The 72,089-nt window shown below is 44.8% G+C and overlaps 2 protein-coding genes across 4 annotated transcripts; both read left to right on the forward strand.

The window, feature by feature from the left end:
• The first annotated feature begins 12,610 nt into the window (after window positions 1-12,610).
• Window positions 12,611-20,414, forward strand: LOC121535633 (sal-like protein 3). The gene is made up of 3 exons (XM_041842873.2): window positions 12,611-12,951; window positions 15,095-18,837; window positions 19,208-20,414. The coding sequence occupies exons 1-3, from the start codon at window positions 12,876-12,878 to the stop codon at window positions 19,553-19,555; spliced, it is 4,167 nt and encodes a 1,388-aa protein (XP_041698807.2). The 5' UTR covers window positions 12,611-12,875; the 3' UTR covers window positions 19,556-20,414.
• Window positions 20,415-31,199: 10,785 nt separating this feature from the next.
• LOC121535634 (matrix metalloproteinase-14-like) lies at window positions 31,200-45,709 on the forward strand. Of its 3 annotated transcripts, none has more exons than XM_045206095.1 (11): window positions 31,200-31,336; window positions 31,629-31,797; window positions 41,634-41,782; window positions 41,996-42,118; window positions 42,370-42,677; window positions 43,141-43,302; window positions 43,479-43,645; window positions 43,755-43,893; window positions 44,032-44,182; window positions 44,434-44,549; window positions 44,670-45,709. In XM_045206095.1, exons 2-11 carry the CDS (start codon window positions 31,699-31,701, stop codon window positions 45,041-45,043), a joined length of 1,788 nt encoding a protein of 595 aa, XP_045062030.1. In that variant the 5' UTR covers window positions 31,200-31,336; window positions 31,629-31,698; the 3' UTR covers window positions 45,044-45,709. The 3 variants fall into 3 exon arrangements, with proteins under 3 accessions (XP_045062030.1, XP_045062031.1, XP_045062029.1); XM_045206096.1 differs by having other exon boundaries at window positions 31,200-31,308; XM_045206094.1 differs by having other exon boundaries at window positions 31,200-31,797.
• Window positions 45,710-72,089: the final 26,380 nt, after the last annotated feature.

Consider the following 72,089-nt stretch of genomic DNA (forward strand, 5'->3'; position numbering starts at 1 on the left):
AGTGAAGCCGGGCGAGGTGCATCTGCGACAGCCGAAAGTTGGACACTGATGTGGTTTTTCAACAGCAAGGCTAAGTGCAACATGGCAGTGCCAGTGTTGCCATTGTTTATAAAAGTTGTTCTTTATAATGTCGAAATAAACATGTCTCTAACCCCCATATCACACACTTACAAAGGTATAATATATGTGTGTATGCTACATTGTACAATCAATTGGTGAGACAGAGACTCAAATATCACATTAATTTGTACATATCCATTATAAACATGAATTGAGTTCAAATCAAATCACATTTTATTTGTCACATGTGCCAAATAAAACAGGGGTAGACCTTACTGTGAAATGCTTACTTACAAGCCCTTAACCAACAATGCAATTCAAGAAATAGAGTTCAGAAAATATTTACTAAATAAACTAAAGTAGAAAATAAAATAAAAAGTAACACAATAAAATGACAATACGATAACGAGGCTATATACAGGGGGTACCGGTACCAAGTTAATGTACGGGGGTATAGGTTAGTCGAGGTACAGTGCCTTGCAAAAGTATTCATCCCCCTTGCCGTTTTTCCTATTTTGTTGCATTATAACCTGTAATTTAAATGGATTTTTATTTTTATTTCATGTAATGGACATACACAAAATAGTCCAAAATGGTGAAGTGAAATGAAAAAAAGTACTGGTTTAAAAAAATTATACAAAATAAATTACGGAAAAGTGGTGCGTGCATATGTATTCACCTTTGCTATGAAGCCCCTAAATAAGTTATTGTGCAACCAATTACCTTCAGAAGTCACATAATTAGTTAAATAAAGTCCACCTGTGTGCAATCTAAGTGTCACATGATCTCAGTATATATACACCTGTTCTGAAAGGCCCCAGAGTCTGCAACACCAATAAGCAAGGGGCACCAACAAGCAAGCGGCACCATGAAGACCAAGGAGCTCTCCAAACAGGTCAGGGACAAAGTTGTGGAGAAGTATAGATCAGGGTTCGGTTATAAAACAATATCAGAAACTTTGAACATTCCATGGAGCACCATTAAATCCATTATTAAAAAATTGAAAGAATATGGCACCACAACAAACCTGCCAAGAGAGGACCGCCCACCAAAACTCACGACAAGGAGGGCATTAATCAGAGAGGCAACAAAGAGACCAAAGATAACCCTGAAGGAGCTGCAAAGCTCCACAGCAGAGATTGGAGTATCTGTCCATAGAACCACTTTAAGCCGTACACTCCACAGAGCTGGGCTTTATGGAAGAGTGGCCAGAAAAAAGCCATTGCTTAAAGTAAAAAATAAGCAAACATGTTTGGTGTTCGCCAAAAGGCATGTGGGAGACTCCCCAAACATATGGAAGAAGCTACTCTGGTCAGATGAGACTAAAATGTAGCTTTTTGGCCATCAAGGAAAACGCTATGTCTGGAGCAAACCCAACACCTCTCATCACCCCGAGAACACTGTGGGGATGTTTTTCATTGGCAGGGACTGGGAAACTGGTCAGAATTGAAGGAATGATGGATGGTGCTAAAAACAGGGAAATTCTTGAGGGAAACCTGTTTCAGTCTTCCAGAGATTTGAGACTGGGACAGAGGTTCACCTTCCAGCAGGACAATGACCCTAAGCATACTGCTAAAGCAACACTTGAGTGGTTTAAGGGGAAACATGTAAATGTCTTGGAATGGCCTAGTCAAAGCCCAGACCTCAATCCAATTGAGAATCTGTGGTATGACTTAAAGATTGCTGTACACCAGCGGAACCCATCCAACATGAAGGAGCTGGAGCAGTTTTGCCTTGAAGAATGGGCAAAAATCCCAGTGGCTAGATGTGCCAAGCTTATAGAGACATACTCCAAGAGACTTGCAGCTGTAATTGCTGCAAAAGGTGGCTATGTTATGCACACTTGAGTTTTCTGTTTTTTTGTCTTGTGGGAAATTATTCTCTTATATTTTAGATGTGCTGTTAGCATTAATGATTAAACATAATAGGTTTGTACTGTACTGATATAAATTGTTTAACCTAACAAGCTGTGATTAATGTGAGGAACTGTTAGGGGGTAGGGTGAGATAAGACTTGTGTCTCACTTACACAAACACAGCCTCTTTGTTAGACCGCTCAAGGACATGTGTACTGCAAAAGTGCTGACACCTGGCAACAGTGAAGCGCCAAGGGGCTGGGACCAGCCTGAGCGCCAACGATAGGCTGGGTAAGTTTAAACCACGCCCAGCCTCTACTCTGATAGGCCTGCTTGGAGCAGGAACTATCTCTGTCAGAGTATTTAAAGAGGAACTTATAACAATGGCTCAGTTCTCTGACTGCCCTGTGTGGTGTTGCAGTATGACTAAACTGAAACGTTTGAACTGATATAACTGAACTGTAACGTTTGATGTTTGACATAGCATAATACTGGTTTTAAATAATTAAGTTGAAGCAATTTGGTTTATTATTTAATTTAACGTTTGATGTTTGACCCTGCAAAATACTGGTTGAATAATTAGACTGAAATAATTTGGTTTATCATTGAAATATAAATATGCACCGACTTTAACTAATTAGGTGGGAATAATTTGATTTAAATAAATAGAAAGACTCACTTATTCAATAGGGAATGGGTGAAGGGAGAGAGAGTTTTTGTGTTCCTGAATGAGGTGAGAGCTAGTGCGGTTTTCATTTGGTGATGTCACTTGCTCTATGAACTGGAAGTATTTACTTTGAAAGCATCGCAGAATGTGTGGGGTGACTGGCAATGTATGTAGAGGGTCCCGGGTTCAAACCCAGGTAGGGACAGTGGGTAAAGCTTTCGCATTGGGGCTATAGACCTAGATTACTACGTGGATTGAGAAATGTGAAAGGTTGAATTAGATAGCTTAAGTAGAAGTATTCTAGAAAGGTCTATGAAAATATGTTACAAGGTCCCCACGCCTCCCCCGTTGTGTAGGAAGGAGCAAGGGGAGGGGTGAGAGACAGTACATAGTTAAAAAATGATAGGGATATGAATTAAATGTGTGCTGGTAAATTATAGCCAGTATTTGTTTTATTAATTAGGGCCTAATCAGAGAGAACAGTTAAAGAAATTGAATAGCGAACTGAAATGGCGATAGAGCTGTGAAAATTGAGTTGAGAATAATTTATGGCTCTGGTTAGCGGAAAATTAAAAAAATTGAGACAGTCAAGCGAGTTAGATTGAGCTGTAAGATTTCAAGTAGAGGTCTAAATACTTGACTGGAGGCAGTGCTTTAATAAATTATAATTGTTATTACTTGAATCGATAGGTTGCTTAACACCAGTGGTGTATGCAAATAGTTGGTGAATTCTAGAACGATAATTTATTTTCGTTACGGGGACCAGGGGATGCAAGTAGCTTTAGCCATTATGCTGAGGGAATAGCACCAACCTATAGTGGGTTCTAGATTTGTTAAATAAACAAACTTATATTTTAAACTAAAGTAATGCAATAGGCTACAATTATAACATTATCAGAAAAAGGCACAATTTAATGTGAAATGGTTATTACAATTATTATTAATAGTTATTACAGTTATTATCATTGATCCAGTAATGATAGAAGGATAGTAGAGGAAAGGCAAGGGATTAAATCTCATTTAGGGAAAGAAGAAGAGTATGAAGATATATTAGGGAGAAAATACCCTTAACTGAGGGATTTAAAACGTTTAGCTGAAAAAGACAACAGGAATAATTTACCTTACACCCTAATATATACATTAGACCACACCAGAAGTAGAGATGGCAGGATCACCAGTAGCAATCATGAAGAGAAGGTTCCCAGAAAATAGTGAAGATATTGGTAATATCTCTAACAAATGAGAAAAAGGACCAGAAAGATAGTAACTAAATGGCCAAAGGAGGGAACATTTGATGTAACCGTGATTGTATTGGCTAAAAAATGAAATATGACATTTACAGGGGGGACAGGAACAATAGAAGGGGAGACAGATTTTCCTAGGGGGTTGATCAAATAATTGATAATGGATCATTTGAGATGAGATCACATGTAGCAGATTTAGGGTAATCAATTAAATAATCATTGTATACTCAAGGAATTTTGAGTGGTTTTATGGATTAGTTATGAGGAATTAGATTGATACAAACAATTATTGATGGGTTAGGACTGGGGATATCGGTATCATGTTTTGTGTGTACTACCATCTTTAGATTACTGATGGTAATTGAAGGTTAACAAAATGTATAACCAGGAGAAAGACATTAGCTTATCTCATTGGAATGTTGCCCAGGGCGAGGGGGAGCAGTAGTGAAGTTAGACATTTTACATTTACATTTACATTTTAGTCATTTAGCAGACGCTCTTATCCAGAGCCACTTACAGTTAGTTTATTTTTCATACTGGCCCCCCTTGGGAATCAAACCCACAACACTGGCGTTGCAAACGCCATGCTCTACCAACTGAGCTACATCCCTGCCGGCCATTCCCTCCCCTACCCTTGACGACGCTGGGCCAATTGTGCGCCGCCCCATGGGTCTCCCGGTCGCGGCCGGCTACGACAGAGAAGTTAGGCAGTGAGCTACCAAATCAAGTGGGGCCTGGCTATTTGTGGTTGTTGTTTTTCAAATTGGGTTTTTCAAATAAAAACAACACACCTAGTATGATGGTTATAAAGGGTTGTTATGTTAAAATTAGGCAGTATTTAAAAATAAGGGATGGCAATTGGATGATAAATTACCAATATTACCTAAGTGATTGTTTAGGTAGGTGGTAATATTGACACATGAGCAAAACATGTGTCAAAGGGGGGATGGTAGGATTAAATAATAAATATATACGAAGGAGAGGACAAAATATTTAAAAAATAATAATTTTAGATACAGTCTAGAAAGAGAATGAAGTCAGAAATAGAAATTGAGAGCTGAACATGTGTAAAGATAGTTTATTAACCACACCCGTATGTCAGAGGTTTTGTGCCCCACAGGTGAACTAAAGGAGAAGGTGACCCACTCTATCTAACCAGGTGACTGGTGAGCATCCAGTCCCTAAAGAAGAAAAACTGGAAGCAGGCCTGTTGGGAAGGGCCCTATCAGGTTATATTGGTCACTGCCTATGCCATTAGAATAGCAGAAAGAGCAACCTGGGTCAACGTTACCCACTGCAAAAAGGTAAGAACACATGCAAGCATCACTGAACACATGCAGAGTTAGAGAGAAGAACTAGACCAATAGGGTCTGGGGATCACCTCTGTTAACGAAGATCTCCTACCCCGACCTATCATCACTGTAGTGTGTTCTCAGGGTGTGAGTATGGGGTAGTACCAAGCAGAAAGACTGAGGACAGGAGAGGGTTGGCGGTTTTTGGGAATATGGATAACTTTAGTTGCATCATAGTCTCGGTAATGGTCTTGATATGTCAGGATCCACCACCAATTGTGCTATGCCCTTACCATTGTTAAGAAGTAAAAGAGAAGAGAAGCGACCCGACATACTGACCGTCAAGGACGAATGGCCTACAAAATGGGAGTCAGAGAAGGGCAGACTGTCAGATTCAAAATAAGGGTTAGGGACATAGCCAATGGGTGGGGTACATGTCAATAAGCAGCTTGGGATTATAAAATCCTATTATATTCGTGTTCGGCCCCCACGGCGGATTGTTCCTAGATTCAAGTGTTTAAACACACTTGGGGATGGGGATATGAGACCGAGGGGGACTGAACATCCAGATGGGGGGTAAAGAGAAACAAAGACATCACCAATTATCAATTGGAGATAGTAGTAATGTGACAGACTTAAGCACAGGAGAGAATTCTAAACCTTACAGCCCCTGTAACCGATGTGTGGTGGGCGTGTGCCAGTAAAGGCAGTGTAAGGCAGAGAATTCCAAAAGGGTGGCTAGATACATGCGCCCTGGTTCTACTGGTTCAGCTAGTTAGAATTAGTCACCAGGAACCAAGGATTAAACAGATGTAGGAGGAGTTTTAACAAGAAGGAGAATAGCCCTATTTAGATGGATGCGATTGGGATACCAAGTGGGGTATCGGATGGATACCGAGCTATGAAACAATTAGGGGAAGGGTTTACTACCACGTTCTTTTGGTGGGTGACAATAAACAAAATTGTGAATTGGATGAATTATATCTATTACGACCAACAACGATTTATTGGCTGGACTAGGGATGCAACAGAAGGGATCTTTTGAACAATTATCCGCCATCTCACTCTTATGACTTAGTAAAAGAGGTTGGCTGTAGATCAGGCAGGAAAGGGGTGGTGTCTATAGAATGGTAAGCCATTGTTGTACGTTTATCCCTAACAATACCAGTCCTGACGGGAGTATCTCTAAAGCCCTAGTTGGTTTAGATAAACTATCAGCTGAAATGAAGAGCATGGCTGGAGTGGAGGAAACCGGACTGTTCTCCTGGTTGAATGATTGGTTTGGTAAGTACTCTGTTATGGTGGTTACTGGATTTCTGACCCTAATAGTTGTGTTTCTAATATTAATGTGCTGTGCTGCCTGTGTAATTCCTTGTTTGAGAAAGTCTGTTACAGATGTCGTGCATACGGCTGGTATGATGCCCCTCCTAGGGGCTCAAGAAGGGGATGCAGACACTGAGTCTAGCTTTCGGAAGAAACTGGGGTTGACAAAGGATGACCCTTGGTTTGCTATTGGTGAGGTGGTGGAGTGACACCCTAGTGGATGTCTAAAGGGGACCAAAGTTTACTTCCCTGTTTATGTTTTATGCTTTATTAATCAAGTTAACCATTGTGAATGTTTGTCTTTCCTTATGTGAAGGTTTAAAGTTCCTGGGTGGCTGGTAGCCAACCTAGTACAAGTTGGGTGTAGATGGAAGGACTGAAGGCCTTTTTATTATCATTATTGCCTATTAATAAAAGTGTGATTTTTTTTTTTTTGTATTGTATTTTAATGAGTGACACCCTAGTGGGTGTCAAAAGGGGGAATCCTAAATTTCCCTGAAATTTCTTATTTTGGGTTTTCTTATTTTGGGTTCACACCCAGTGGGTGTAAAAAGGGGGATTGTGGGAAATTATTATCTTATATTTTAGATGTGCTGTTAGCTTAATAAGAAAGCATTAATGATTAAACATAATAGGTTTGTACTGTACTGATATAAATTGTTTAACCTAACAAGCTGTGATTAATGTGAGGAACTGTTAGGGGGTAGGGTGAGATAAGACTTGTGTCTCACTTACACACACTGCCTCTTTGTTAGACCGCTCAAGGACATGTGTACTGCAAAAGTGCTGACTCTCTGGACAAGTTGCAAAACAACTAACACCTGGCAACAGTGAAGCGCCAAGGGACTGGGACCAGCCTGAGCGCCAACGATAGGCTGGGTAAGTTTAAACCACACCCAGCCTCTACTCTGATAGGCCTGCTTGGAGCAGGAACTATCTCTTTCAGAGTATTTAAAGAAGAACTTATAACAATGGCTCAGTTATCTGACTGCCCTGTGTGGTGTTTCAGTGGACCTGTATATACGAACATCATATTTACCATTGAAGTGTTTTGCATTAATTAAAATACTAGTCTATTTTAGAAGACGTGTATTGACCTCTTTTTGTTCCTATACCAGATTTGAATTGACGCAACTTAACAGTCTTATTTCTTGTTTGTTTCACACAAAAAAAATATTTTGCATCTTCAAAGTGGTAGGCATGTTGTCTAAATCAAATGATACAAACCCCCAAAAAATCAATTTTAATTCCAGGTTGTAAGGCAACAAAATGGGAAAAATGCCAAGAAGGGGTGAATACTTTCGCAAGCCATTGTAATTTGTACATGTAGGTAGGGGTAAAGTGACTATGCATAGATATAAACAGTCAATGTAAATAGTCTGGGTGGCCATTTGATTAATTGTTCAGCAGGCTTATGGCTTGGGGGTAGAAGCTGTTAAGGAGCCTTTTGGTCCTACACTTGGCGCTCCAGTACCACTTGCCGTGCGGTAGCAGAGAGAACAGTCTCTGACTTGGGTGACTGGAATCTTTGACAATTTTTTGGGCCTTCCTCTGACACCGCCTAGTATATAGGTCCTGGATGGCAGGAAGCTTGGCCCCAGTGATGTACTGGGCCGTACGCACTACCCTCTGTAGCGCCTTACGGTCAGATACCAAGCAGTTGCCATACCAGGCGGTGATGCAGCCAGTCAGGATGCTCTCAGTAGTGCAGCTGTAGAACCTTTTGAGGATCTGGGGACCCATGCCAAATCTTTTCAGTCTCCTGAGGGGGAAAAGGTGTTGTCGTGCCCTCTTCACGACTATCTTGGGGTGTTTGGACCATGATAGTTCGTTGGTGATGTGGACACCAAGGAACTTGAAACTCTTGACCTGCTCCACTAAAGCCCTGTCGATGTTAATGGGGGCCTGTTCGGCCCTCCTTTTACTGTAGTCCACGATCAGTTCCTTTGTCTTGCAGTTGGTTCCTGTTTCAGTCACGTCTTTGGTCACTTTCATGTGGGTCAAACACAAACACCGTAATGATTGGTTGACAATAGAGCCTCCCACAATGTAGCCGATTTCTGCAGGATGAAGTTGGTGAAGCTTGCAGAAACATGCAGTCAACTGCAGTCAAAACTTCATGACCTTTGATCACATGATTTTTGTCAAGTTCATGCAGTCCACATGTAGGCATAAGTCATACAATTTGTATCCCCATAATGCAACAAACTTTGAAAGACTTGACAAAAGTGATCAGCTCGAATATGCCCAAAGCATCCACTGGCTGCAACACAACCTTGTTTTTGGTGTTAGTGAGCCACCTAATGGACACATTCCTCTTCATGAAGGGATGTAGATTTCATAACCTGCTGCTTGCTGCTTGGCTGGGGCAGACCAAATACACTCACCTCACTGCTGTCTAAAACACAATGAGAGATTATCTACTGGGTCTATTAATAACATATTGGCCTACACAGCCTGATAATAACAGTTGCGTTGGTGGGGAATTCAGTAGACCTACATGTCTGACCAAAGCTTGAATATGAGTATTATATTTTCATAGACCTGTAATTGTCTGTGAGATGTGGGATGATATTTTCACTGCTAAAAGTGTGGCAGTGGCAATGACTGTTGTGTGGCAGTGGCAATGACTGTTGTTAACATTCTTCATGTGCCATTTAAATGTGCTGCATATTTTGCTATAGTCCTAGTGCATTATTTTCATGGTCTTTAATGAATTTCCTCTATGTAGCCCACTATGTATGGATTTAGAATAAAATAGAATAGAATGGGGTCTATTCTAAGGAGACACATAGGACCATTATAATGTGATAGTCTAGTTGACCACAAAAGATAGCCAGGTGGAAAAAGAACATTCCTCCATTGGAACTTCTAGGGTAGGCTGGGCCCTATCCAAGTTGTGCCTGGCTGTTACACAGGATTTGCACAATGCCCCCATGGGCTAATACGGGGAAGATTATTTAATTCGTTGTGGTTTTCAGAGCAATATGTGAGGCAGTAAAAAGGCTCAGTCGGTAGGCTAGTCTAGTCAGGGTCAGACTGTGTCCTAGGCCAAGTCACGGTGTCGACGAATGTCATTAATTATAGCGGGACAGTGTCCGGATAAGACGGACAGACCGCCAAACAGACAGCCGTCACTGCCGCAGAGACCACAGACGCAGGCCGAGAAGCAGGCCGCCCTCGCCAAATAGTCTACAAAGAGTGTTGGGGGAGGAGGATGACAGGAACACTAATCCAATTCCCTTTCGTTACCGCATAGTAGCTTATCTTCAACCTCCCCCGCCTGTTTCTCTGGGTCAGTAAAAATAATGAATTGTTAGGCTACATTTACGATATCATATAGTCTAAATTCACGGCGACGATATAAATAAATAATTTAACAATGCGGTGTTCCGCCCGGCTGTCAAAGGGACGATTGCGCATCTTTGTGGCTGAATGCCGGAAAAGGCTATGTTGATGTCCCGACTGGGAGACGTAGCCTATTGCCCAACATATTTTATCATTTTGTAAACCACTGTCAAATATAATCGCTTCTTACATGGTGAGTAATTTCCTTTATCTTCTTTATGTCGACGACGCAAACTAGGGTATGAGCAATTTGTAGCGATATTTTAGGACAGTCATAATAATTTATGAAATCATAACTTGTTATGATCAGTGCGCGCGCAGGCACGCAACAGGTCGCGGGTACAGTAGCGGGACAGCAGAAGTTATCGCGCTGTTCTCAGACGTGTATGAAATGTTAGATGGTCGCTTTAAATGTCAAGGTGCGATGGTACGAAAAACACAAATGCTTTGTTGGCACAATAGGCTGTGTTTTAATAGAATGAAATAGTTTGCGATACACGGACAACAGATTTGATTGTTTCTTTGTATAAACCTTATAAATATTTTTTCTAGCTATGAAAGATTGTCTAAATATCTCGTAAGCCTCTGAAAAGGGAATTCTAAAATGTAGGCTAATGTGTAGGCCATATCAAACAGTGAAATCTGGACATAAATCACTGTCCGGCAGCATAGACACGTTGATCCCAAACCATAAAGCTATACATTCAATGCCTAAATTATGGGAGGCAAGGATGACAAATGTGGGCTATTATGACAAATAGGTCCCTAAATATATTTTTAATCGTTGACTCAAAGCATAGCCCCTTAAATAGAATATCTATGGCGCCAACTGTGAATGGGAAACCTACACTCTAAGAAAAAATGGTGCTACCTAGAACCTAAATGGGTTCTTCGGCTCTTCCCAATAGGATAACCCTTTAAAGAACAATTTTTGGTTCCCGGTAGAACTCTTTTGGTTTCAGGTAGAACCCTTTCGGGTTCCATGTAGAACCCTTTCCACAGAGGGTTCTACCTGGAACCAAAAAGGGTTATCCTATGGGGACAGCCGAAGAACCCTTTTGGAACCCTTTTTTCCTAATAGTATATTATTGTATTTTATAGATACACTTAAATAGGCTTGGCGAATACCAGGCTTTCTTATTTTAATATTTAGATATTTGTATAGGCCTACAATCCATGATGATAAATGATAATTGAATTGCTTGATATGTACAAGATGTATGTTATCAATTGATTTTAAATTATTATTTAAAACTGATTTGGGGAAACAGCAGAGGGTGCAACACAGTTAAGCATGTATTTGTGTGTGTTTGGGGGGCGACGTGCGCCCAAGATGTGCGGGCCTGTGTACAGACCAGGAGGACACGGTCAAAATCAGAATTACGCACAATCATGAACACACATTTGATACAAGATAGGCTAGCCTAGGCCTATTGAACATTTATGAAAGGGTTTCATGTTGGCCTATGTGATAAGTTTAAGTGCAACACAGGGAACTGAGCTTGTACCCATATTTGTGGGCACTGGGGCTTAGACTATATGGTAGGTAACCATGCCTAATAAGGCCCTGCAATACTACAGTATTGGCTTGTTTCCAGTTTGTTTTGTGTAAACAATGTGTGTAAATGTAAATGCTAATCGATTGCGTAACAGGCCTGCAATATAGCCTATATCTTGTGTGTATGCAATTATTGGCTTGATGTAAAATGTGTGTGTGGTAAATTTCCTTCATCCAGCAGTAACAACTCAAGGCCTATAATCGTAGAGTTGAAACCCCTAGGTTGATTAGTATACGTACAGCATTTTAGTGCTTGTTGTGGCTGAAAAGCATCAGCTGAAAAGGAGAGAACATTTGACTCACAGGGGACCAAATGTACATGAAACTACACCACAGGGTAGTGTGTATACGTGTGTGTGTGTGTGTGTGTGTGTGTGTGTGTGTGTGTGTGTGTGTGTGTGTGTGTGTGTGTGTGTGTGTGTATGTGTGTGTGTCCGCGTGCCTGCGCGCGTGGGCGGGTACGGGTAGGTCCAGTAAAAAAAGTATATATTTTTCCTCACTCTGTCTGTCTCTCCTTTTCATTACCTCTCCACGTGATAAGCAGTAGAGCTCGAGGTTGAAAAGGAAGCATTGTGCGTCGCGTCAGTGGTCCTGTGTATTCGAGAGGCTCGCAGAGGGTGATGCTCATTCAGCTGTGTCCTTGCCCCATTGTTGCGAATTCCTGTTCATTCAGTGTCCTGTTAATAGAGCTCGTGCATCGGAAAGCTGGTAGGGAGGTCATTCGAATTCCAAGTTGGGGTTCCACCAATAGATTGGTTGTGCACCACTGCTCTCACCGTCCGCCAATCATCCTTTCCAAGCAGTTGACTGGATCTACCTACTTGAATAGGATATCCATAATGATGGGAGGATGCTATTTTATGGGAGGATGCTATTTTATGTAGGCCTACTTGTACCCAAACACTCGCACACACACACACACAAACACACACACACACACACACACACACACACACACACACACACACACGCAGTATAACATATAAAGAGAAACATCTAATCAAGGGAGAGGTGTACATTAATTGGTCTGTTCTTCATCAAATGTATAGGGACTATAAATGTAGCACATGGGGACGCAAAACTTTTGTATATACTGAAATCGAAGACAACACTTCGTGGGATACTCACGATTGTGTTTATCTGAAGGAAAGAACGTGATGGCTTTTGTGGGTGAGGTGGGTTACTAGAAGGAAGCAAGTGGAGTGAAGAGGGGGTCATGGCTCAAAAGAAGTGTTCATTCGCCATTTGAATGCAAATGCAGTGGTTGAACAGGAGGACTGTGTGTGTGTGTGTGTGTTTTGTGGGGGGGGTTGAGAAAAGAAGACTTGTTGAGAGAAATTGACACATATGCCTGTAGTCTTCACAAGTTCTTCCCGTTTGCACCAAGATGCCACCAACGGAGTTGAAAATTTTTAGCGGAAAATTCATCTGCGCTTCGCTTCTAATTCGCGCAATTTAGTTAACCACTTTTTCAGTGTGCAGGGAGAAAATAATCTAAGCATTCTGTTGGCCCATGTGCAGATGAAGCATGTCTCGTCGGAAACAGAAACGACCCCAGCAGCTCATGAGACCGCTCCCTGCAGCCTCTCAGATATTAGAGCATGGTGAGAAATTGACTATTATTGATATGCAAGTTAACAACTGAATACATTAGCCATTAGTTTTCTATGTTTTTCAAAGTAGCTCAACGTGTTTTTTTCTAATTAATAGGCCAAGTGGTTATGATATTTTTTGGAAAGCTATTTTTCTGGGTAGTTAATACCTTTATTTCCTCTACATAACAGTGATTGTGTAGTGGCACATCTATAAAAACAACAACTTCAAGAGGCAGCATATTCTACCTGTCATCTGGAAAGTTTTGGTGATAGTTTGATTGAAAACGTTGACTCCCATCTCTGACAGTTCAAAATCTAAAGTTATGGTGATGCTTTGATGCTCCTCTTATTAATGTCAGCAATAATGTCATATTATTGCAATTATTGTGTCTTAGGAGTCTGTTTTTCTTATTTAGATTCTTCGTTTTTTCCTTCTCACTGCCCTCACCAGCCCTCCTCCTATTGCCAGGCTCAGAGGCACAGACCACCCAGTTAGTGGGAGGATAAAGAATAGAAAAGACATGAGAATGCAGAGGCAATACAGTGTAGATAAGATATTATTTATTTATTTAACCCTTATCAACTCTATAATTCCAAATATTCATATTGAGTTTTGGGAGACTGAGCAATGAGAGGGAGATGGTAGAGGACTGATGACTGTGAGAGGTGATGTATAAGGTGTAACTGCAATAGCATGCGACCCCATTGTCCATCTGGGCTTTGTGGTTGAGCAGTAAGGCATGAACATACCCAAGAACTAGTGTGAATCTCAAAATGTGTGTGTGTGTGTGTGTGTGTGTCTGTCTGTATCTATATGTGGTTGTGCGGCTGCGACCAGTCAAACAGGGCTAGTGGGGTCGAATAGTGTAGTAATATTGTAGTGATAGGGTGTAGTAACATTGTAGTGATTGGGTGTAGTAATATTGTGTTTGTACATGTAGGTGTGTGTTTGTGTGTGCGTGTGTGTTTGTGTTTGTGGATTCAAATAAAGTTTCTAAAATGTGTGTTTGTGTGTGTGTGTGTTAGTGATGTGTGGTTGTTGATGGTCTGTTTGTTTTCTTGTCTGGTAGCCTGTGTGTTTTCTTTTGCCTCCACCTCTTCCTCTCTGGCCTAGAATTTAGTTGATGGAATGTGACCCCAGAGTTCTTAAGGTCAAGTATGCCAGCCAATCACAGCCTGATCCCTGACACCCCAGAGGGTAATGGGGGAAGGGTGCACCAAGAGATGAAAGACAGAGAGAGAGAGAAGGAGAGAGAGTAGTGTGTGATAGAGTGCATGTGCATGTCTATATACAGTATGCATGTCTTTTTCGGAGGTCAGGGTTGTAAGCGGTTTTAGGGTCCATTGTCCTCTGTACTGTGTTGCCGTGGAAACAAGGTAGGCTGCTCATGGTGTAAGTTGGGGGGGGGGTGCAGACGAAGATGGAGAAGATAAAGAATGAAGAATTAAGTGAAGAGGAAAGAGAGGGGGTTTGGAGGATGAGGAAAGAGAGGGGAAGTTTGGAGGATGAGGAAAGAGAGGGGGAGTTTGGAGGATGAGGAAAGAGAGGGGGTGTTTGCAGGATGAGGAAAGAGAGGGGGTTTGGAGGATGAGGAAATAGAGGGGAAGTTTGGAGGATGAGGAAAGAAAGGGGGAGTTTGGAGGATGAGGAAAGAGAGGGGGAGTTTGGAGGATGAGGAAAGAAAGGGGGAGTTTGGAGGATGAGGTGATGGAGAAGAGAACAAAGAGTGAAATTGGATCTGGATCAGGAGTTCACCTGACAGCATGGTCTTGTAATGTATAGTTGTTATCTGAGGGCTTCACTCCTTATCTGTTGTGCTTCTACCTATCTGCTACTACTTGCAAAATCACAATTATAAGATGGATTCTCAGAGGTCCATTCTCTTCTATCTGGTAATTGTTACCTCTATGATTTGCTAGAGTTGCATTTCTGTGCTATCCACTGACCATAATCAGAGCGTGATAAGGTCGACCTGTGGAAAACAGTCTCAAAAAGGACATTCTGAGTAGTGCTCACTGCTCAAACAGACTTCACTGAGTTTTATTAAGCGAAAGTGGTAACAGTGTGTAAAGTAGATGCAAAGTTCTGTCATGCTCAGTAAGACAATAACTAAGTCAACTCTCGCTCGTCTTCTTTCTCTTCTTTTCTCAGATGACCAGTTGGCAGTGAAGTCATTCTCCTTTCCTCTGACCACAGACTCCTCTTCTTCATCATCTTCCTCCTCTCCTCAGAGCTACCAGCCACCCCTGGCTCCACGTTCCTACTTTTGGGGGCTTCACACCCCCTCTCTACCCAGCAAGGGCTCCCCCCTCCCCTGCTCCCCCTGCCAACCCACCTCCTGCCCCATCTCCCTCACAGACCCCCAGTCCTCCCTCTCCCCTGACTTCCCCCACCCCTCCCTCTTCTCCCAGACAGTCCTGCGCCTTCCTGACACCACCTCCACGACGCCCTCCAGTCAGACCCACCCTCCCCGCTCTCTCATGGCCTCTCCCAAGCTGGGCGTGTCAGCCACCACTACCACCTCCTCATCCTCTTCCTCAGCCTCCCTCTGCCCCCCACCCCACCCTGGCAGCCCCAGCCCTGTACCTGAAGGCCCTCCCAGCCCTGTGACGCCCTCCCCCAGCCCGGGTGCTGCCTCTGCAGCCCCGCCCTACGCCCACCTGAGCATTGCGGTGATCCTGGATGAACTGCGGGTGCTGCAGCAGAGGCAGATTCACCAGATGCAGATGACGGAGGAGATCTGTAGGCAGGTGCTGCGGCTGGGCGGGGCCTCCTGTGCCCTGGAGGCGCCCCAGATCCTCCTGCCTCCTTTGCCCCAGCTCTGTCTGGAGGCCAGTGAGAGGGCCTCCAGTCCTCCCCAGCCTACACCCACCCAGCCTCCCAGCTCTGTAGCCCCTCTGCTGGCCTGCTTCTCCTCCCTGCTCCCTCCCCAGCCTGCCTCCAAGCCCTCCAAGCCCAGCCACCCCCTGTCCCATGTCCTGCGGCCACACAAGTCCCAGATGGAGGGCGCAGGAGGGGCTACAGAGTCTTATGTTTACCCTGGGACCAGTGTCCGCCCTTCCTCCTCCTCTTCTTCCTCTTCTGCCTCCTCTGCCATCTCTACCATGGCCTCATCCAACTACCCCCTGGCCCTCTCCCTGGCCTTGCCCACCCGTTACCTCCATGAGAAATCCCCCAACACCACGTCAGCCAGCAGCCATGGTGGCCTGTCCTTTCTTACCCCGTCCCTGCCCACCACTGCCTCTATGGCACCCCCCTCCTCTCAGGAGCCCCACCTGTCTGTCTCCTCAGCGGGGTCCTCGACCTCCTCCCTGGGGCGTCTGCAGCATGCCTGTCGGTTCTGTGGGAAGCTGTTCAGCAGTGACTCGTCCCTGCAGATCCACCTGCGCTCCCACACGGGCGAGAGGCCATACCAGTGCCCTGTCTGCCTCAGCCGCTTCACCACCCGCGGCAACCTCAAGGTGCACTTCCTCCGCCACCGCGAGCAGAACCCAGAGCTCTCGCTCTCCCTCCTCCCCCCTTCCCTGTTTGGGCCGGGCATGGGACCAGCGGGGGGGTCTGAGCCCCAGGGTCAGCCCATGACCAGCATTGGTCTGAGCATCAGCGCAGCGCAGGCTCAGAGACGTCGTAAACGGCGGGCTGAGGATGACCCGTATGGAGACGGTATGGAGGTGGGAGGTGTCGGAGGGGGCTTCTCTCTGGGGGCGTCCACCAGTGCTCCCCCCTCCTCTCTCCCCCTTCCCCCCAGTGTGGACCTGGCCCTCATCTCCACTGCCCACTCCCTCCTGCGGCTCAACCAAGTCGCCGCTGCAGCCGCTGCTGCATCCATATCCTCTGCTGCTTCCTCACTCACATCCTCCTCTTCCTCCTCTGCATCCTCCTCCCTCCTCTCTGTTCCCTCCTCGTCCGCCTCCGCCATCGCTGGGTTCTTCAAGGGGGTGAAGCAGCAGCGTTTTGATGAGAACACGCCCCCTCACCCTCCCATGATGTCACACTCTGCTTACTCCCAGCTGGCCCACCTCCCTAAACTACTCTTCCCCTCTGGCTCCCCCCACCATCACCCTGCCCTGGGCCTGCTCCGCCCTCCACCCCCTGCCCCAGGCTCCTCCCACCTCTCCTCCACCCACTCTCAGCTCTCCTTCCCCTTCTCCCACTACCCCAAAGCCTACGCCTCCACCTCCTCCCCCTCCTCCTCTACCCCCACCTCAGACACCTCCAAGCTGCAGCGGCTGGTGGAGAAGCTAGAGAAGGAGCCTCCCACCTCCTCTCCCTGGGCCTCCTCCTCAGGGGAGACCTCCCACAGCAGCATGGCCTCTGCTGGATTGTTCAGCAGCGGCCTCATGGGCGCCAGCACCTCCAGCACTTATGTGATGGCATCCCCATCGTCCTCCACCCACGCCCCCACCTCCGTCTCCAACTTCACCAGGGAGATGGTGGCCGCTCTGGGCATGAGCGCAAACGGGGGCAGCGCTCTGGCAGGCGCCATGCTCCCCGGCCTTGGCATCATGAGCACTGGCTCCCTGGCCCCCAACCAGTGTGGGGTGTGTCTGCGTGTGCTGAGCTGCCCCAGGGCACTGCTTCTGCACCAGGCCACCCACCTGGGTGAGCGCCCCTTCCCCTGTAAACTGTGTGGACGCTCCTTCTCCACCAAGGGCAGCCTGCGGTCCCACCTGGCAACCCACCGTGCCCGCCCGCCCAACTCTCGCGCCCAGAACTCTTGCCCTCTTTGCCAGCGCAAGTTCACAAACGCCCTGGTGCTGCAGCACCACATCCGCATGCATCTGGGAGGGCAGCTGCCACCGGAGGGCGGTCCAGAGTCTCTGTCAGAGGCCTCAGCAGAGCCTGATGCTATCTCTGAGATCCAGGCCCATTCCCAGCCACAGTCCAATGACACCCCCAAGGTCTCCACTGAGAGCTCCACTGCAGCCTCAGGCAGCCAGTCAAAGAATTCAGCAGCGTCCACACACTTTCAAACCCTAGTGGGAGGCTCCGCACCCGTATCGGTCAGTGTGACATCACCAAAGTGTGTCTGGGAGCCCAACAGATCTCACTCCTCCAGCCCTGACCTGATCCCTCCCTCTGACCTCAGCCCTGACTCCTTCCTAAACACCTCACACACCCCTCCACCCGGCAGCGCAGACCCCCCAGTCCTGTGTGTCAGTGTGCCTTCTCCACCCCCTCCTCTAGGAGATACAGGCTCCCCAGTCAGTGATGACAACCATGCTGAACTCCTTGATTCAACCATTGGTACCATTGGCCCTGCTCCCACTTCCTCCAGTGTTAACAAAACCACCCCCTTGTCCAGTCTAATGATGTCAGACTGTCTATTGGGTCAGAATGCCCTTCCTCTCGATGTCTTCCTCCCTGGACCTAGATCAAACCTGGAGAATCTACTGAGCACCCCAACCCTCAGTGCCCCGTTAGCACACCCCAGCCCAGCCCCCTCCTTTACCCCTGTCCTTAACCCAGAGCAACCCAAATCCCACCTAGCACCCAAACCAGACCCAGAGCATCCCCCTAAACTCCAAACCCCCAAGCCCACAGAGGAAGACAGGGTTGAAACCCCCAAACCTGCAGCACCAAAGCATGACCAAGCTCTTGTGCCTGATACGGACCCCAGAATGGCACCACCATCAGAGACCGCAGACACAAGCGATGCTGAGGCTAGGGATGATCCTCAGAAAGCTATACCCTACACCAGGGAGACAAGTCAGGGGGCGTACCTTGGCTCCCATGGGAAGGAGGATGGGATGGGTGGTGTCTCTGACCAACTGGAAAGCACTGTTCCCATCAGTTTGGCTCCCACTCTCCCCCCTCCCCTGTCTCGCCCTGAGAAGAAGACATACAGCTGTGCCGAGTGTGGGAAAGAGTATGCCAGCCGCAGTGGACTGAAGGTAAGAGGATGTGGGTATAGATTGATGTGCGGGTTGGTAGAGAACTTAGCCCTTTCTTATGGACTACATGTTTATGGACTTCATGATAGCTACTTTGAAGTGATTTATTAATCTGTGGAATTGTTCATTAGATGTCCAAAACATCGCAACCAATGAACCAGACATTACTACTAAAACTACTTTGGTCTGTTAGTTGATATTCAGGTTACATTTAACTGAGAAACATTCACTGATGATAAAGCTCCTTCCAGACTGAGGGGAATCAGTCAAGCTAAATGTTTGTGATATAAATGTTCTTTCCAGCAAGGGGGACTCAGAGGTTGGTCAGAGTGTCACTTAAACAATCTGTTATTTTCATATTCATCCACAGGGACATATGAAGCATCATGGAGGGGTTGTCAAGGCAACACGTCCCCCTGTACGGAGCGGTCGCTCGGCCTCTGAGCGACTTCCTGCTAACACACCGACAACGTCCTCCAACCCCCCGGCCACCAGGAGCAATGTGGGCTTCTGGAACCAGTACCAAGCCTTCCTCAACACCAGCAACGACCCGGCAGACGACCTGGCACAAGGCCTGGCCAGTGGCAGCCAAGGAGAGGATGGGGAGATGCCCCGATTGGCTAAATCTCCTGTTAGATCCCAGCTGTTGAAGGAGCCGACGACTGGGAGGGGTTCAGAGGATGGGTCTGACGAAGGGTCTACTCTAGAGTCAATGTAATTGGTGCTCTCAATGGACATTCACTGTACCTTTGGGTCAAATCGTAGGGAATTTTGTATTGTATTGCTTCCAAATTCAGTTGAGTAGTCTGTCAGTTTGTTGTCTGTGAGTAAATTGCTTAGTTAATTTGTGATAACTGTAAGTTGGCCATCCTGGCCTTTTCTTTTAAAAGAGGAGAAAGTTGAAGGATGCAAAAAGACGACATAACTCCAGGATTGGGAGATTGAGGTCATAAGTCACTGTCAAGACGATGAGAGTTGGAGCTGAACAGTCTGACTCACTGTTTATTTGATAGATATAAACTCTAATAAAGACGTATTGGAAAAGGAGGCAAGGTAGAGAGGATGTAATATTGTTCTCACATAAACAATTCCTTCATTCAAACATAAAAGGGAAAAGTAGGTGGAACAGAATGGGAGGGGTCACTAAACTAAATGTGTACAGTAGCTTCAACCCTGGCAGTCTATGGAGATGCAGTCTCTCATCCTAATACTGTACAAAACCTAACCTTTCATGTCATCGTGGTTTACTTTTGAACTCTTAATTACTCCAGACTCTTCCTCCAACTGATAGACAGAGAAACACAGAGGACTGGGTGTTGTGGTGTGCCAGGTGGAGAAAGAAAGAAAGAGAGACAGTTTCCTGTGTGACCCATTCCTTTGGATCTTGTGAATAAGCTGATTGTCGTTTGGTCTCACAGTCTGTTGTCTGTAACTCGTTGTCTTTGTTTCATGTTGTATCTTTATAACGAAACAAAACAAATCAGAGGTCTACGTCTGGTATTGTTGTGAGTTGTACGTTCAGTGTATTCCTGAGAGGGAGGAAAAAAATACATTAAAAACAACAACTGGGAAACAGATGACGATTTCTCTTTTTTGTTGTTGACTGTGGCTATTTGCTTTGTCTTGGACATCTATCGTGCCTGTTCTACATTCTGCTGTAGATCTGTTTAGTTTATTTGTTTATTTGTCACACTGCTGTTAGTGACACCAAAAAAATGGTACATGCACACACATGCCAGATGCACACAGTGTATGTGCATAAGTGTGCATTTGGGCATTTATTTGTGCGTGTGTGTATGTGTGTACACACGTATGTGTGTACCAATGTGCATATGTGTGTTGGCACAGCAGTGTGTAGCCCCTAACTGCCTTGGCCTTGCCAGGTTTCCTCACACACAGGCGTCACTAATCCCTGCTCTCTTTCAACACAATTAAACTCCTCTGCCTTCCTCTGTGTCTGTCACATCAACCAAGAGGAAGAGGGGGGAAGAGACCAGCTGTCCCCACTTCAGACCCTAATCCCCCTCAGCCATGATGACAACCAGAGCATGGTGTGTGTGTGTGTGTGTGTTTGTGTGTGTGTGTGTGTGTGTGTGTGTGTGTGTGTGTGTGTGTGTGTGTGTGTGTGTGTGTGTGTGTGTGTGTGTGTGTGTGTGTGTGTGTGTGTGTGTGTGAGTGAAAGGTCAAAGGGGGGGGCTGATGGCTCAGACTGTGGTCACTGGTCATTGAGGGTTAAAAGGATTGCCAAGGTGTAAGCATCAATTAATTAACATTTAGGAGTGTGGGCAAGGTACTGAATATTCTGTGGGTGTGCAGTCTTTGTTGATCTGTTTAGCTGGTGCTCATTCATCTTAACACTTAGGAAAGGGCATGACTATAACTACTATTGAGGGAAAATGTACTTGCTATGACTGTGATATGTGGTTGTCTCACCCAGCTGTCTTAAGATGAATGCACTAATTGTAAGTCACTCTGAATAAGAGCATCTGCTAAATGACTAAAATGTAACATGTAAAACATGTAAAGCATCAGTGCATGTGTAACTAATCACCACATGCATGACAAGTATACTAAGAGAAAGGTTTAGTATGTCTGTACAGCAGATGGCAGTGTGCAGTTTTAGATGCTGATCCAGACAGCATACAAAGAGGAGTAAGGAGGAGTAGAAGTGGTGGATAAATAGAAAAACCCTAAAGTATCACTGTCAAGACATTATTGTAATGCGTTAAACAAAACCTTCAGGATTTAAAAAAAATGTTGGAAGATCTATTTAATAACATATTACTGGTTAAGACCACAACGTGACAGTGTTTAGCCAGGCCTTCAGCATGAGAGAACCTGTTGGATTGACCAAGTGAACTAACTGACCCATTTGGGCTGAGGTAAGCCTAACCCCTCGTTCATTATCCAATATCAACGGCCCCGTGTGCATTCCTGCCTGATGATAACTGCGTCATTCAACTGGGAGCAACAATTATCTATCACAGGACATTTGAGCATGTCTCCAGACTACTAAACATTTCAGAAAGAATGTGAAAGATAAATTCATCATAGACCAATTTGCATAAGACATTTTTTGTTGTTGTTCCCCACGATGAAATCAACCTTGCGTTAGTCATGGGTAACTGCATAGTATGTCTGAAAGTGGGCGTCTCCACAGAAGTGGGAGGTTCAACAGAAGTGGGTGTATGGAACGCAAATGAGCTAATTGGGCAGATTTGTTGACACTCAAGACCGTTTTGCGTGGCTGATTGGGCTACAGGATTAGTCGATTGTTGACAACTCTAGCATTTTAGCTAAGCCTAACCCTAACACTTTTCCTAACCTTAACCTCATTCTCCTAACCTGTAACTTTAATTATCCTAAGCTGATACGCATTTTAGCTAAGCCTAACCCTAACCTTTTTGCTAACCTTAACCTCATTCTCCTAACCTGTCATGTTAATTATTCGAACCTGCCACGTTAATTCTCCTAACCTGCTACGGTAGTTCTCTTAATCTGCAATGTAAAGCTGACCCGCTGTGCACCTGGCTTGGGTCTAACCAATAATGGAGTTCTGATCTTAAACCAAACCCTGTTGAGCCACCCACTGATGTTACACCCATCGCTGTTGATCTTTTGAAACACCCACTTTCAGACACACTTCAAGTATGCAGTTACCCATTCTTGCGATTTTGACGAAAATTCGGTGAATGATGCGTCTTCCTACAGAGATTAGGCCTATACACAATTTCACTGATTGGCCCAAGGGGGGCACTATAGTAATCAACTGAAAACTTTGAACAAGCACATCTCCTGTACCGTTTGAGCTACAGTCATGCAATTTGTACATACAGTTGAAGTCAGAAGGTTACATACACTCGTTTTTCAACCACTCCACACATTTGTTAACAAACTATAGTTTTGGCAAGTTGGTTAGGACATCTACTTTGTGCATGACACAAGTAACTTTTCCAACAATTGTTTACAGACAGATTATTTCACTTATAATTCACTGTATCACAATTCCAGTGGGTCAGAAGTTTACATACACTAAGTTGACGGTGCCTTTAAACAGCTTGGAAAATTCCAGAAAATGATGTCATGGCTTTAGAAGCTTCTGATAGGCTAATTGACATCATTTGAGTCAATTGGAGGTGTACCTGTGGATGAATTTCAAGGCCTACCTTCAAACTCAGTGCCTCTTTGCTTGAAATCATGGGAAAATCAAAAGAAATCAGCCAAGACCTCAGAAAAAAAATTGTAGACCTCCACAAGTCCGGTTAATCCTTGGGAGCAATTTCCAAACGCCTGAAGGTACCACGTTCATCTGTACAAACAATAGTACGCAAGTATAAACACCATGGGACCACGCAGCCGTCATACAGCTCAGGAAGGAGACGCGTTCTGTTTCCTAGAGATGAACGTACTTTGGTGCGAAAAGTGCAAATCAATCCCAGAACAACAGCAAAGGACCTTGTGAAGATGCTTGAGGAAACAGGTACAAAAGTATCTATATCCACAGGAAAACGAGTCCTATATCGACATAACCTGAAAGGCCGCTCAGCAAGGAAGAAGCCAATGCTCCAAAACCGCCATAAAAAAGTCTGACTACGGTTTGCAACTGCACATGGGGACAAAGATCATACTTTTTGGAGAAATGTCCTCTGGTCTGATGAAACAAAAATAGAACTGTTTGCCCATAATGACCATCATTATGTTTGGAGGAAAAAGGTGGTTGCTTGCAAGCCGAAGAACACCATCGCAACCGTGAAGCACGGGGGTGGCAGCATCATAATAATATAATAATAATATGCCATTTAGCAGACGCTTTTATCCAAAGCGACTTACAGTCATGCGTGCATACATTTTTACGTATGGGTGGTCCCGGGGATCGAACCCACTACCCTGGCGTTACAAGCGCCATGCTCTACCAATTGAGCTACAGAGGACCACGCTGTGGGGGTGCTTTGGGGGTGCTTTGCTGCAGGAGTGACTGGTGCACTTCACAAAATAGATGGCATCATGAGGAAGGAGAATGATGTGGATATATTGAAGCAACATCTCAAGACATCAGTCAGGAAGTTAAAGCTTGGTCGCAAATGGGTCTTCCAAATGGACAATGACCCCAAGCATACTTCCAAAGTTGTGCCAAAATGGCTTAAGGACAACAAAGTCAAGGTATTGGAGTGGCCATCACAAAGCCCTGACTTCAATCCTATAGAACATTTGTGGCCAGAACTGAAAAAGTGTGTGCGAGCAAGGAGGCCTACAAACCTGACTCAGTTACACCAGCTCTGTCAGGAGGAATGGCCCAAAATTATAATAATAATAATAATATGCCATTTAGCAGACGCTTTCACCCAATTTATTGCGGGAAGCTTGTGGAAGGCTACCCGAAACATTTGATCCAAGTTAAACAATTTAAAGGCAATGCAACCAAATACTAATTCAGTGTATGTAAACTTCTGACCCACTGGGAATGTGATGAAAGAAATAAAAGCTGAAATAAAAAATGCTATTATTCTGACATTTCAAATTCTTAAAATAAAGTGGTGATCCTAACTGACCTAAAACAGGGAATGTTTACTAGGATTAAATGTCAGGAATTGTGAAAAACTGAGTTTAAATGTATTTGGCTAAGGTGTATGTAAACTTCCGACTTCAACTGTAGGCCTACAGTGGGGGGGAAAGTATTTAGTCAGCCACCAATTGTGCAAGTTCTCCCACTTAAAAAGATGAGAGAGGCCTGTAATTTTCATCATAGGTACACGTCAACTATGACAGACAAAATGAGAATTTATTTTCCAGAAAATCACATTGTAGGATTTTTAATGAATTTATTTGCAAATTATGGTGGAAAATAAGAATTTGGTCAATAACAAAAGTTTCTCAATACTTTGTTATATACCCTTTGTTGGCAATGACACAGGTCAAACGTTTTCTGTACGTTTTCACAAGGTTTTCACACACTATTGCTGGTATTTTGGCCCATTCCTCCATGCAGATCTCCTCTAGAGCAGTGATGTTTTGGGGCTGTCGCTGGGCAACATGGACTTTCAACTCCCTCCAAAGATTTTCTATGGGGTTGAGATCTGGAGACTGGCTAGGCCACTCCAGGATCTTGAAATGCTTCTTACGAAGCCACTCCTTCGTTGCCCGGGCAGTGTGTTTGGGATCATTGTCATGCTGAAAGACCCAGCCACGTTTCATCTTCAATGCCCTTGCTGATGGAAGGAGGTTTTCACTCAAAATCGCACGATACATGGCCCCATTCATTCTTTCCTTTACACGGATCAGTCGTCCTGGTCACTTTGCAGAAAAACAGCCCCAAAGCATGATGTTTCCATTCCCATGCTTCACAGTAGGTATGGTGTTCTTTGGATGCAACTCAGCATTCTTTGTCCTCCAAACACGACGAGTTGAGTTTTTACCAAAAAGTTATATTTTGGTTTCATCTGACCATATGACATTCTCCCAATCCTCTTCTGGATCATCCAAATGCACTCTAGCAAACTTCAGACGGGCCTGGACATGTACTGGCTTAAGCAGGGGGACACGTCTGGCACTGCAGGATTTGAGTCCCTGGCGGCGTAGTGTGTTACTGATGGTAGGCTTTGTTACTTTGGTCCCAGCTCTCTGCAGGTCATTCACTAGGTCCCCCCGTGTGGTTCTGGGATTTTTGCTCACCGTTCTTGTGGTCATTTTGAACCCACGGGGTGAGATCTTGCATGGAGCCCCAGATCGAGGGAGATTATTAGTGGTCTTGTATGTCTTCTATTTCCTAATAATTGCTCCCACAGTTGATTTCTTCAAACCAAGCTGCTTACCTATTGCAGATTCAGTCTTCCCAGCCTGGTGCAGGTCTACAATTTTGTTTCTGGTGTCCTTTGACAGCTCTTTGGTCTTGGCCATAGTGGAGTTTGGAGTGTGACTGTTTGAGGTTGTGGACAGGTGTCTTTTATACTGATAACAAGTTCAAACAGGTGCCATTAATACAGGTAACGAGTGGAGGACAGAGGAGCCTCTTAAAGAAGAAGTTACAGGTCTGTGAGAGCCAGAAATCTTGCTTGTTTGTAGGTGACCAAATACTTATTTTCCACCATAATTTGCAAATAAATTTATAAAAAATCCTACAATGTGATTTTGAAAATTCTCAAATTGTCTGTCATAGTTGACGTGTACCTACGATGAAAATTACAGGCCTCTCTCATCTTTTTAAGTGGGAGAACTTGCACAATTGGTGGCTGACTAAATAATTTTTTCCCCCACTGTATATGCAGACTCTCATGAGCAACAAGTTTCCCATAAGGACCTAAACTCAGCAAAAAAAGAAACGTCCTCTCACTGTCAACTGCGTTTATTTTCAGCAAACTTAACATGTGTAAATATTTGTATGAACATAACAAGATTCAACAACTGAGACATAAACTGAACATGTTCCACAGACATGTGACTAACAGAAATTGAATAATGTGTCCCTGAACAAAGGGGGGTCAAAATCAAAAGTAACAGTCAGTATCTGGTGTGGCCACCAGCTGCATTAAGTACTGCAGTGCATCTCCTCCTCATGGACTGCACCAGATTTGCCAGTTCTTGCTGTGAGATGTTACGGCACTCTTCCACCAAGCACCTGCAAGTTCCCAGACATTTCTGGGGGGAATGGCCCAAGCCCTCACCCTCCGATCCAACAGGTCTCAGACGTGCTCAATGGGATTGAGATTCGGGCTCTTCGCTGGTCATGGCAGAACACTGACATTCCTGTCTTGTAGGATATCAAGCACAGAACAAGCAGTATGGCTGGTGGCATTGTCATGCTGAAGGGTCATGTCAGGATGAGCCTGCAGGAAGGGTAACACATGAGGGAGGAGGATGTCTTCCCTGTAACGCACAGCGTTGAGATTGCCTGCAATGACAACAAGCTCAGTCCGATGATGCTGTGACACACCGCCCCAGACCATGACGGACCCTCCACCTCCAAATCGCTCCTGCTCCAGAGTACAGGCCTCGGTGTAACGCTCATTCCTTCGACGATAAACGCAAATCCGACCATCACCCCTGGTGAGACAAAACCGCGATTCGTCAGTGAAGAGCACTTTTTGCCAGTCCTGTCTTGTCCAGCAACGGTGGGTTTGTGCCCATAGGTGACGTTGTTCCCGGTGATGTCTGGTGAGGACCTGCCTTACAACAGGCCTACAAGCCCTCAGTCAAGCCTTTCTCAGCCTATTGCAGACAGTTCGAGCACTGATGGAGGGATTGTGCGTTCCTGGTGTAACTCGGGCAGTTGTTTCCATCCTATATCTGTCCCGCAGGTGTGATGTTCGGATGTACTGATGTTCCGATGCCACTGCGAGGACAATCAGCTGTCTGTCCTGTCTCCCTGTAGCGCTGTCTTAGGCGTCTCACAGTACGGACATCTGCAGTCCTCATGCCTCCTTGCAGCATGCCTAAGGCACGTTCACGCAGATGAGCAGGGACCTTGGGCATCTTTCTTTTGGTGTTTTTCAGAGTCAGTAGAAAGGCCTCTTTAGTGTCCTAAGTTTTCATAAATGTGACCTTAATTGCCTACCGTCTGTAAGCAGTTAGTGTCTTAACGACCGTTCCACAGGTGCATGTTCATTAATTGTTTATGGTTAATTGAACAAGCATGGGAAACGGTGTTTAAACCCTTTACAATGAAGATCTGTGAAGTTATTTGGATTTTTACGAATTATCTTTGAAAGACAGGGTCCTGAAAAAGGGATGTTTCTTTTTTTGCTGAGTTTATAAGCGCCACACATTGTTTAATTTTTTTATTTCCAGCCCTCATTAATCCACGCAACATACACTACCAGTTAAAGGTTTGGACACACCTACTCATTCAAGGGTTTTTCTTTATTTTTACTATTTTCTACATTGTAGAATAATAGTGAAGATATCAAAACTATGAAATAATACATATGGAATCATGTAGTAACCACAAAAGTGTTCAACAAATCAAAATATATTTTATATTTGAGATTCCTCAAATAAAAACAATTTGCCTTGATGACAGCTTTACATTCTCTCAACCAGCTTCATGAGGTAGTCACCTGGAATGCATTTCAACTAAAAGGCGTGCCATGTTAAAAGATAATTTGTGGAATTTCTTTCCTTCTTAATGCGTTTGAGCCAATCAGTTGTGTTGTGACAAGGTAGGGGGGGTATACAGAAGATAGCCCTATTTGGTAAAAGACCAAGTCCATATTATGGCAAGAACAGCTCAAATAAGCAAAGAGAAACAACAGTCCATCATTACTTTAAGACATGAAGGTCAGTCAATACGGAACATTTCAAGAACTTTGAAAGTTTCTTTAAGTGCAGTTGCAAAAACCATCAAGCGCTATGATGAAACTGGCTCTCATGAGGACCACCACAGGAATGGAAGACCCAGAGTTACCTCTGCTGCAGAGGATAAGTTCATTAGAGTTACCAGCCTCAGAAATTGCAGCCCAAATAAATGCTTCACAGAGTTCAAGTAACAGCAATGGACATTAGACCGGTGGAAATGTGTCCTTTGGTCTGAAGTCCAAATTGGAGATTTTTGGTTCCAACCGTCATGACTTTGTGAGACCCGGTGTGGGTGAACGGATGATCTCTGCATGTGTATTTCCCACCGTAAATTATGGAGGAGGAGGTGTTATGGTGTGGGGGTGCTTTGCTATCATTTGTTTTTCAACAGGACAATGACCCAACACACCTCCAGGCTGTGTAAGGGCTATTTTACCAAGAAGGAGAGTGATGGAGTGCTGCATCAGATGACCTGGCCTCCACAATCCCCCGACCTCAACCAAATTGAGATGGTTTGGGATAAGTCGGACCGCAGTGTGAAGGAAAAGCAGCCAACAAGTGCTCAGCATATGTGGGAACTCCTTCAAGACTGTTGGAAAAGCATTCCAGGTGAAGCTGGTTGAGAGAATGCCAAGAGTGTGCAAAGCTGTCATCAAGGCAAAGGGTGGCTATTTGAAGAATCTCAAATATAAAATATATTTTGATTTGTTGAACACTTTTTTGGGTACTACATGATTCCATATGTGTTATTTCATAGTTTTGATGTCTTCACTATTATTCTACAATGTAGAAAATAGTACAAATAAAGAAAAACCCTTGAATAAGTAGGTGTTCTAAAACATTTGACTGGTAGTGTATATGCCAGTGAAACTGAATTACATGCACTCAGAAAAGTCATTCCTCTGCTGGAGGTGTAAAACACAAAAGGGGACATATTTGCATATGTTATATGGTCTTGTGAGGCTGGCTGAATTCTGGCTAAGAGTATGTTATTTTATCTCAGCATGTCTACAGATTCTCCCTTCTCCCTGTTTTTGTTTGCTTGGAAATGTTGATACTGGAGACTGTTATCTGAAGAAACGGTGTAACCAAGCATTTATAGCGGCTAAGAAATGCATTGCCATTAATTGGAAGGTTAGTTATCCTCCCACAATGTCAAGTTATGTATCACTAGATTTGATTTATTACAAGATTAATGGTATACTGGGCAACTTTCATAAGGTTTGGATGCCTTATAGTCTGTATTGAAAACATGCCCACGTCAGGGGAGATACCTATTTAGGCAATCCCTAGCTGCTGCGCTGCTCAGTCCAGGTTCTGGGGGTCTGCCGTCCTGTGGGTTGTCACTCTGGCCTTGGCCTAACACATCCGAAACCAATAATTAATGTTTCACTAAGCTCCTAAAGCTGAGTGGGGTGCGTTGGGTAGGGGCGCTGCAGGGTGTGGACCCCTAGGGACAGGACGGGGCGACCCAGCTATATTGTGTGCAAGTAAAAATAACTCTACAGTACTATTAGTCCTATGAGAATAATTATATTGAGGATTTGCTGTTTCTGTGTGAATGTACAGTACCAGTCAAAAGTGTGGACACACCTACTCATTCCAGGGTTTTTCTTTATTTTCACTATTTTCTACATTGTAGAAAAATAGTGAAGACATCAAAACTATGAAATAACACATATGGAATCATGTAGCAACCAAAAAAGTGTTAAACAAATCAAAATAAATTTTTATATTTGAGATTCTTCAAAGTAGCTACCCTTTGCCTTGATGACAGCTTTGCACTCTCTTGGCACAGCTCATTTTTTTTGGGTTTCCAAACCTTTCACTTGGGAATTAACTAAGTTGAAAGGTGTGAACTGGGAAGGAAATTGTGTTGGGAGAGAGGTGAATTACTGACTAGACTGGTGGGGGTCGGGTGTGCAGGCGGCTCGGGCTGGCTGGTCGGTCTGGCTGAAATTTGATATAGATGATGTTTTAATAAAGACAATCAAAAGTCTGTATTTTTTGAAGAGTTGTTCATTTGTTAGGCTATTGGTTAAAGGTGCAACACAATATTTATTATTGAATTACCTTTGATCTAGTTCAGTCTTATTAATCACTTAAACATATTTAATAATGATCTCTTACCTAGCTTGATGACTGTGATTTTTGCTTACTTTTAGTTCTAAATAGAGACGGCATGTTGGATTGTATATAAATGCAATTCTAAACCCAAAGTGGTGCCCATGATTTATACAAGGAGCAAAATGATCATGCTGTTGGTATGTGGCTGCCATGAAAGTGAACTGTGTTTGCGTGTGATCAGGGGTGTATTCATTCTGCCGATTCGGTTGAAAAATATTTCTTAAACAGAAGCAAACAGAACGAAACGGGGATAAACATACCTGAATTTGTCCAATAGAAACTCTCGTTTGCAACTGTTGGACTAATGATTACACCTTAGTGGTCCTCTGTAGCTCAGCTGGTAGAGCACGGCGCTTGTAATGCCAGGGTAGTGGGTTCGATCCCCGGGACCACCCATACACAAAAATGTATGCACGCATGACTGTAAGTCGCTTTGGATAAAAGCGTCTGCTAAATGGCATATTATTATTAGATCAGATAGATGCAGGCAAGAGATTGCAAGGTGGTATTGAATGTGTCACTGTCTGTCATCTAATTTTCCTCTGGACCTGTGCACCTACGTTGTAAACTTTAATTTATAGGCTAGGTTGTAGCAGCCTCATGATGGGTATAGGGAAAATTTGAGTGTCATATAGTAGCCTAAACCTATTGATGTTACATTGAGCTGGGTGAATGGAATATGAATGAAAGTCATCCAATAAGCTGTAATATAAATAAGGCCATGCTCATAAAAAAATACAATCGTCCTCCCTCATCTTAAACGTCACTGACCGCCACTGGCCTGCAGAGGCTGACTGGGCACCATTTCCCCCACTAATAAACAGCCAAACATCTCTGCCAAGGTAATCAGCTAAATTGACCATACCCCTTAATGAGAAAGTAGAAGGGAAAGGCCAATGTTGAAATGGGAGGTTTTAGTATTTTCCAGCAAAGGCCTCTAGAGGGACTCTCAAACTACCACGTCTGCAGCTGTGTGAGAGAGGGTGAAGAGAGAGGAATCAAAATATCCCGACACATGGAAAAGTTAGGGGAAGATACAAAGAAATAGATAAAACGGTGAGGACTGCGGACAAAGAGAAACAAGGTAGTCGATTATAGTTAGAGTGGAAACTGAGCCGTTAAAACGTCGGATGCCAAATAATTGACGCACTTCTTACTTTAATCAAGTTAATCCTCAGTTTATGTTGATAAATAAATCTGTTTTTTCATTAGAAGCTAACTGTGTTGAAGATGTACATTTTCGACCTAGGATGCAAGTGATAATAATATTTTTGACACTTTATTTAGCATTTGGAAGCATTTTTCCTTTAGGTGTAGTCTAGTTGTCTCTTGAAATTTGTTGAAGGCATTTTTCCATATAATGTTTTGACAAATAGCTTCTTGAAGAATCAAGCAAAAGTCATAGAGGGAAAAACAGGGCCTTTTTGAACGTGTCGTGGTCAAGGAATGGCACTCTGGATAGAGGCGTTTGCCCAACTGCTGTTTCTCGTGTTGGCATGGGACCAGAGCGCACAAGGAGCGGCGCCACAAGATGTAAAACCTGAGGTGAGTGGTCAAAGTCAAAGAACAAATATCATAACGGGAGATGTTGGCTTATTGAAAATGTATGCATGCATGACTGTCGCTTTGGACAGAAGCTTCTGCTAAATGGCATATCTTATTATTATTATTAAAATGTATGCAAAAAATATGCATTATCATTATGATTTTTTTTTGCATTATAATGATTTAAACTGTTATAAAGCAATAGGCCCTCCTGTTAAAAAAGTTGAAATAATTTCCCAAGTCTGGGATGTCAGACTGTCAGTAAAACTAGGCTTGTGACTAGATGGAGTACAGCTACGACCGGAAGTGACTTTTCGTAGTAGGTTAGGAGAGTATTTTAGCTAACTTTAACCCTTTTCCTAACCTTAACCTAATTCTCCTAACCGGCTACTTTAATTATCGTAACCTGCTACCTAAGTTCTCCTCACCTGTTACGAAAAAGTCACTTCCGATCGTAGTTGTATTCCATATATATTCAGAACCTAGCGGGACAGCTTACTTCCAATGTCATTACGCTCTACATTGAATTTCAACCTTAAAAATGTACAGATAAATATCATTTAGAATATTAAAATGGTTCTCTTTAGTCTTGGGTGGTATAGGTAAAGACAAATATTTTGTTCTTATTTTCTTGGGTTCAGATACATCAAACATTTGACAAATATAATTACATTTGAACTGTTCTGGGATGAATTATTTGGGAATTACTTGTCTGACATGTTTATTGTTACACCTCTTATCCCACAAACACCAGCCACCTATGTATAAAGATGGTAGGCAAGGAGATACATCTGAATATAATAACATCCCTTTCACGATTGTACAATGTCAAAACCTTAATAAAAATAATAATATATATTTTAAAAGATGGCTTACTTCCGCAATCTTTCAGTGCGGTCGAGGATATCCAAGACTACAGTAAGACTGGGGCGATGTGGAATGGATCAGACCTCAGCTAAAGGAAGCAGACCACAATGATGATGGCTTACATGACAACACTTAGAAATGCTGAGACGCCAAAATAATATAAGATGAGAAAAAAATAAGAGAAGAAGAAGGCAAATGGGGATAAATTTTATGGCCTCTGTATTGTGGTCAGGTACAGAGGCACTTTCTGAAAGGAGAGGGGATTTAGAGTTGCGGTATAGTTGTGGTATAGAATCCAAGTTCAAAGAGATGCAGAGATATAATTGTTGACATCTGTCCTGAGTTAGGGTTGAACTGGGGGATGGGAGTTTTACAGAGAGAAGGGCTGCCTCTGAGGATATGATAGTCTGGTGGTCAGCAGTGGAGGAGGACTCGCCTGTTTCGACTACAGGAAGTCACCATGATGTTAAACCCCTACGCACCCCACCCTCTACTGACAGACATCTGCCATTTAAGACAATGCAGTCAGCTAGATCATGTCCCAAGAAGTTCTTACTTCATCACTGCCCTTTTGATGTTTTCAATCTGACTGCTGGCGTCTGAACTGTAATGTTAGCGTACTGTAGGCACCTGGATTGTATTTCCAGCTGTGCAAATGGAAAGAATAATTTAACTACATTGACCTAGATTAGACTGTCAATTTAGCAGAAAGCAGGCTACTAGGTCTCTCAGAGGGAACTGAAGCACTGATAACATTAGAGTTAGTCATTTAGACAGACCACCTTTTGCTGCTTCTCCTTTACATTGCTTTGGGGTGACTCACCAACAAAACACATATAACACTAATGGTAAAATGAGTCCCTCGAACAGACTCTTACAGGAGTAATGCTTGGCCATCATTTTGCACCAGAACACTCACTAGCTTACACATTAGGTATTGAGAGAGTGATAATACCCTAAATTAACAGTACATCGAGATCAGCAGTTCTGTATAATAGTCAGTTAGACTGGGCTCAAAGCAGCTGTGTAAAGACCATAGTACCAGTCATGAAGGTAGGCAGGTGTGTCATATATTGTGGGCACAGGGAGAGAGAGGAAGTGGGCAGGGGATTTCCTCTTTGCTTTAAAACACATTCTATTAGTCTCACTGCAGTGTGACCATGACAACACACACAGTGACTGACACAGAGATGGGGGAGGAAGGGGGGAGTGTTAGTCAGTACAAAGAGGGAACCAGTCTCAAGGAAATGGGAATGAGTGGGAGATGACAGAATGCGACAGGAAGGAGAGAGAGAAAAAGGTACTACCCACATGAAGAGGAACCGAAAATAAGTCATTGTGATGATGCAATTTGGGAACAAGTGGGTTTAGGTTTATGAATGATGCAATTAGGCTATACACAGTGTGACAGGATGTTACTCATAGGCCACAAACATGTAGTAGGCTACACATCCGCAAGCAGCACTGCTGGGTTCTAACATGGCAACGAGGCTACATTCCAATTTCCTGACCACACAACCTGACCAGGAAATACTCATTGTCTTAGTTATAACTTTATCATACTCACATCATGTCATCTGGTCAGAAAAGATAACTCTGGCCCCAATTGTAGGTAATGTTAACATAGTGAAGTATATTAGACTGACCATCTTCTTGTTTTTGCGCTGTTATTAAGATATGCAGACAAATTGGCTAATGCTCAGTGGGATGTTTAATTTTTTTTACTTTTTATATATACAGTATATAATAAGAATATATACCATTTAGCAAACACTTTTATCCTAAGCAACTCACAGTTAGTCAAGCATACATTTTAGTGGTCGTGGGAATTGAACCCACTACCCTGGCGTTACAAGTGCCGTGCTGTACCAACTGAGCTGCTTCTTTTGCTCAGTCTTGTTGATGTTGGCTAGAGGACTGTTTGCATAGACAAAAGCTGTAATCCCATACACACTATGTGCATGTAGAGGAGAGTCAGAGGTCAGGGAGGCTTATCAGTAGCATAGAAGATTTATGACGATAATGTTGCAACACCACCCAGACACATGTCTATTGACTCTTATGATATACACTACATTACCAAAAGTATGAACATCTCATTACAAAATCATGGGCATTCATATGGAGTTGGTCCCCCTTTTGCTGCTATAACAGCCTCCACTCTTCTGGGAGGGCTTTCCATTAGAGGTTGGAACATTGCTGTGGGGAATTTCTTCCATTCAGCCACAAGCGCATTAGTGAGGTCGGGCACTGATGTTGGGCGATTAGGCCTGGCTCACAGTCAGCGTTCCAATTCATCCCAAAGGTGATTGATGGGGTTGAGGTCAGGGCTCTGTGCAGGGCAGTCAAGTTCTTCCACACCGATCTCGACAAAACATTTCTGTATGAACCTCGCTTTGTGGACGGGGGCATTGTCATGCCGAAACAGGAAAGGGCCTTCCCCAAACTGTTGCCACAAAGTTGGAAGCACAGAATCGTCTAGAATGTCATTGTATGCTCTAGCATTAAGATTTGCCATCACTGGAAATAAGGGGCCTAGCCCGAACCATGAAAAACAGCCCCAGACCATTATTCCTCCTCCACCAAACATTACAGTTGGGGCAGGTAGCGTTCTCCTAGCATCCGCCAAACCCAGATTCGTCTGTCGGATTGCCAGACGGTGAAGCATCATTCATCACTCCAGGGAACGCGTTTCCACTGCTCCAGAGTCCAATGGCGGCGAGCTTTACACCACTCCAGCCGACGCATGTCATTGCGCACTTCAGCACTTGGCTACGCACTTCAGCACTTGGCGGTCTCATTCTGTGAGTTTGTGTGGCCTACCACTTCGCAGCTGAGCCGTTGTTGCTCCTAGATGTTTCCACTTCACAATAACAGCACTTACAGTTGACCGTGGCAGCTCTAGCAAGGCAGAAATTTGACGAACTGATTTGTTGGAAAGGTGGCATCCTATGACGGTGCCATGTTGAAATTCACTGAGCTCTTCAGCAATACCATTCTACTGCCAATGTTTGTCTATGGAGATTGCATGGCGGTGAGCTCGATTTTATACACCTGTCAGCAATGGGTGTGGCTGAAATAGCCAAATCCACCAATTTGAAGGGGTGTCCACATATTTTTGGCCATGTAGTGTATATGTGTGTTGTGATTTGTAATACTGTGTGCTGTGGCTCCTAAGCCAAGTGCCTTGTATGGGCCAGATCATTGTGTTAGTATATTGTGTATCTAGCTATGAGCTATGAGCTTTGAGGCTTCTTTGTCATGCTCTGTTGTTGTGTTTGTTGGTAGTCATTGTGACATACTAAGTGGATCAGTAATCTGGAGAACCGAGCCAAATTTCCTGTAAGGCTCTTTTGGACTCCATCACTGTTGACCAGAGTTTTATTTTCATTTGCCCAGAGCAAAGGAACAACTGACTCAGTTTATTTTCTTCTTAGAAATTTAATTCAGTCATCTTTCTCGCTTTCTCATCTATGCAGGGGCGCGAGTACACACCCACACACACACACACACACACACACACACACACACACACACACACACACACACACATCCTTTGAACTCTCATTTGCAATGTATTTTTAAGGTCAGGGAAGTCATATCCTTACCTCTAAAAACCATAGGCCAATTAATTTGTTACTTTGTTAATGTAAAACGTCTATATACTAGGTCTGATTCACTCAACTAAAGCAAATAAAGTGACTACTATAACTGCCCACTGCCCACTCACTCTCTAGGCTTCAGTGATCAAAACGACTACAGTTAAAAGTAGCATACCCTTATTGGATAACACTTAAAGACTGTTCTTTGTGGACCCACCAATGGGACCATGGATGGGAGGAGTGGGACTCACTGGGCTTATGGTTGAAACAAGTGTTCAGTGTTACTGAATGGCTCTCTCGCTCATACATCCATTTTAAATGCAGTCTAACAACAACATACACTATGAAATACCTAGATAGAAGACTAGAATGAAAGGTATAGTGGCCTCAGAAAGAGCAGCTGTGGCCTTATACCAAACATAGAATTGAATGTTGTCCTGAAACAAACTATTCCTCTAAGACATGTCCTCCCACCTCCATTATATTTATATTATCATAATCCATTATTAACATGTTTCACCATCCCTCTCTCTTTCATGATGAAATACCTATTTCATAGATTAAGTCTAAACACAGAGAGCAGGGTCTCCCCGAGAGAGATTAGTACCCTCCATTCAAAGCACGCACGCATCTTAAAATAAACCCCCATTCCCCATCACTACATTTACTTTGTTACAACTAAGACTCCACAGTAGACTAACAGATGTAGTCAGTATCTCAGTCACTTTTTTCAAAACACACCCACCCACACACACACACCACACAGTATAATGCAGTGGCGGTCGGTGCCGTTTAAGATGAGGGAGGATTATACATATTTTTATGAGCATGGCCTTATATCTATTACAGCATTTTGGATGACTGTCATTCATATTCTATTAATCTATTTCTCTGTACCCATCATGAGGTTGCTACAACCAAGCCTATGAATGAAAGTACAGGTTGAGAGAATTTTGAGTAATCAAGATGACAGACAGTGACACATTCAATACCGCCTTGCACACTCTTGCCTGCATCTAGCTGATCTTGTGTGTAATCATTAGTCCAACAGTTGCAAATGAGAAATTCAGGTATGTTTATCCCTGTTTTGTTCTGTTTGCTTCTGTTTAAGAAACATTTTTCAACAGAATCGGCAGAATGAATACACCCCTGATCACATGCAAACAGTTCACTTTTATAGCAGCCACTTAAAAACAGCATGATCACTTTGCTCGTTGTATATACAATTCCTTCTCACAACTATCTATGCGCTCTCCTCCTCTTACCTTTCCCCTTTGCTTGTGGACTTCAGTGCACAACACATCAGCTGTCTGTGACCAGACGAGAAAACCTTTCCAAGCCAAACCTTCATATCATGACCGCTGACCGCTACACACAGCCTACATCGTTGTCACGTCATAGTCAACTAGAACTACTAGAACTAACGCATTAGTAAACCCGATACAATCATCAGTCAGAAAGCAGTTTAGCAGTTACACCGGTGGGCCCCTGTGGCAATAAATTAATAAACCAAAAGCTTACCTTGACTTGGAAGAGTTCCAGGGTTGGATAGTCATAGCCAGTTAGCTAACATAGCATCCCTCTCTGTTTGAGCCAGGTGTTTGAGTAGGCTAAACTAGCTAGCTGCATAAGCAGTTTAGCAGTTACACCAGCAGGCCCCGGTGGCAATAAATTAATAAAACCAAAAGCTGTGACTGACACAACAGTAGTAGGCTTGATTACCAACAATGACAAGACAGCCTACAGGGAGGAGGTGAGGGCTCTGGGAGTGTGGTGCCAGGAAAATAACCTCTCACTCAACATCAACAAAACAAAGGAGATGATCGTGTACTTCAGGAAACAGCAGAGGGTGCACCCCCCATCCACATCGACGGGACCGCAGTGGAGAAGGTGGAAAGCTTCAAGTTCCTTGGCGTACACATCACTGACAAACTGAAATGGTCCACCCACACAGACAGTGTGGTGAAGAAGGCGCAACAGAGCCTCTTCAACCTCAGGAGGCTGAAGAAATTTGGCTTGGCACCTAAAACCCTCACAAACTTTTACAGATGCACAATTGAGAGCATCCTGTTGGGCTGTATCACCGCCTGTTACAGCAACTGCACCGCCCGCAACCGCAGGGCTCTCCAGAGGGTGGTGCGGTCTGTCCAACGCATTACCGGGGGCAAACTACCCGTCCTCCAGGACACCTACAGCACCCAATGTCACAGGAAGGCCAAAAAGATAATCAAGGACATCAACCACCCGAGCCACTGCCTGTTCACCCCACTATCATCCAGAAGGCGAGGTCAGTACAGGTGCATCAAAACTGGGACCAAGAGTTGGAAAAACAGCTTCTATCTCAAGGCCATCAGACTGTTAAATAGCCATCACTAGCACATTAGAGGCTGCTGCCTATAGACACTTTAAGAAATGGAACACTAGTCACTTTAATTATGTTTACATATCTTGCATTACTCATCTCATATGTATATACTGTATTCTATACTATTCTACTGTATCTTAGTCCATGCCGCTCTGTCATTGCTCGTCCATATATGTATATATCCTTAATCCATTCCTTACTTAGATTTGTGTGTATTGGGTATATGTTGTGAAATTGTTAGATATTACTTGGTAGATATTACTGCAATGGGCCTCCCGAGTGGCACAATGGTCTAAGGCACTGCATCGCAGTGCTAGCTGTGCCACTAGAGATCCTGGTTCGAGTCCAGGCTCTGCCGTAACCGGGAGACCCATGGGGCGGCGCACAATTGGCCCAGCGTCGTCCAGGTTAGGGGAGGGTTTTGCCGGCAGGGATGTTCTTGTCCCTAACGACTCCTGTGGTGGGCCGGGCGCAGTGCACGCTGACACGGTCGCCAGGTGTACAGTGTTTCTTCCAACACATTGGTGCGGCTGGCTTCCGGGTTAAGCAAGCATTGTGTCAAGAAGCAGTGTGGCTCGGTTGGGTTGTGTTTCGGAGGACACGCGGCTCTCGACCTTCGCATCTCCCGAGTCCGTACGGGAGTTGCAGCGATGGGACAAGACTGTAACTACCAATTGGATACCACAATAAAGGGGGTAAAAAAAATATATATATAAAAAAACGCAAGCATTTCGCTACACCCGCAATAACATCTGCTAAACACGTGTATGTGACAAATACAATTTGATTTGAGCTTACCTTGATTTGGAAGAGTTCCAGTGTTGGATAGTCATTGCCAGCTAGCTAATATAGCATCCCTATCTGTTTGAGTAGGCTAAACTAGCTAGCTCCATTTGCTAGCTAGCTAAGTGAAAGTAAAAAAAAAATACTACCAAATATAGCTCTCTCTCGTGAAAAAAAATACTATGAAATATAGCTAGCTCTCTCGCTTGCTTCTCCTTCATTTTTAAATAAATAAATGGGTTCAAAACTGTTCAACTATTGTCTTTCTCGCTCTTTGAGTCAGCTACTCACCACAATTTATGCACTGCAGTGCTAGCTAGCTGTAACTTATACTTCCAGTACTAGATTCATTCTCTGATCCTTTGATTGAGTGGACAACATGTCAGTTCATGCTGCAAGAGCTCTGATAGGTTGAAGGATGTTCTCCGAAAGTTGTCATAATTACTGTGTAAGTCTATGGAAGCGGGTGAGAACCATGAGCCTCCTAGGTTTTGTATTGAAGTCAATGTACCCAGAGGAGGACAGAAGTTAGCTGTCCTCCGGCTACACCATGGTGCTACCCTATAGAGTGCTGCTGAGGCAACTGTAGACCTTCATTGCAAAACAGTGTGTTTTAATCAATTATTTGGTGACGTGAATATATTTAGTATAGTTTTATCTAAAAAGGATAACTTTTTTAATGTTTCACTATTTTTATGAAATTCACTGAGGACGATGGTCCTCCCCTTCCTCCTCTGAGGTATAATGAAACTGCTGACAATTCACCGTTGATACAGAGAAAATGCTGAAATGGCATCATTACTAGTTAATTAAAAGTGTTGTTGTGTTCTTTATGTTCCTGGAACATGTACAGCAACCTACCAGGCAGTTACATACACTACAGTAACAATGTACTGAGTGTGCACTGGGTGTGGTTGTTCACAATTATTTACCCTCAGGCCTCTGGGTTTTCCATATGAGAAAAGAGAGGGAGGAGGAGTGGGGAGAGAAGAGGACAGAGAGACGGGTAGGGGGGAGAGGTTTTGACTTTGAGGTTTGGATGGGATCATAGAGAAATTCCAAGTAAAATGACTGACTGACTGTTTCACTGGAGACTGACATTAATGCAACAAAAGAGGTTAGCCTACTTTTGTGAAGAACTAAATAGTTGAAGGTCAAACATACAGTCAAACAAATCGTATTTAAAGTTGTGAAAAACACTTCCTGGCTGTGTGCTAGCTTATTGACAATGTTCAAGTCAGGATGCGTTCAGTAGAGAATATCAGAGAGGTATCAGCTTTCACTTCCTCCAACTCCTGTTTGGGGGGGAGATAAAGGGTAGAGCTGAAACTGTGTGGGAGAAGTTTGGAACCCAGCCACTGGTTCTGCTCCAGATAGAGGGAGGGAGGCACCAGAGTTTGATGAGCTTCCAGGGGAAAGTAAGGTCAGATATATAATCATTCGGCACCTTCTCTAGTGCAGCCAGACACTGTAATCTCACAAGGAGAAGCCTGGAAAGCGAGGCCACCCTAGACCTCTAGGGATGTAGGATATCCCTTAATGCAGAGGCCAGACTGGAATAAAAATCTCTGCTCAAACAATTATGACAAAGATTTGGAGCATGGTCTTGATCAAAAACGATACTGCTGTAGTCCAATAGAGACCATGATTGCACAAACACAATGAAATAGCCACCAGAGTACTATAGTTAGTAACGTACAATGTGGACATATAGGTTCATCTTTTACCTACAGAGTGTTTTCAGTTTCACTGATCAGTTTTTGTCTACCAGGATTTGGGATTTTCCCTACAAGGGCATGAGTGAAATCTGAGCTGTCTTTGTAGGTGCCATTTTGTCCTGGTTTGGTTTCAGTACATCAGCTTTGGTGAAACTGATGAGTTTCATTGGGCTGGCTGGACACAGTCACTGAAGAGTAGTGTTTATGTTTAAATGCTTTTATACTTACTCATTGGAATGACCAGCACCATTTTGTGGACATTGTGCTTCTCCTGCATGCCAAAACATATGAAAACCTAAATGAGAGCTTATTTGTTCTTTATGTCATTGTAAAATGTATATCAACACCAGAGCGCACTCTGCCTTATTTGCAGACATTCAATAGATGTTGAAGCAGCATCCATATACTATACATACAGTATTCTGATTTATTTATAGTATTTTAATTCTTCACCCATTTGAGACATGTTGTAACAGTACAACTTCTCCTTCCATGTTTCAGGTGTGGTTGCAGCAATATGGCTACCTGCCGCCAGTTGACCTGCGGACACATGCTGCCCGCTCCCCTCACTCCATCACCACGGCCATCGCAGCCATGCAGAGATTCTATGGCCTGACCATCACCGGCTCTATCGACACTAACACTGTAGAGTGAGTCCCTTTCATGCTAAACAACTGTTGCAGGTTCAGTACCATATTACCCTATTTGTAGGAGTTTTTTCTGGTCAGGTCATGTGGCAAGGAAAACGCATGGTCTTACCTGTGTGAAATCACTGATTCAAAGTTAAAGTAATCAAAGACCTGTTTCCAAGATAGAGATTATACTGGGCATTGTGTGACCGGTCCCTGAATTGTTTTTGCCAGGGCGATGAAGCGGCCTCGCTGTGGAGTTCCAGACAAGTTTGGCACTGTGCTGAAGAGCAACCTGAGAAAGAAGCGCTATGCTATCCAGGGCCTGAAATGGGACAAGACCGATCTCACCTACTGGTAGGTTAGCCCTCCAACTCTAAGTGCATGTGTAGGGTAAAAATGAAAATAACACCCACAACCCATATGGTGAAGTCATGTCAAGTCATACTGTAAATTGTCCTCACCTCAACCAGATTTTCAGAAATTCCCCAGTGACTTAATATGCCAGTAAAGTGTATCACCGTTTTCACTCTTATTCCCCCTCTGTCTCCTCCTTCCTCCCTCCACAAACTGTTCTCGTCTCTCTCTAACGGTGCCTTCTCTCTCAGTATACAGAACTACACCCCTAAGGTGGGGGAGTATGAGACCTATGAGGCTATCAGGAAGGCCTTCAAGGTGTGGGAGAGAGTGACCCCTCTACGCTTCAGGGAGATCCCCTACAGTCACATACGGGACAAGGTGGTGGACATGGCAGACATCATGCTCTTCTTTGGTGAGGGTTTCCATGGCGACGCCAGTCCCTTCGATGGCGAGGGGGGCTTCTTGGCACACGCCTACTTCCCCGGGAACGGCATAGGGGGAGACACTCACTTTGACTCTGCAGAGCCCTGGACGGTCGGCAACAGTGATCTGTCAGGTGAGTGACCTTGAGTGTTTGGAAGAGGAATGTTATGACGGGAAATTCACAGTGTGATTCCCGATGTCAGGAAAACAGGTTTAACCTGTTGGGAGTTACCATGCTCCCCGGGCAGTTGTGAGCAGCAGGCCACAAAAACCCAATCAGCAGGCCCCAACGTGTTTGTGTTTTGAACTTATCTCCAGGGAGTGTTTGTGTGGAGAAAATGAATGATCTACAGATTTTTTTTGTTTTTTGTTTTGATGGTGAGAGGCCTGCTATGTAAAACCATAGGAATAGGGTGTCAATACTTTAGATGTTTCCAGTCAGTTAAATGTGAATAGTGCTTTTGCTCTACATGCACACTTAAGCCATTGTTATACAAGATTGAATTTCATGGGAAAATGTAATGTGATGGTGATGACATGGTACCTTCTTTCTCAGATACTATGTTATGGTAATGACATGGTTCTGTTGGTGTTAGGCAATGACGTGTTCCTGGTGTCGGTACATGAGTTGGGTCATGCTCTTGGTCTGGAGCACTCCAACGACCCCTCTGCCATCATGGCTCCATTCTACCAGTGGATGGACACCGAGAACTTCCAGCTGCCTGAAGATGACCTCAGGGGGATACAACAAATCTATGGTGAGAAAAGGCTAAGAGAAAATGCATTATCATTACTGTTAGTTGTTCTACTGTATCTAGGCTATAACTAGGACCCAGAGTTAATTTTTGTCAGATCACCAAAAAAAAGGGCCTATGTAATGATAGAAGTAGAGGATTACATTGACCATTTATTTCTCTCTCCCGGTACCCTGCAGGGGGTAGATCAGGTGGTGGCCCCCGCCTTCCTCCACCTACCCCACGCTCCCCTCACCACCCACCCAAACCCACTCACACCCCATACAACCCTCGCTTTGGTCCTGACATCTGTGAGGGACACTTTGACACCATCGCCATCCTCCGAGGAGAAATGTTTGTGTTCAAGGTACTTAATTACAGATTTGTACAGCTGAAATCAGCTTTGTCATTGTGTGTATATACATGTATATTTAGTTTGTAGAGGTATTAACCCTGTCTTTCTCTCTCTCCTTCAGGATAAGTGGTTCTGGAGAGTCCGTAATAACGCGGTTCTGGATGGATACCCAATGCCAATAGGTCATTTCTGGAGGGGCCTGCCATCAAACATCAATGCTGCTTATGAAAGGGATGATGGCAACTTCATATTTTTCAAAGGTAAGTTTGACTTTACTCTGATAACATTGCAACCTCTGTTAAGGCTCCGTCACAATATTTACGTATCCTACTATTCCCATTAAATTAGATATCAATACTGAGGAAAACCACTCATTCAGATTCTCTCTGTCTGTGTAGGAGACAGGCACTGGGTTTTCAAGGAGTCTCTTCTGGAGGATGGCTATCCCAAGCCTCTGAAGGAGATGGGCAGTGGTCTACCCAAAGACAAAATAGACACCGCTCTCTTCTACACCCCAACCGGCAAGACATACTTCTTCAGAGGACACAAGTCAGTCTTTTTGCATCTGCGTGTCTCTGTGTCTTTGTTAACAACAACATTACATGACAGTGGAGTGGAGCGTACACTAGACTAAAGAACGTTGAAAACATAAAATGTATCTGTCATGAATTGCTCTATTTGGCCAAAAGATTATTGCAAATTTCCCAAATAAGTGCCGCCACTTTTGCTGGTAAGAGGGCTTATAGGCCTCTGACATTTGTGAAGGAGAACTGAAACATGTCTGTCTCTCCCCATGTTAGGTACTATCGATACAATGAGGACTCACGCTCTGTGGACCCTGAATACCCCAAACCCATCAGTGTGTGGCAGGGCGTCCCAGACAATATTAAAGCTGGCATCATGAGCATAGACCAAGGTAACCATCCTGTGTATTTTTGTGTGCGTGCACTGGGTCTTTTTTCTGTTTTAATCTAGAGAAAACATTTCTTGGATTTCTTTTTTTCATCTTTATCTCCACACTGTATTTGTCTCTCAGGACACACCTACTTCTACAAAGCCAATAAGTATTGGAAGTTCAACAACCAGAAGTTGCGTGTTGAGCCTGGATACCCCAAGTCTGCTCTTAAGGACTGGATGGGCTGTCCAGAGGAGGACCCCAAGACCGACGGAGGGAGAGGGGGTGGAGGACACGACCGGGAAGACAGAGAGGAGGATAGAGATGAGACGGAGGTGATCATCATCGAGGAGGAGGGAGGATCTGGCGTAGGGGCGGGCGTGGCGGCGGTGGTGGTGCCCCTCATGCTGCTGGCGTGTGTGATCCTCACTCTGGGGGCACTGCTGTTCTTCCGCAGGTACGGCACCCCACGCCGTCTCCTCTACTGCCAACGCTCACTACTGGACAAGGTGTAGAGGGGAGGAGAGGGAGGAGAGGGAGAGAGAAGGAAAGATAGGAGGTTGAAGAGTTGAGAGGGACTGAATAGAAGAGAAGAGAGTGAACAGAGGGACTTGCTAGTGGAGATGAGGGAGAAAAATGAGAGAACTAAAGGGATCTGTAGACTATGAGCGAAGGTTAGCCAGAGCAAGATATACTTGTTAGCTATAGCTTAGATATTCCTACCGGTGCCAACTTAAATATGGAAGAGATTCCTTTTGCTCTTTCACTCCCACTCTAGTCCTCTATTTCTGTCCCCTCTTCTCTTCCCTCCTTTCTCTAGTTGTGTTTGTTGACGCCAGCTCATCGCTGTTTGTTTAGCCTTTTTTAATTTCATTTTTTAGTTGTTGTCGTCAGTGTTTGTGTCCTGGTGAATTTCAGCTTTATTTGAACATGATTATGTTCAGTGCCTCCATCCATCCATTCCACCACCTATTGTGGTAAAGAATACAACCAGCATCATGTGATGTTCTGCTCCATGTTAGAAGATGATGCTAGATTCTGTCAAAGCCTTTCACCCGTTAAGTGTTGCCTCATAGACAGTATCTCAGTTATATCACATGAACTATGAATGGTCTGAAGAGAGAGGGGATATACACTGAGTATACCAAACATTAGGAACACCTTCCTAATATTAGGTTGCACCCCCCCCGATTTTGCCCTCAGAACAGCCTCAATTCGTCGGAGAATAGACTCTACAAGGTTTCGAAAGCGTTCCACAGGGATGCTGGCCCATGTTGACGCCAATGCTTCCCACAGTTGTGCGATGTTGGCTGGATGTCATTTGGGTATTCTTGATACCCACAGGAAACTGTTGAGCGTGAAAAACCCAGCAGCGTTGAAGTTGTTGACACAAACCGGTGCGCCTGGCACCTACTTCCATACCTTGTTCAAAGGCACTTAAATATTTTGTCTTGCCCATTCATTCTCTGAATGGCACACCTACACAATCTTTAATTGTCTCAAGGCTTTAAAATCCTTCTTTATCCTGTCTCCTCTCCTTCATATATACGGACTGAAGTGGATTTAACAAGTGATATCAAAAAGGAATCATAGCTTTCACCTGGTCAGTCTATGTCATGGAAAGAGCAGGTGTCCTTAATGTTTTGCAAACTCAGTGTATATCCGATAAGGGTCTACAGTCAATGAAACACACAGTGCTACAGTGACTGTGTGCCCCCATTCATCCATTTGATATTTCAACTTGAACATAAAATGGAAATGTATTGCCAGTGTTGAGCATTAAAGGGAAATGATATACTTACTGTGTCCCTAACACCAATTTGAAAGCTGAGCAATTTGTCTGTCCTTAATATTCTTTAATGTCATGCGGTGTTTTAATTATTATTATTTTGATTATTATTATCAATGATGTTGTCATTATTATTATGTCTAGTACTATTGTTATTGTTGTTCACCATGTATAGAATGTGTTTTTGTACATTGTCATTAAATGTCCTGCTGGACAGGGAACTACATTTTGAAAGTGGCCTTAAATTTATATTTGATTTTGGGGATATTATTGGGATGGGGATATTATTTTGTGAAACTTGATTGTTTTTCCATCTCAATGCAATAAATGGAAGATATAAAAATGACTCCTTTTTGTCATTGCACTTGTTTACAGTTCTCAAATCATGGTGCTGTTTTATTTTTATTTTTCAGGGATGCAAGGGTTTACTAGTAGTTAGAACAATAACAATGATATTCATTTTTATAATAATAATGATAACTACTGTATCTAAAGTATTTGAATAAGATTGTGCCTGTCTTTTTCACTTTTATACTTTTCATTAAAATAAAATGTTTTTTAAAAATGCATAGCTATATGTGCTCTTTATTTTTGTTTCAGCACTAAGTGGTTAGTCACAGGCACATACACTCACACACTCCTTAACAAATGACTTCGTAAACAACATACACAAGTAAAATCCTAACTGAAGCTCAATATCACCCTGGTATTGTAATCATTCACCCTTACCTCTTACCTACTCTCCATATTGCTCCACCTTACCATCAGACGGCAACTGGTCCCATACTCACTCTTCCTTTACCTCCAGGGTTCTTGCTCCCCAAAAGCTCCACTCTCTTACTGGTGCTTGGAAACTGGCAGGCCTAAAACTAGGTCGGAAAATAAAGGAAGTGTCCAAGGATTAAGCAAAACCAGGAATGAAGAGGATTGTGTAAACCCTATGGCATTCATGGTAGGAAAATATATATTGGCTATTGGGAGGTTGTGTGTGTGTGTGTGTGTGTGTGTGTGTGTGTTATATGAGCAAATAAAGCAAGCAATCAAATCTTGAAGCAACAGGCTAAGGCGTCTCCTAACAGCTAATGAGCCTTTGACAAACAACTGATTTGTGCATGGGAGAGGGTAGAAAGAGAGAGGGGAAATTACTTTAGTTAACAGATTATATGTTATGATTAAAGCATGGCGTTCATGCAATTACGTTGATGAGGTACTGTATTTTCCTATTGTGTTAAAATTATTTAGGTCGACCAACCCTTTCCATCTGCTGGAGACAGTATGTTGTGGAGTTGAGTTTTGAACAGGGGAGAGAGAGGCATGAGGCTCACTTGGTTGGGATGGGGAGGGATAGGGAGGGTTAAATCACATTTGGAAGCCAGAGATGGAGCAGAATTCCATGAACAACATCTGGAATTCCAACTGCATCTGAACTGCCAGACACACAGCAGGACAACAGGATGGCGCTTGGAGGGGGTATTTCCATTGTGTATGCTGAGTATTTGACTGTATCTTGCTATTCTATCTGTAAATGCACAGTACATGTTTTATGTGCAAGAGTCTACCTCCATGCCCTGCTAACTTGTCAGACGTGTGCGTGCGTGGATTTGTGTGTGTGTGTGTGTGTGTGTGTGTGCACATACTCTTTTCCCAGCTGATTCTGCTGTATGAAAAAAAACAACCTCAGCATATTCCTCCCCACAACTCCCTCTCCACAACTCCCTCTTTCCCTGCCTCTCCTTCTCCCCCCTCTCTCTCTCTCTCCCTGTTTTGGCTAAATGACTCACTTTTTTCACAAGCCCTAACAAAGACCACTCCGCTCAATAACCTCCTCCTCTCCCAGCCCCTCTTTCATCATCCAGCTCTCATCTCTCTTTCCAAATTGATGAACAGATGAAAACCCACTATTTTCTTAATCTCACTCTCTTATCCATCCATCTCTCTTCCCCTCTCTATGGAGCCTACATTTCTTGCAGTCCAACACCTAGCCACATTATACGCACCCCAGACAATGTCCCTGCTCTCGCTTTCTTTTGCTTTTCCTATATTTCCCCAGTCACTCTATCTCTCCAGGAGAGACTTCCTGGGGTTGTTTTAGTTGCAGTGCCGCAGGCCTACTAATGAATGGGCCTTGGTGATGAGGAAGTCACCGTTTGTCTGCCACAGTGTGACATCACTGTCTGGCCAGGCAACTTATGATGAATAGGACCTAGAGTCTTTGCTGACCACATGACTTGAACAGGCAAAACTCTGGCCCCAAGTCGAATGCTATAAGTAGGAACTGAGTGGCGCAGTGGTCTAAGGCACTGCATCGCAGTGCTAGCTGTGCCACTAGAGATCGTGGTTCGAGTCCAGGCTCTGTCGCAGCCGGCCGCGACCGGGAGACCCATGGGCGGCGCACAATTGGTCCAAGGTAGGGGAGGGTTTGGCCGGCAGGAATGTGGGTTTGTTTCCCACGGGGGGCCAGTATCAAAAAACATGTATGCATTCACTAACTGTAAGTCACTCTGGATAAGAGCGTAAATGTAAGTTGTTTTGGTCATGTCAATTGGTCAGGAAGAACATGCTGGTCTCATAGACTAGACGTAACATAGTAAACGAAAATCTGGGACACTCAAATTAGTATGATATGTTATGTTTGGTAAGGTTACATAAGACAGAAGGTTACTTATGGCAAAAACAAAAGGAGGGTGGTTGGTTGAGGGGATGGGTGCGTATAACGCTATTATGCACTTTAGCATTTTAGCTAATTAGCAACTTTGCAACTACTTAGCTAACCCTTCCCCTAACCTTTAACCTAACTCCTAACCTTAACTTTAACCCTAAACTTAACCCTAACCCCTAGCCTAGCTAACGTTAGCCACCTAGCTAATGTAAGCCACCTAGCTAATTTTAGCCACAACAAATTATAATTTGTATCATACTGTTTCATATGAATTGTAATTCGTAACATATACGAAATGTAATTCATAACATATCATACAAATGGATGGACATCCACAAATGAATACATACCTTACCAAATGTAACATATAATAATTTGAGTGTCCCGGATTGTCATTTACTATCTTACGTTTACCCCTGAGTCCAGGTTGAAAATTCAAGGTCCTACTCATGAACCATTCTTGTAAAACAGTGGCCATCAGTGATGTTTAAGATGAGGACAAGAAAACATGTATGAATTTGGCCTAATTTCTATTACAGCATATTGGATGACTGTCATTCATATTCCATTCACCCAGCTCAATGTAACATCAATAGGTTTAGGCTACTACATGATACTCTAATTTTCCCTATACCCATCATGAGGTTGCTACAACCTAGCCTATGAATGAAAGTTTACAACATAGGTGCACTGTAACGATCCCGGCTGTCTGAGTCGGGTCCTGGTCGTAATCTCCAGTTTCCCGAGGGTTCGGGAACGCTCCGGGGAGCGCTCTGGTTTCCGCACCTGCTTCCCATTAGCAATCTGCACACCTGGGCCTAATCAGCACCTTTCTTAGGCTCTGGCCCAACATCCAGTTCCTGCCGGATCGTTAGCCATGAACAGTAGGTGTTCTGTGTATCAGTTTAGAGTGTTCTAGCGTGAGTTTTGTTATTTTGTTCTTTGTGGAGTTTTTGTGTTCTTACCTCCGTTTTTGTTCCACCTGCAGTCACACGTCCGGAACCTTCACCCCACCTCTGCCTGATGGTCGGCGGCTGCCGAGCCATCACTGGACCCAGTACTGCACCCCCAACTACTCAACCACGCCGCCCGCTCTGTCCCTGGATTATACTGCACCTTTTGTCGTATCTAATAAACCCTCACCTTCGTTCAACTCTCCTTGTCCTGATCTGCTTTTGGGTTCTGGCTGAGGGAACTGTGACAGAACGATCCGGCCAAATATGAACCCAGCGGACCTGGACTCTGTTCGCCATGCCATTTCCCAGCAGGAGAAGATGTTGGGTCATCATAGCATGGTACTACAGGAGATCGCGTTGTCAGTTCGGAACCTTTCTACCGGCCTGACGGAGGTCCAGAACCAACACCAGTGTCCGGTGGAGGACTCACTACCGGTTTCACCCATCTCGCCTGCCGCTTCTGAAGTGGTGTCCCTCCGTGAGCCCAAGGTTCCGACGCCGGATAAATATGAGGGGGAGCTGGGAAGATGCCGTTCCTTCCTTATGCAGTGTGGATTAGTGTTCGATCTACAGCCCTACTCTTATGCCACTGACAAGGCTAGGATAGCCTTTTTGATTGAGTTGCTGCGTGGTCGAGCGCTGGAGTGGGCTTCAGCCGTTTGGGAACGACAGGATCCCTGCATGGCTTCATACCAGGGGTTCACGGCCGAGATGAGGAAGCTCTTCGACCATTCCGTCCGAGGGAGGGGACGCAGCTAGGCGTCTGTTTTCTCTTCACCAAGGAACTCGCAGCGTGGCCGACTTCGTGATCGAGTTCAAGACGTTGGCTGTGGAGAGTGGGTGGAACGAGGAGTCTTTGCAAGCGGCCTTTTACCAGGGCTTGTCGGAGCAGCTCAAGGATGAGTTGATCTCCTATCCGAGCCTAGTGACCTGGACAGCTTGGTAGCCTTGTCTATTCGGGTGGATAATCGAGTCCGAGGAGCGAAGGAGGGAGAAGCAATGGGGGTCCGTCCAATCGATCAGCTTCTCAGTTCCCAGTCGGGTCGGGTGGTGGACCAGAACACGTCGATGATTCTCCACCACTAAGGATTAGTGGAGAGGACCTCTCTCCCGATTCTGAACCCATGCAAGGGGGGCGGCACGGGTTAACCAAGGAGGAGCGTCAACATAGACGTAAGACCAACTGCTGCCTCTACTGTGGTCGCTCGGGACATTACATCTCCACCTGTTCCCGGCGGTCGTCAAACTGCCCGGCTCGCTAAAGTTGGGAGGACTTTTAGCGAGCCAGTTTCAACCTCTCAGTACCTCTGTCAGACCCCGCTTCCCGGCTACCCTTGTGAACAGGAATCAGAGCTTAGCGCTTAACGCTTTTATCGATTCAGGTGCCGATGGAAGCTTTCTTGATGCCGAGTTGGTGGAACAGCTGGGGCTTTCCAAGGAGCAATTGCGGAAGCCATTAAGCGACCACTCTGAACGGCAGTAGTCTGGCACGTATCACGATGAGGACTGAACCGGTTAAGATGCGGTTGTCGGGGAATCATTCGGAGATGATTTCATTTTTCATTCTGCCGTCTTCCCATGTTCCTCTGGTCCTTGGATACCCCTGGCTGAAGGAACACAATCCCACGTTCGATTGGGTGACGGGCAAGGTAACGAGTTGGAGCCTTGATTGTCATGCTAACTGTCTCAAGACTGCCTGCCCCATTCGGTTCCCAGTCAGGTGATTGAGGCTAAACCCCAGATTTGTCCCTGGTTCCCGAGACATATCACGATTTGGGGGAAGTTTTCAGTAAGCAGAAGGCTCTGTCACTTCCTCCCCACCGACCATATGATTGTGCCATCAACCTGGTTCCTGGAGCTGTCTACCCCAAGGGAAGGTTATACAGTATCTCCCGACCTGAGCGTGAGGCGTTGGAGACCTACATCAAGGAGTCCCTAGCTGCTGGTCTCGTTCGTCCCTCGTCATCACCCCTGGGGGCAGGATTCTTCTTTGTGGGAAAGAAGGATGGCTCTCTTCGACCGTGTATTGATTATCGGGGGTTGAATGACATCACGGTCAAGAACAAGTATCCCCTGCCCTTGATGAGTTCTGCCTTCGACTCCTTACAGGGTGCTACGGTGTTCACCAAGCTAGACCTACGCAATGCGTATCACCTGGTCCGGATCAGAGAGGGGGACGAGTGGTTGACGGGTTTCAATACACCGATGGGTCACTTCGAGTATCAGGTGATGCCGTTTGGACTGACCAATGCTCCAGCGGTATTCCAGAGTATGGTGAACGACGTCCTGAGAGATATGATCGGTCTCTTCGTGTTTGTTTACCTGGATGACATTCTGATCTTCTCGAAGGAACCTTCCGACCACGTCCAGCATGTCCGGCAGGTTCTGCAGCGATTGTTGGAGAATCGTCTGTTCGTGAAGGCCGAGAAGTGCGAGTTTCACGCCCACACTACATCCTTTCTCGGGTACATCATCTCCAGGGGTGAGATTAGGATGGATCAGGAGAAGGTTAGAGCGGTTCTGGAATGGGCCCAGCCCGGTACGAGATTGCAACTCCAGAGATTTTTGGGGTTTGCGAATTTCTACCGCAGATTCATCCGGGATTACAGCCGTGTGGCCGCTCCATTAACTGCCTTGACTTCCAGTATCAGGACCTTCAAGTGGAATCGGAGGCGGATCGAGCGTTTCTGGATTTGAAGAGGCGATTCACCAACGACCGATTCTCTCTCAACCGGACACGGCCCGTCAGTTCGTCGTTGAAGTGGGCCGGCGTCTGATGTGGGAGTTGGCGCCATCCTGTCGCAGCGATGCTCCACGGACAGTAAACTCCATCCCTGCGCCTACTACTCTCGTCGCCTTTCGCCTGCAGAGAGGAATTACGATGTGGGTAACCGGGAGCTTCTCGCGGTGAAACTTGCCTTGGAGGAGTGGCGCCACTGGTTGGAGGGGCGGAGCAACCGTTTATTGTCTGGACTGACCACAAGAATCTTGCTTACGTGCAATCGGCTAAACGTCTCAACTCCCGTCAGGCCAGGTGGGCGTTGTTTTTCGGACGATTCAAGTTTGCCCTGGCGTTCGACCTGGATCTAAGAACGGCAAGGCGGGACGCCTTGTCCCGGATGTTCTCCAAGACGGAGGAGAGTGGGTCCAAGACCGAGACTATTCTCCCCCGGAACTGCGTCGTGGGAGCAGTGATTTGGAAGATTGAGGAGGAGGTGCTGGCGGCCCTTCGGACTCAGCCCGGTCCCGTAACGGTCCACCCGGTCGGTTGTTGTGCCTGAGTCGGTTCGTCCTGCTGTCCTCAAATGGTCCCACGCCAGCAAGATGGCTTGTCACCCCGGCGTGGCTCGGACTATGGCGTTTCTTCGCAGACGTTTTTGGTGGCCTGCCATGGCCGAGGATACTCGGGGTTTTGTTGCTGCCTGTCCAGTGTGTGCGCAGAATAAGAGTACCAATCGGCCCAGCTCTGGACTACTTCACCCCCTTCCTATTCCCCGGCGTCCATGGTCGTCATCTGGCCCTGGACTTCGTCACGGGGTTGCCCGCTTCTGAGGGGAACACGGTCGTTCTGACTATCGTGGACAGATTCAGCAAGTTCGCCCACTTTGTGCCTATTGCCAAGCTTCCCTCTGCCTCGGAGACGTCCGAGATCCTGGTTAGGGAGGTTTTCAGGGTCCACGGGTTGCCCAGTGATATCGTTTCCGACCGTGGCCCTCAGTTTACCTCTGCTGTCTGGAAGTCCTTCTGTTTGGCCATTGGAGCTACAGTCAGTCTCACATCTGGTTTTCACCCCCAATCCAATGGTCAGGCGGAGAGAGCCAACCAGAAGATGGAATCCACGCTACGCTGTCTGGTCTCTTCCAACCCCACCTCCTGGGCCTCTCAGTTGCCTTGGGTTGAGTATGCCCACAATACTCTCCCTACATCTGCCACTGGGATGTCTCCTTCCAGTGCCTGTATGGCTACCAACCTCCCCTGTTCCCTTCTCAGGAGAAGGAGCTCTCAGTGCCTTCTGTTCAGGCCCATATTCGGCGTTGCCACCGGACCTGGCATCGGGCCAGAAAGGCACTCCTTAGAGGTTCGGACCGGTATCAGCTCCCAGAGCGAATCGTCGCGGATCCCCGCTCCCACCTATACCATCGGAGATAGGGTTTGGTTGGCCACACGGGATCTTCCGTTACGGACTGAGTCTAGGAAGTTGTTACCGAAGTTTATTGGTCCGTTTGTGGTGGAGAAGGTGATCAATCCAGTGGCAGTGCGACTCAAACTACCGAGGACGCTCAGAGTCCATCCCACCTTTCATGTCTCCTGCCTCAAGCCTGTCTTCCTCAGTCCTCTGTTGCCTCCTCCGCCTCCTCCTCCTCCTCCTCGGATGATCGGAGGTGGTCCTGCCTACACGGTGCGTCGCATTATGGATTCCAGACGGCGGGGCCGGGGTTTCCAGTATCTCGTGGACTGGGAGGGGTATGGTCCTGAAGAGAGGAGTTGGATTCCGCGGCGACAGGTCCTAGACGCGGATCTCATCAGGGACTTTACCGCCTCCATCCTGGCGCTCCGGGAGTCCGCCCGGTGGCGTTCGTCGGAGGGGGGTACTGTAACGATCCCGGCTGTCTGAGTCGGGTCCTGGTCAGTAATCTCCAGTTTCCCGAGGGTTCGGGAACGCTCCGGGAGCGCTCTGGTTTCCGCACCTGCTTCCCATTAGCAATCTGCACACCTGGGCCTAATCAGCACCTTTCTTAGGCTCTGGCCCAACATCCAGTTCCTGCCGGATCGTTAGCCATGAACAGTAGGTGTTCTGTGTATCAGTTTAGAGTGTTCTAGCGTGAGTTTTGTTATTTTGTTCTTTGTGGAGTTTTTGTGTTCTTACCTCCGTTTTTGTTCCACCTGCAGTCACACGTCCGGAACCTTCACCCCACCTCTGCCTGATGGTCGGCGGCTGCCGAGCCATCACTGGACCCAGTACTGCACCCCCAACTACTCAACCACGCCGCCCGCTCTGTCCCTGGATTATACTGCACCTTTTGTCGTATCTAATAAACCCTCACCTTCGTTCAACTCTCCTTGTCCTGGTCTGCTTTTGGGTTCTGGCTGAGGGAACTGTGACATGCACAGGTCCAGAGAAAAATTCAGTGATAGACAGTGACACATTCAATACCGCCTTGCACTCTCTTGCCTGCATCTAGCTGATCTAGGGTGTAATCATTAGTCCAACAGTTGCAAACAAGTTTCGATTGGACAAATTCAGGTATGTTTATCCCCGTTTTGTTCTGTTTGCTTCCATTTAAGAAATGTTTTTCAGTAGAATCGGCGGAATGAATACACTCCGATCCCACGCAAATACAGTTCACTTTCATAGCAGCCACATACAAACAGCATGATCATTTGCTTGTTGTATAAATTCCTTCTCGCATCAACGTGCTCTCCACCTCATACCTTTTCCCTTTGCTAGTGGACATCAGTGCACAACACATCAGCTGTCTGTGAACAGGCTAAAAAACCTTTCCAAGCCAAACCGTTATATCATAATCGCTAACCACTACACACAGGCTACATCGTTGTCACCATAATAGCTAATGTCATAATCAACATAGCTACTAGAACTAACGCATTAGTAAACCTGCTACAATCATGCAGTACAGTGTACAGTCAGCAAGCAGTTTAGCAGTTACACCAGTGGGCTCCGGTGGCAATAAATTAATTAGGGTTGACCCCATTTAGTTGACTGGTCCATTGTTTGGTCCATGAGCTGTTGGTCGACCGAGATTTCTTTAGCCGAGCAGTAGCAAAAAAATAACAAAAAAATAATTTTAAAAAATATATAGTGATCACTGTCCGTGGTTCAGAAACACATCAGTGTGCTGTTGAATTGACGCCTTTTCCTAGCCCATGTTGCTATGTGCATAATAGCAAAGTTAACCAGCCTGTCGGTGTTGAGAACAACGCGGCGGAGGCACCAGCAGAATGAAGAGATGAGAAAACAGCCCTTGCCTTAGGAGAGAGGAAACCCCAACTTAATTAGGTCTATAATCAATAGCCTAACTGTTACAGAAATAAGACAGATCCTGCTTTGGTTGTCTATTTGAGTGTTTGTTTAATAGCCTACTGATTCCGTGAGCACCAAGCATGCAACGACATGTCAAGTAAACAATTTCACAAATTCTGCTGTTTTTAATCTTTGCTTTGCTGTAATAAAGGCTTTCCACTTATTTTTCGTTAGAACAGCCTCTCTGGTATTATTTATAATTTCTTTAGTGTCGTTTACAGTGTTCCAAATTGTCAGAAAAATAATATTTCTAATAATAACAACGCTTATTTTTCTTGATTTTCTTATTGTTATTATTACTATTATTATTATGATCATAAGTAATGTCATTATCATTAGTAGGCTTAGTATAGCAGCCTTGTATAACCACCATTGAGCTGTAGGCCTAAGAGCGCAACCTGTTTAGTCTTAATACCGTAACTTACTTAGGCCTATATTTCAATACTTATATAGGCTACTGAATCAATCAATCATTAATTCGTTCATGTCATCACACAGCATATGAGTCATTCATGATTTGAAATACAATCAAGCATTTTAGTTTTAAAATAAAATAAACCGTTCCTGTCACGAATTCCGCCGAGACTGCTCCTCCTCCTTGTTCGGGCAGGCTTCGGCGTTCGTCGTCCCCGGAGTACTAGCTACTACCGCTTGATGTTCTCTATGTTTGTTTGGTTTTGTCTTGTTGGTGCACCTGTTTCGTCTTATGTATTGATTATGTCACCTATAAGTTTCCTTTGGTTTTGTTTGCAGTTGTGTGTTGTTGTCCGCCTGTCCGCTGGTGATTTGTTATTGCTCTCTTGTATTTAGTGTATTGACGCACTGTATGCGTAATCGCTCGCCTCCGTAGTTTTGAAGCTCGTTATTTTGTATTGTCGTGTTTGACAAGTAAAGTCGGTTTGACTAAGCTTCTGTGTCCTGCGCCTGACTCCAACACCACATCCACATCAGCTCGAGACAGTTCCATTTCGGAAATTGCATTCACGAATGAATGCGACTGTTTTTAGTCTTTGCTGTAATAAAGGCTTAACACAAAAATGTTACAACAGACTCTCTGGTAGGCTTATAATGTATTTAGTGTTGTTTACATTGTTCCAAACGGTCAGAAAAATTATATTGTAATCTATTCAACACCTGTTTGGCACACATAATATGCACGCAGCGCTTGTGTGATGAGTACTGAGGATACGAAGAGGCAGGACGCAGACGCAGGAATCAACAAAGTAAAGGTTTACTTAACACTGAACAAGAGAACAACAAAGAGCGAGTACACGACATGACATTAACAATCACACACAGCACAACACTGAACAGTCCAGGGCTATATAGGGGTGGTGATGAGATGATGAGGTGCAGGTGCGCTGGAGGTGATTAGGGTGCGTTGGGTTTCCATTCCGGTGTTGCCGAGGAGGTGCGCTCAGACCGGTGGCTCAGTAGACCGGCGAATCAGAGCGCCGGAGGGGAGAAACGGGAGGAAACGTGACAGTACCCTCCCACCCCGGACACGCAGCTCCCGCCGCAGGACGTCAGCAACCAGGAGGACGACCCTGAGGACGAGGAGTAGGCCGGTCAGGGCGGCGACGGTGGAAGTCCCGAATTAGGTTGGGGTCCAGAACGTCCGGAACCCAGCTCCTCTCCTCAGGACCATATCCCCTCCCAGTCCACCAGGTAACGGAGCCATCCCCCACGGAACCTGGAGTCCAGCAGGTCCCTCACCGCATACGCCGGACTCCCGTCAATGTCCAGGGGCACACTCGGGAGGTGAATTGGGGGCCACGGTCCGAGACGATGTCCTCCGGAAGTCCATAATGCCGGAAGACCTGTTGGAACAGGACCTCAGCGACCTGGAGAGCAGATGGAAGACAAGTTAGTGGCAAAAAACTGCATGATTTGGAGAACCGATCTACGACCACCAGGACTGTGGTGAAGCCGTCAGAATGTGGGAGGTCGGTGACAAAGTCTATGGACAGGTGTGACCAAGGTCACTGAGGCACTGGGAGAGGAACTAGTTTGCCTGCCGGGGCGTTCCGAGGTGTCTTTGTTTGGGCACATACGGAACAGGAGTTGATATAGCGGGAGACATCAGTAGCCAAGGTGGGCCACCAGTATTTTTGTGAGATAGAATGTAGGGTGAGCATAATACCGGTGTTCCCTGCTGTAAGGGTGATGTGCGCCCAGATCAGCAGGCAGTCACGGACCCTGGTGGGTACATACACGCGCCCCGGAGGGGCGTTGGCAGGCGCTGGGTCCTCCTGAGCCTCCAGGCGGCTGTCTTCATCCACATCCCAAAACGACAAGTGCCACGATGAGAGACGAAGGCAGGATAGGACCCCCCAGATCCTTCCTTTCTCCGGTATGATGCATCCTGGAGAGTATGCCGGCTTTCACATTCTGGGATCCTGGGTGGTAGTACAGAATAAACTGAAAGCGAGTAAGAAATTGGGCACACCTGGCTTGACAAGAGTTCATCCTTTTCTCTGCCTGTATGTGCTCCCAATTCCGGTGGTCAGTGAGAATCTGGAATGGATGGACTGCGCCCTCCAGCCAGTATCTCCATTCCTCCAGAGCGAGGACCACCGCCAACAGCTCCCTGTCTCCAACTCCATAGTTCCTCTCTGAGGGGGTAAGCTTTTTCGAGAAAAAGGCACAGGGATACATTTTCTCTGGCTTACCTTGCCGCTGGGAGAGGACCCCACCCACGCCATCCTCAAATGCATCCACCTCCAGGATGAAAGGATGAGCTGGATCTGGGTGTTTTAGGAGGGGCGCTGTGGTGAACCTCTCCTTCAGCCTCTTGAAGGCAGCGTCAGCCTCAGGGTTCCAGGCCAGCTTCTGAGGCCCACCCTTAAGGAGAGAGGTGAGTGGGGCGGCTATGGAGCTGAAGGACCTGATGAAATGCCGGTAGAAATTTGCGAAGCCCAGGAAGCTTCATAATATCATCTCTTATGTTTTACAAGGTCTAGTAATGCTTGCTCTTCCTCTCGGACACCTCCCTAACAACCATTTTCTGCTCTAGATAAGAACAAATTGTCCTCATTGTTGTGAGGGCCCAGCAGGGCTCTCTTCCGACAATGACCATCTACTCCGGGCCGGCGTTGGTCCCTTTCGCTCAGGACTCCTTCTACGATGACCATCTACTTCTGGGCCACTACTCCGGGCCGGCGTTGGGTCCCTTTGGCTCGGGACCTTCTTCCGTCACTAGGGTCTCGGCATCCTTAGCTTCCTCATCTCTCGGTCGTCGGTTTCCATGCGGTACTCTTGTGCTGTGGTTTAGATGATACCAGGTCGAGCTCCCCTCGACCCTTACAGCAGTTGATGTAGCCTGGGTGACAGTGTATGGTCCCTCATGTCTCTGTTTCTTCCACTTCCTTCTGAAGACCCTGACGTAGACCTCCTCCCCCGGGAGGATTCGCCTCTGGTTCTGGAACTCTGCTACTCTCCTGTTGGTATATAACTTCATGTATGACAGTTAGTTGCCTGATATACTCTTCTAATTCCCTTTCCAACTGTTCTAGAGGCTGACCCTCATATGGTCCCCTAAGCACCGGCACTGGCATGGGTCGTCCCGTAAGCATTTCATGCGGTGTTAGATGCATTATTCTGTTAGCTTGCATGCGATAGCTCATTAGTGCCAGAGGTAAGGCATCTACCCAATTCAACCTTGTACCCCCACAGATTTTCACAATCTTCGCTTTCAGAGAACCGTTTACTCTTTCCACCATATCCTGCGATTGGGGATGGTAAACACATCCTAATCTCTGCTTTATGCGCAACTGCTGCCTCACTAGTTTTGCTGTGTTCTGTATAAATGCTGAACCATTGTCTGAACTGATTTCTGTCGGAATCCCAAATCATGGTATCACTTCTCTCGTTAAGAATTTTACTACTGTTGCTGCCCTTAGAGTTTTAGATGGAACTGCTTCTACTCATCTGTTAAATCTGTCAATTACCACTAGCATATACCTTTTCCCATTCACTGGTTTTATCATATCCACATAGTCTATTACTAGGTGTCTGAAAGGTCCTTCTGGTACTGGAATATGTCCAATTGGTACCGTTATTCCTTTTCTGATATTGTTTTTCGCACGTTTCACATTCTGCCAATCTTAAATCTACTGTTGCTTGCATATATGGAGATCAGAAACCCTGTTTTCTAAGTTGCCTTACTACCTCCCCTCTTCCCCAATGATCAAACCCATTAATTACTACTGCTTATATTCTTAATATAATTTGCATATTTACCAAAAGGCCCAAGGGGACCGGTAACTTCCCCTTTGGACACATGACTTGCATCGTGATTCATGCGCCCAAAAAACAAAACAACACTGCCTGTTAAATCAAAATAACAAATCAAATTAGAATGACAACCCTTGATAACATCTTAACTTAATTGTATTCCATAAAGTAATTCAAGGAATAGTAAAATTGACTAGCGACAAATTTCCCTCATTCAGGGCTAGCGCTCTCTCTCTGTCCTTGTCATGGTCCAAATCATATATAGGACTATTGCTAAATTATAAACTTCTTCCTAATCATTAGTGTTTACATATTACATTTAAATCTCACTCAATGTCTCTAGGCTCTCTAGTGTGGGTGATCAGGCCTCACCAGAAAGTCAGAACAGAAGTCAGAGGTCATTCAACCCCATTAAGTGAGTATCTTTCCCTTTTTTTCCCTGTACATCAGACATTATTTAAAGACATTTCAAACATATTGTGGACAAGATTTACACTGGGTTTTTCAGTACATTTGTTTTCCGAATAATTTATATGTGTGCAACCAAAACTCTGGCAATAGAAACTTCAGAAATTGTAATTTATGTGCCCTTTAAGGTGTATTATTTCTAACCTGTGAAAAATCCAATAAACCAAAAATAAAAACCCTACACAACTAACACATATTCATAATAGGTGGGTTGTGTGTGCTTGTGTGTGTGGTAAAATGTAGGGCAAAAACAAACAAATGGCCAGGCCTTAATTAATTCTATGGACTCATCTGGATCCTCGTATACTTATAAAACTGCCGAATTTCACTAACTGCTGTCCTCAGCTCACAGACTCGGGAAACATTCCAAAGAGAGATAATGAAACACCCATTCTCCTGGAAGAGAAAGTGTACATTTCGTTAACATTCAAAATAGTACATCTTAATCAGCAACCCAAACATTTTAACTACAAACAAAACATGATGAAGGTAATTCCACTGTGCTCCCTCAAATCATTAATAGTTTGTTTCAATCTAATTCCTTGTGTATATAAATTCCTGTCCTTTGTAAGTAAACACAAACAAGTGTCTACTTTCTTCTGCTAAAGGTACACTGAAAAATGCACCACATAGGTCTATTACTGAGAACCACTTTGCATCTGGTGGAATGTTTGTTAACAGTGTGTGTGGATTGGGTACCTCTGCTTGGTAGTCTTGAACTACGTCATTCACTGCTCTCAGGTCATGGACCAGTCTCCACTTCTGTTTGTCTGCGTTTAGTACTGGTAGCAGTGGCGTGTTGCAGTCACTATGGGTTTTAATCAGTACTTCTGCTTCTAACAATCCCTCTATTGTAGGTTGGATTCCTGCCTCTGCTTCCGGTTTCATTGGGTATTGCTGTTTCCATGGGGGTCTTGTGTCTGCCTTTACTTTAATGCAAATTGGATTAGCTGATTTAGCTGATCACAAACAATCACCCACATGCTCTTAAGGAAATTGTGAATGTCATGGATACATTAGAACTAGTAGATATATGGAGGCTTAAATATGCTGATCTAGTGAGATATACATGGCGGAGACTGAATCAAGCTAGTCGTCTTGACTTCTTTCTTATCTCATTCTCGTTGGCACCAAAAATAAAAAAAAGTGTTGATAGGGGACAGAATGCGGTCGGACCATCATATAATAGGCATATACATTACTCTGACTGAATTTCCACGTGGGCGAGGATATTGGAAATTTAATCAAAGCCTATTAGATGATAATTTATTTATAATTAGAACAAAGGAATTTATAACTGACTTTTTCCAACATAACATAGGTACAGCGAATCCCCTTATTGTATGGGACACCTTTAAATGTGCCTTTAGAGGCCATGCAATTCAGTACTCATCTCGAAAACAAAAGCAATTTAGGTCAAAAGAGTTTATACTAAGAAAGGAAATAGAAAGTCTAACAGAACAGATAGATGGCAATAAAAACTGTAACATAGAGGCTCAGAATAAATTAGAGGAAAAACAAAAAGAAATGGAAAAACTTATTCAAGAAAGATCAAGTGTAATATATTATAAAAATAAAGCAAACTGGATGGAATATGGGGAAAAATGCACAAAATTCTTTTTAATCTTCAACATAGGAATGCTACCAAAAGAACTTAATGAAACTAGTTACAATTGTCGAGTCACCCATAATTCACCTAATGATATTTTGAAGGAAGAAACAAAGTATTTTAAGCATATGTTTTCTTTTCAGTCGCCTCCATCTCCTCTAACTGAAGCTAATTGTAGAGATTTGTTTTCTATTGATAATGTCAAATTAACAGCCACACAGAAAGACTCATGTGAAGGTGAAATTACAGATGAGGAACTTCTGGATGCAATTAAAGACTTTAAGTCGGGGAAAACTCCAGGGTTGGATGGCATACCAGTCAAGGTATACCAAACCTTTTTTGATATACTAAGAGGAGCGTTATTAGCATGTTTTAACCACTCCTATGTAAATGGTAGATTATATGACACTCAAGAAGAAGGTCTGATCTCATTATTACTGAAACAGGATACAAGTGGAAAATATAAAGATCCAGTCCATTTACAAAATTGGAGGCCCCTTACACTTCAGTGTTGTGATGCAAAAATCCTAGCAAAATGTATAGCGCATAGAATTAAAAAGGTATTGTCGGATATTATTCATTCTAATCAGACAGGTTTTTACATGGAAGATACATTGGAGATAATATAAGGCAAGTATTGGAAACAATAGAACACTATGGAAAATATGGGAAACCAGGCCTGCTATTCATAGCAGACTTCGAAAAGGCATTTGATAAAGTTCGACTGGAATTTATATATAAATGCCTGGAGCATTTCAATTTTGGAGAATCTCTTATAAAATGGGTCAAAATCATGTATAGTAACCCTAGGTGTAAAATAGTAAATAATGGCTATTTCTCAGAAAGTTTTAAACTATCAAGAGGAGTGAAACAAGGTTGTCCACTATCGGCATATCTATTTATTGTGGCCATCGAGATGTTAGCTATTAAAATCAGATCCAATAATAATATCAGGGGATTAGAAATACAGGGCTTAAAAACAAAGGTGTCATTGTACGCAGATGATTCATGTTTTCTTTTAGATCCACAACTAGAATCCCTCCACAGCCTCATAGAGGATCTAGATACATTTTCTAACCTCTCTGGATTAAAACCAAATTATGACAAATGTACTATATTACGTATTGGATCACAAAAAAATACAATTTTTACATTACCATGTAGTTTACCAATAAAATGGTCTGATGGTGATGTGGATATACTCGGAATACATATCCCAAAGGAAATAAATGATCTCACTTCAATAAATTTTAATAGAAAGTTAGCAAAAATAGATAAGATCTTACTACCATGGAAAGGAAAATACCTGTCAATTTGTGGAAAAATCACCCTGATTAACTCTTTAGTATTATCCCAGTTTACCTATTTGCTTATGGTCTTGCCTACGCCTAGCAAACAGTTTTTTAAAATATATGAGAAAAAAATATTCAATTTTATTTGGAACGGCAAGCCAGACAAAATTAAAAGAGCATATTTATATAATGAATATGAATTCGGAGGACAGAAATTATTAAATATTAAAGCATTAGACCTATCACTAAAATCTTCAGTCATCCAAAAGTTATACTTAAATCCGAACTGGTTCTCAAGCAAATTAGTAAGATTGTCTCACCCACTGTTCAAGAAAGGCCTTTTTCCCTTTATTCAGATTACAATCTCTCACTTTCAGTTATTTGAAAAGGAAATAATCTCCCAAATGTCACTATTTCTAAAACAAGCCATAGAAAGTTGGTTGCAATTTCAATTTAATCCTCCAGAAACGACAGAACAAATAATGCAACAAATATTGTGGTTAAATTCAAATATACTAATTGACAAAAAACCTTTATTTTTTGACAGAATGTTTAAAAAAGGTATAATCTTCGTAAATGATATCATCGGTAGGACTGGTGGAGTTATGTCGCACATGCAGCTAACAAAAACATATGGAAATGTCTGCTCTACCCAAAATTACAACCAAATAATTGCAGCCTTACCGCAAAAGTGGAAGAGGAAAGTTGAAGGGGGAGAAAGTAAGGAACTTGTCTGTCGGCCTTGCATTAAAGAACATAATTGGTTAAGGAAAACTGTGATAAATAAAAAAGTATATCAGTTTCACTTAAGGACCAAAGGATTGACAGCCATCCCATATAGATTGCAAAATAGTTGGGAAGAGATCTTTGACGTACCAATCCCATGGCATAGTGTTTATGAACTGACACGCAAAAACGACACCGGATTCAAAAAATTAGAATCTTTCAATTTAAATTATTATATAAAATTCTTGCTACCAATAGAATGTTATTTATATGGGGGGATACAATCTTCCCAGCTCTGCAGATTTTGCTGTGAAGAGATAGAATCATTAGATCATTTGTTTTGGTTCTGTCCATTTGTAGCTTGTTTTTGGACACAGGTCCAGGAATGGCTAAAGGATTGCAATATTTACCTGGAACTAACCTTGCAGATAGCATTACTGGGTGATCTGAAAAGTCATAGTCAATCAATCAATAATATAATAATACTTTTAGCAAAAATGTTTATTTTTAATTCACAATCTGTAGAAGCAATGAGAATAGAAAGGTTCAGAACTTTTGTAAAACATCACAGTATGGTTGAAATATATATGGCAAATAGAAATCCTATATGGATGGTGTTAAGAGATAGATGGGAGGTATTGAATAGAGTTGAAGGATGGGACTAATAACAAATAACAACAAATAATAACAAAGATAGCTAATAATGTAAGCATACTGTGTCCATAATAAGTATATAGGTTGTATGTTGGGAGCTTTTGGGAAAGAGCACAGTTAGAAAGATATGGCATTTAGAAGCAAACCGGATGGACATCATGAAAATGATCGGAGAGGTTGAGAGTAGAAGAAGTTCAGGAGCAAAAAAAAATAAATATATATATATATATATATATATATATATATATATATATATATATATATATATATATATATGGATATAGAATTATTGTAAAATTAACTCTGTCCATAAGGTGTAGATAGTAATTATAGACCGGAAGTAGAGGCCTGGGCATTGTTGTTCACTAATTTACTCCAAGTAGGGAAAGGATGGTGGGGTTGAAAAGTAATAAAGGGGAATATATATATATAAAAAATAAAAATAAACATGGGGGATTGGAAGTGATGCAGACAATTACATTGATAGAAGATACAATCTATCTGCAATATTAAGCTGATCCATCCCCCCAGAAAAAAAAAAAAAAAAAAAAAACATGATGAAGGTAATTCCACTGTGCTCCCTCAAATCATTAATAGTTTGTTTCAATCTAATTCCTTGTGTATATAAATTCCTGTCCTTTGTAAGTAAACACAAACAAGTGTCTACTTTCTTCTGCTAAAGGTACACTGAAAAATGCACCACATAGGTCTATTACTGAGAACCACTTTGCATCTGGTGGAATGTTTGTTAACAGTGTGTGTGGATTGGGTACCTCTGCTTGGTAGTCTTGAACTACGTCATTCACTGCTCTCAGGTCATGGACCAGTCTCCACTTCTGTTTGTCTGCGTTTAGTACTGGTAGCAGTGGCGTGTTGCAGTCACTATGGGTTTTAATCAGTACTTCTGCTTCTAACAATCCCTCTATTGTAGGTTGGATTCCTGCCTCTGCTTCCGGTTTCATTGGGTATTGCTGTTTCCATGGGGGTCTTGTGTCTGCCTTTACTTTAATGCAAATTGGATTAGCTGATTTTACCAAACCCACATCTGTATCATGTTTTGCCCATAAGTCTTCTGTGATCATACTTTCCATTTGTTTCCTTAGCTTTTCTTGTTTTGTTTATTCTACTGGCATCTGTCTTAACTCAGTTATTCTTCCATTGCCGCCCCTTGTTTCCCTATTATAAAATATTGTGATCTCATGGAGGCCGGTTTACCCCATGCCTTCCTCAACCGTAGTTGTTCTAACAACTGATTTTGATATGGGTCAGATTGCAGTGTACAATGATAACCTAATTTAGGTTATTTCATTTCTGGAACTTGAGCCCTGATAAATGTTCCTCACTTCTTTAGTACCTTTCGTACTGGTGATTCTATGTTCCCTATCCAGTATACATTTGCTGTTTCATCCATAGCCATCTGTCACGATCGTTAACGGAAGATACGGACCAAGGCGCAGCGTGATAAGCGTACATTTTATTAAGTACTTAACTCACGACAAAACAACAAACAAACGAAACGTGAAGTCCTAGGTTACACAAAACAAACCTTAACGGAACAAGATCCACACCCACACACATGGTCCCCAATCAGAGACAACGAGATACAGCTGCCTCTGATTGGGAACCACCCTGGCCAACATAGATCTAAACGATCTAGAACATCAACATAGAAAATATAACACAGAAACTACACACCCTGGCTCAACATTTCAGAGTCCCCAGAGTCAGGGCGTGACAGTACCCCCAAGGCGCGGACTGCGACCGCGCCACACAAACACAACAGGGTAGGGGCCGGCTCCGGGCGTGACCACCACTTTCTCTCCACCTCCCCGTTGCGCCCCTGATCTGGTCTGGCACCGCTGACTGGAGCTGGACCCGACGACGGTGGATCAAACCGTACAGGCTCCGGACTGGAGCCGCTGGCCGGAGCTGGACTGGACACCGGTGGAGCGGATTGCTCTGGCTCCGGAGTGGATCCGCTGACTGGAGTTGGACCGGACCCCGGTGGAGCGGATTGCTCTGGCTCCGGAGTGGAGCAGCTGACCGGTGCCGAACCAGGCACCGGTGGAACAGGCACGGGCCGTGCTGGACTGGTCACACGCACCACTGGCTTGGTGCGGGGAGCAGGAACGGGCCGGACCGGGCTGACGACGCGCACCATAGGCTTGGTGCTGGGGAGCAGGAACGGGCCTGACCGGGCTGACGACGCGCACCACTGGATTGGTGCGGGGAGCAGGAACGGGCCGGACCGGGCTGGTGACGCGCACCACTGGCTTGGTGCAAGGGGCAGGAACGGGCCGGACCGGGCTGGCGACGCGCACCACTGGCTTGGTGCGAGGGGCAGGAACGGGCCGGACCGGGCTGGCGGCAGCGCACCACTGGCTTGGTGCGAGGAGCAGGAACGGGCCGGACCGGGCTGGCGACGCGCACCACTGGCTTGGTGCGAGGGGCAGGAACGGGCCGGACCGGGCTGGCGACGCCGCACCACTGGCTTGGTGCGAGGGGCAGGAACGGGCCGGACCGGGCTGGCGACGCGCACCACTGGCTTGGTGCGAGGGGCAGGAACGGGCCGGACCGGGCTGGCGACGCGCACCACTGGCTTGGTGCGAGGGGCAGGAACGGGCCGGACCGGGCTGGCGACGCGCACCACTGGCTTGGTGCGAGGGGCAGGAACGGGCCGGACCGGGCTGGCGACGCGCACCACTGGCTTGGTGCGAGGGACAGGAACGGGCCGGGCCGGACTGGGAACACACACCACCGGCTTGGTGCGGGGAGCAGGAACGGGCCGGGCCGGACTGGGAACACGCACCACCGGCTTAGTGCGAGGAGCAGGAACGGGTCGGGCCGTACTGGGAACACGCACCACTAACTTAGTGCGGAGAGCAGGAAAGGGCCGGACCGTACTGGGAACACACACCACTGGCCTTGTGCGGGAAGCAGGAATGGGTCGGGCCGTACTGGGAACACGCACCACTGGCTTAGTGCGGGGATCAGGAACGGGCCGGACCGGACTGGTGACACACACCACTTGCTTGGTGCGAGGAGCGGGACTGGGTTTCCTTATAAACCTCCGCTCCTTCTGCTGCCTAACCAGTTCCTCTCGCCGTGCCTCTACACTCTCCCTCTCCCTTAACGCCTCTTGTAGCTCCTCCCTCTGACCAATTAACTCCTGCTCCCTCTGGACCAATAGCCCCCGTAACCTGGTGGCCTCCTCTCCTAGTCTGCAGATTCGCCCTGTAGCTGCCTCCTGCTGCCCCGTCGTCCACACCGTGTGCCCCCCCCAAATATTTTCTTGGGGTTGCCTCTCGCGTGTCGGTCGTCGCCACGGTTGGCGCCGTTTCTCCTCTCCTGCCTGGGCATTTACCTTTGCCCATGGCCCTTTCCCCACGAATAGCTCCTCCCATGACCACCATTTGCCAGATTTTAGTCAGTAACACAGAACCTACAGTGGCTTGCGAAAGTATTCACCCCCCTTGGCGTTTTTCCTATTTTGTTGACTTACAACCTGGAATTAAACTGGATTTTTTGGGGGTTTGTATCATTTGATTTACACAACATGCCTACCACTTTGAAGATACAAAATATTTTGCATTGTGAAACAAACAAGAAATAAGACAAAAAAACAGAAAACACCAGCGGAACCCATCCAACTTGAAGGAGCTGGAGCAGTTTTGCCTTGAAGAATGGGCAAGAATTCCAGTCGCTAGATGTCCCAAGCTTATAGAGACACACATTAGTTATTTTTTATAATTGTTTGAAACAAGTTATTTTTTTCATTTCACTTCACCAATTTGGACTATTTTGTCTATGTCCATTACATGAAAACAAATAATGCAACAAAATAGGAAAAACGCCAAGGGGGATGAATACTTTTGCAAGGCACTGTATGCCTATTGAAATGACAAGTAAATCCCGCAAATATCCCAATTATAACGGTTTGTAGTCTTAACATCTGGCACATAACACAATTACCAGAAAATAGCCTTAAAGGTCATCCAAGTGTTTCTTTGCAAAGATCTCACAGGCTCAAAAGGAATACATTAGCAGTCAACGAGTCAAATCTACTTTCATTGATTTGGAAACAGATCTAACGAGTTTAATCAAATCGATTATGTTTACCCTAGCTCACATCTGAAGGCTGGGGGGCATTTAGGAAGTACTGCGGATTGCTAAAATATCCAAATTTGATTAGATTTTTAATTGATTTGATTATGATCACACTTCCTCAATTCAAATATTATGGCGACACTATACCAAAGATGGTTTGCTATAGTTTAGAAACTTGGGAACCAAGCTCGAGTTATCAATGTGGCCCTATCACTTGAACATGTTGAAATACTGTATCTTCATGCCTAGAATAAAAATCTCCAGGCTTCCGTCATTACTGTCAATTTATGGAACAAAAACAATAATTACAGGGGGCAGTTTGGAAAAAACGAATCAGTCCGAATCGTCCTCTGGAATAACGGACATTCTGGAGTAATACTTATATAACCAACGTTCTCTAGTAATACTAGTCCCGTGCGAATAGGTCTTTGGTCACATAAAGAGAGCAAGGGTTGAGGGAATAGGGAATGTTTTTCCTAAACAAATGAGGGATTTCGGAAACAGAACTTTTCAGTTAGAAATGGCTGTAATTATGTTGCAGCTTCAGAAACACTGGTAGCACGATAAACACTTTGATGATCTGTGATGGTCGCTGCAGCAGGTAGGAGAGAGAGACAACAGGTGTTAGTCACACAGTCACTTGCAGTTTAGTTTTTTTACACTGCACAGCAAGTCTGAGCCTGGCACAATCAAATCAATTGCTGGTCGGACTCCCTCTTGTCATTTGTGTGTCTTAATTATTTAATCAAACAGTGTTTTAAAAGCATCAGACAAACTCAGTGAATATAATTGATTTGATCAAAACACATAAGATGTGTCAATATATGGAAAAATAAACCTTTTAAAGTTTCGTCCAATCGATTGGTCGAAAGAACAGACGACTCTTGGTCCACCAAGATTTTTTGGGTCGGGGACAGCCCTAAAATTGAGCCAGATGTTTGAGTAGGCTAAACTAGTGAAAGTGTAAATAGTCTCTCTCTCTCGCTTCTCCTTCATTTTTAAAGAATGTAATTAGTTAAAAACTGTTCATCTATTGTCTTTCTCTCTCTCTTTGAGTCAACTACTCACCACATATTATGCAATGTAGTGCTAGCTAGCTGTAGTTTATGCTTTCAGTCCTAGATTAATTATCTGATCCTTTGATTGGGTGGACAACATGTCAGTTCATGCTGCAAGAGCTCTGATAGGTTGGAGGACATCATCTGGAAGTTGTAATAATTACTGTGGAAGTCTGTGGAAGGGGGTGAGAACCATGAGCCTCCTAGGTTTTGTATTGAAGTCAATGTACCCAGAGGAGGACAGAAGTTAGCTGTCCTCCGGCTACACCGTGGTGCTACCCTACAGAGTGCTGTTGAGGCTACTGTAGACGTTCATTGCAAATCAGTGTGTTTTAATCAATTATTTGGTGATGTGAATATATTCAGAATAGTTTTATCTAAAAAGGATAACTTTTGTAGTTTCACTATTTTATTTTTATGAAATTCACTGAGGATGGTCGTCCCCGTCCTCCTCTGAGGAGCCTCCACTGCTGTAAAACTATCCTGAGATATAACTGTCACGGATTCTGCCGAGGCTGCTCCTCCTCCTAGTTCGGGCAGGCTTCGGCGTTCGTCGTCCCCGGAGTACTAGCTGCCACCGTTGAATGTTTCTATGTTTGATTGCTTTTGTCTGTCTATTACACCTGTGTCCGTTTGTGTCTGATTACGTGTTCTATAAGTTTCCTGTTTTGTATTGGTTAGGTTGTGTGTTGTTTTTCGCCTGTCCGTAGTGCTGCGTGTTTGTCTCTGTTTTGTTGTTTTATTGTTTTACGCATAGTTGCGTAATTGCTCGCCTCTGTTTTGTTTTGAGGCCGATCATTGTATCTTTGCCTTGTGGTTTCACAAGTAAACTTTGTTGGACTAAGCTTCGGTGTCCTGCGCCTGACTCCCACACCACATACACCTCAGCCTTGACAGAACAACACACCAGTATGGAGTCAGCAGGAGCAGTGGCGGCACCCAAGTCGCTGGAGGAGCGGATCAGCGACCAAGACACCATGATCCGGCAACTTGGGGCCGCCATGAACGAGGTGTCCAACACTCTGCACCGGTTGGTTACGGGAGAGGTGCCCACGCCTTCTCACACCATCCCATCACCAACGGCCAGTCCTCCTCTCTCAGCACCGGAACCCAGTGGCATTCGGCTCTCGCTCCCGAGGGCATATGATGGTTCTGCAGCCGGGTGTCAGGGGTTCCTCCTGCAGGTGGAACTCTACCTGGCCACCATACACCCAGCGCCCTCGGGATACGAGAGCGTCTCCGCCCTCATCTCCTGTCTATCCGGCAAGGCGTTGGAGTGGGCCAACGCCGAATGGAGGGGAATAGACGCCGCTACCATCACCTACGCAGAGTTCTCGCGCCGCTTCAGGGCTGTCTTCGATCATCCACCTGAGGGGAAGGCGGCGGGGGAGCGTCTGTTCCACCTCCGACAGGGGAAGAGGAGCGCACAGGAGTTCGCCCTGGAGTTCCGGACTCTAGCGGCGGATGCGGGGGTGGAATGAGAGGGCCCTCATCGACCATTACCGGTGTAGCCTACGAGAGGACGTTCGTCATGAGCTGGCCTGCAGGGACACCAACCTATCCTTCGACCAGTTGGTGGACATCTCCATCCGTCTCGACACCCTGCTGGCTACCCGCGGACGTCCCCGAGTGGGGGTCGTCCATTCCCACCCTCCAGCACCTCCGAGCCGATTCCCATGGAGCTCGGAGGTGCTGGCGCTAGAGGGAGGAGGAGAGAGAACCCGAGGGGGGCCATCCCCTGCACCAACTGTGGCCGTGGAGGACACACCGCGGCCAGGTGCTGGGGAGGGTCTCCTGGGAGAGGGGACAACAGGTCACGCACTGGGGAGTCATTTCAGGTGAGTAGGCGCCCCCCTTACCCAGAGCTCTCTGTTGGTCACATGTGTATACCTGTGAGATTTCCACAGGTGGCACCTCATTCCCAGCATAAGGCGCTAGTAGATTCAGGCGCAGCTGGGAATTTT

Source organism: Coregonus clupeaformis, chromosome 21 (genome assembly GCF_020615455.1).
Source record: "Coregonus clupeaformis isolate EN_2021a chromosome 21, ASM2061545v1, whole genome shotgun sequence".
Classification (NCBI taxonomy): domain Eukaryota; kingdom Metazoa; phylum Chordata; class Actinopteri; order Salmoniformes; family Salmonidae; genus Coregonus; species Coregonus clupeaformis.

What these genes read in the sequence shown, in the direction of transcription:
- LOC121535634 (XM_045206094.1), top strand. Translation starts at nt 31,699, where the DNA reads ATGGCACTCTGGATAGAGGCGTTTGCCCAACTGCTGTTTCTCGTGTTG. An exon ending in GGGGATACAACAAATCTATG is followed by an intron (nt 43,303 to 43,478) that starts GTGAGAAAAGGC and finishes GGTACCCTGCAG; the next exon opens with GGGGTAGATCAGGTGGTGGC. An exon ending in CAACTTCATATTTTTCAAAG is followed by an intron (nt 43,894 to 44,031) that starts GTAAGTTTGACT and finishes CTGTCTGTGTAG; the next exon opens with GAGACAGGCACTGGGTTTTC.
- LOC121535633 (XM_041842873.2), top strand. Translation starts at nt 12,876, where the DNA reads ATGTCTCGTCGGAAACAGAAACGACCCCAGCAGCTCATGAGACCGCTC. An exon ending in CTCTCAGATATTAGAGCATG is followed by an intron (nt 12,952 to 15,094) that starts GTGAGAAATTGA and finishes TTCTTTTCTCAG; the next exon opens with ATGACCAGTTGGCAGTGAAG. An exon ending in CCAGCCGCAGTGGACTGAAG is followed by an intron (nt 18,838 to 19,207) that starts GTAAGAGGATGT and finishes ATTCATCCACAG; the next exon opens with GGACATATGAAGCATCATGG.